A 72089-nucleotide genomic window follows, 5' to 3' on the forward strand; every position below is an offset into this window, starting at 1 on the left:
CTTTGGACCAACCATCACTTGGCCATGCATTCTATCCAACTATAGACCAAAATTAGAAGCATGTACCATCGCATAAGCATTTCGAACTGCCAAGTCTTCCAACAACTTTTGCATCCGAAATTCAAAGCAAGAGGCAATCCCATTTCTTGTGCATGGGTCTTGCTATCTTTCCAAAAGATGAGCTGTTGTACCAAGGCCTCCTAATAGGCAACACAATTCTTTCTCTTATGTTGCAAACTATCACACACATACATCTTTTTCCTGGCTTAAGAGTTGCTGCCCGTCCCCTTTCCTCTTGTCCTTTTTCATCCAATTTTGCAACCTTCAATTGAAGATCCCACATGTCGTTGACCAATTCATCTAAGACATCTTTTCTAACAGAGAGAACAATAGCAGGTACAACCATAGGGTTAGCCACACAAGTAGGTGGCTTACTCGATACATCAATTGTCTTGCCCGTAACAGTGGGTAAGCTAGAGACATGCAATCTTTATCTTCTTCTATGCTTCTTTACAAGTGCGCTAATAGCTTCCTTGACATGTCTCCACTTTGTTTTCAGACCTATCTCTATAGTTTGATCCTCAAGTAAATCATCAAGCTTCTCTTTAAGCTCAAGATCAACTGCCTGTAGAAACAATTCAATTTTCTAACTTGTAAAAGCTTGTTGTTCTGCAAGATCCAACTGCTCAAATCTACTTTCAAATTCTCTTAACAATTCTGTAGCCATAAGACCCTCATTGGGCTGTAAAACCCACTCCTGAAAAGTCTTATACATAATCAAACTAATATCTTCAATGTAAAATTCTTCCTTGAGTGTCTTCTTGAAAGCTACCCAGTCAGCTTCCTGCAAGTATAATTCAGCAATCCGTGCTTTCAGTTCATGTACAGTAACACGTACAAAATATCGGCTTCATGCGCGTTGAGCCACTCCAAAGAATTCCATCTTTTGAGCATAGGTATGTGCATATGTAGATACATTCCTGCCATTGAATGACTTCACCTCATGCTCAACTACTTGCAAACCATTAATCACAACACTTTCTATTTGAGAAGAAGCTTACATCACATGTTGTTGTTTTTGTACCTGCATAAGCATATTCATATTTTTCACCAACTATTGCAAAATATCACTGGAGATTGTGTTCAAAGGTTTTCCCATCTTGTCTTTCCTTCTTCTAACAACCTTTCATGTCGAGTTCACCAATGTCGGAGGGGTTTTTGTTGAAAGGTTGAATCCACTGAGGATGAGAGGTAGAAGAAAATAGATATAGGAGATGGAAGAGAAGATAAAGAATACACAAGTGGTAAATACGACAAACACAAAGCACAATGAATTGAATCAATATGTATTGAATGAACTTGAAATCCTTTGTCTGGCACTACTCAAAAGCAAATATCCAGGCATTAGATCTCCTAGAGCTTCCTCATAGAACAAAACGTGGACAAGAAAATAATAGCTCCTTCTATGCTACTCGGAACCCAAATCTGATGGCTCCATTGGCTTTGAAAGGGGAGTAAAACCTCTAGACACCTGCCTGATCACGGATCTCCCAGATCACTCCTTCTTCCTCTTCTAGTTCCAAACTACAGTTTTCAGCCTATCAACAACGATCGCGATGCATGCAATTTCACCAATCTGTCTTTTTTTGTAAAAAATATCATAACTGGCTAAAAAAGAAACTTGCTTTTTGCATGCTATCCTAATCCAAAAGCTTTTCTATTTTTTTCGATTTTTTTACAATAAAAAACATCAAAAATAGGCTAAATTGCCCAAAAATCTAGTATTTTTGGATAATCCATGCCACTTACACTAGCACTAATGGCTCAAATCACATTGACTCTCTTGATTAATAAGAAAATCGGATGATGATGCATTCCATGCTTTTTCACACCGTATATGCATAGTGGTACGACACCGGGGGTATGATGACAGGAGGCATATTCCATGGTGGATTCCGTGAGGTTTTTATTGCACAGTGGATTCCATGAGTTTTTGCGGTGGATTTCATAAAACTATATTTATTTGCCAGGGATCGTACAGAAGGTGGATTCCTTGTGCGAGAAGTTGACAAAGATGCCTATCCTTTTCGAGCGTCGGATTACTTTAATGTGCACGTGGGTGATTCCACATCGGGTGATTCTACAAAATACGTATTTAAATTAATGAACGTTAATGAGTTTAGAGTGCACTCATATTAAATTAAAGTTAGGACAAAGTTCCAACCTATTTATTTATATTGTAGCTGAAGAATTCTAGGTATTCACTTTTGTCATTTTAATTTTATTATTTTCTAACAATGATGAATGCTTGATATGTAGAGCAGGCAGCGGTGGTGTTGGGAAGCATCATGCGATGACATGTATTTAGATTACCTAGAAGAAATTATCATTCTTTATGGGCGTGCACCTTATCATTAAAGGCATGGCGCTAATATTTATTTAGGCATGCTTATTTATTGGAGCATTGTCAAGCATTTTTTTTGAAACTAAAAACCCCTAGTCAAAATTGTAGTTAGGTTTGATTTTTGCTAGCTTAGTTGTTTGCGTGACAGTTTGTTTTGTTATTTCGTAGTTGGATTTAGTGTGTTTGTCTAGCTTAGGATTTGCTTTTATCATTTTGTTTGATTTGTTGAGTGTGAAACTTGATAGCCTTGGTCGAGCTTGGTATCTTTTGGACATGTTGAAGTAGGAGTTTGTCAATAGCTACTGAATATTGTGGAACAATGTATGTTTTCTTATTGAGACTCTTGCACATCACAAGGATAATGGGTTCACGAGCACTTCACGTTGCACTTGTTGATGCACTGCACTCGGGGGTCGTCTTCTATTCTTATCAAATACTTCCATGCCATGGGTTGGGATTAAGCACTTTTTGCACTATCATTGAGCATTAGCATGGCATAAGGTCCACTGCAACCATATGCAATAAGTTTTAGATGCACGTGCACATGAGAGAGCGCATGTCATTGAGCAAGCACATTTCTTGCACACACCATTTGGGATGTTCATCACAAAGTTAGGAACCTCTGGTTGAGAGTGTAAGGGGTTGGGAGAGTTCGAGGGTCGTAAAGGACGCCATCAATTGTGAGAAGGGTTATTCATATTTGGTCAACATTTTGAGGACCATCATTTTCTAGAGTGATTGTGAGATTATGGATGGGTGGACCGCAGTATATTATATCTTTTTGAAGAGAGTTGAGAGGTAAGGATAAGGAATTTTAAATTAACAAGGAATTCTGTTTGCATCTTGCATGACGCATGATCACATCTAGATAGGCTAGGCACAATTCTTCAATGCATACATTATTTTGTGTGTAGCATGGATTGATTGATCGCATATCATGGATCCGACATTGCATAATTTTTCGAATCATGTTTTGATTGGGCACGAAGTTCTATTTTAAAGAGAATATTTAGTTGCTAGGGCACATTGCATGAAAAACCATGTACATATGGGAAAAAAAGCCAAACTTTGAAGAATCAAGAGAGAAGTCAACATAAGCTTGAACCTCTGATCTAAGAGAGAATTTTACATTCAAGCAAGAGATGGTTAATAAGAACCATGTCAAAATATGGGACAAGTTGTAGGTTATCGGCCCTCTTTTGGTATTTGTCCAAATCTGAAGATGCAGAATATGAACGGAAACAGCCGGCAGCTAGGATCTCACAATCCTTTTGCAGGATTTGGATTTGGAAGCAAAAATAGTCTCATCTCTGATTTTTTATTAGGATTCTTTTGACGATCCATTCTTTACCGGGCCTTTTGGGAATTTTTTTCCAGACAGACAGTTTCTGATCTGTATGAGAATTTTGGCATTGATGGAAAACTTGTGGTAAACTATGCTTTCAACATGGCATGGGGTTGAGAGAGTAAGTAAACAGTCGGACATTATAAGAGCAATGAAGCTGTGGAAGCTGCAAAGGTAGTTGAGGCTCCTGTTGCAATTGTAACAGGTGCTTCCGGAGGTGCAGGCTGCAAGTTTCTTATCAATTATGCGCGGTCATCAAAAGAGCCTGAGGATGTCGCTAGTCGAATTGAAGAGATGGGTGGCTCAGCCCTCATTTGTGGTGGAGATGTTTCAAAGGAGGAGGATGTTGATGCCATCATGAAAGTTGCAGTTGAGAAATGGGGCACTATTGATGTTCTGGCAGCTGCAAAGATAATGATGAAGATGGCAGAGCTTTAGAACGCTTCCGTTCTCGCTGCCTGTCAGCTTGGCGGATGGGAAAGCACTAGAAGAGGGGAACAAAGAAGCTGCATCGAAACGCCATTACCTTCTTCATCAAGCATCGACAAAGTTCTGTAGAAGATGGTGGCAAGCTAAAGAGAGAGAAGCAACCAGAGTTTCAATGGCTAACAAAAGAAATGGCATCAACGAACATGAAACAACGGAGAGAGAACACTGTTGTGACTGAGAAGAAACAAAAATGAAAGTGAAGACGACGAACTGAGGAGCTCTGCGACATCAAAGGACAGTTACGAGAGGAAGACTATATCAAATCTTCGGCGGATGATGCTGTGAATAGGGTGACGAAGGGAGAGAAGATGTAGATAATGAAGATGAAGCGGAGACAAAGGAAGCAGAAGACCAGAGCTCTGATCATCGAAGATGGTAGAAGACAGGAAGAAGGGATCGAGAGGCTGTAGCGAATAAAGAAGACGACCCTGATTCTTTCCGTGTTCTGTAGTTCCCACCAAACACAAAGCCATGGACATGACGAGGAGGAGAATCTGACAACGAAGAACGTAGTAGAGGAGAAGGATGGTGGCGCCGAAAGTCGACGATGAAGCTATTGTAGTATGAAGGAAGATGAAGCAAAGGGTAGCAACAACGATGACAAAGCCAAAGGCGACGACTAAGACGAATGTGTTGAAGGGGCCATCTTGTAGTCAAAGAGGCCACTACAACGATGAAGTACAAGCTACAACGATAAAGGAGCTCTGTAGAAGATGACGGCAAGTCGAAGGGGAGCAGGAACGATAGCTGAAGACGAATGCAGGGAAGCGACAACACACGCAGAAGGTGAAGAAGATGAGGAGGCGACTGCACAGAGGACGTCAGTGCTAAAGATGAAGAGAAGTAAGACGAGTTCAAACAGAGGACTACGAAGAAGTCTGACAGCTGAGGATGATTGATGAAAGCTACGAGGAGGATGACAACTATCAAAAGGTGAGACGATGAAGAAGAAGCAGCAGACAAAGATCGAGGACGCTTCTGTAATGGATGCCTCATGCTCGACTTCCTAAGGGAGGCCCTCGGTCTGCCCCTCGTGCCCCGCACCTTGCCAAAGCACATCACAAGCATCAGTTCGTGTTCGATGACGATCTCTGATATGATGAAGACGATGAAGCCACATGAGGAAGAAGATCTCACGGCATGAGTCGACGCATTCGAAGATGGAGGACTATGCAAAAGACAAGAAGGCCGTGTAACAGAGAAGGAACGGAACAGCGAGACCGAGACAACATCAGAGATGAAGACGAAGGGGAAGAGGACAAAGCTTTGCAAAGGACGAGGCAGGGTAGCTGCGTTTACGAAACGCAGAGCAGCAATGAATGTTAAAGGTTTAAAAGCTTATAGAAAGCTTAAACGATGAGAAAGCTTAAGGCATGGAAAGCTCAAAGCTTTTTGAAAAGCAAAAGCATATTCAACGTAAGTGAGGATGTGAAAAACTATAAAAGGAGAGGAGAGTAGAGAGTTAGGGAGCCTTTCCTTTAGAATCTTATTGTCATCTTGTGAGAGATGTGAGAGGAGGGTCGCATGTGAGAGGATTCTCTTGGACATGCTATTTTCGAAGTCGAAGAAGTTAGACCTTGTGGTGTCAAGCATCGGCTCAAGGCTGTTAAGGTATGAGAATATAGTTCACTTGGTTTGTTGTCGAAATTTTGATACTTTCATTGTGAGTTATCTTGTTTCGTGTGTGGTTCGTGGTGTATTGTCGAATATTTGAATTTTTGAGTTGTGTTGTGCATCTGACAAAGTCAATTACCCAACTGGCACTTCTTAACATTTCGTTATTGGATTGTGAGTGAGGTTTGTTCTCGATCACCGCTCACGTAACAACGCTTGACAAATATTTATTATTTTGCATGCGCATAGATGCTCGATTTAAATATTTCATTATTGGACATTGTATTTGGGTGGCACAGCGCAACTTTTTGGACGCCCAACCACTTTATTCTTTATTTGGGCAAAAACAAACACAAAAGCCAAAGCATGCTAATTGTAAATTGGGCTATTTTTGAGCTTAGAGATTAATAAATTTATAAATACATGCCTTCTGGAGTGCTCACACAAGGCATGGAGGGAGATTATACCTAATTTGTCTTTTTGTCTTATGTGCAAAACCTTCTTCTTACTTTATGAGTTTATGTAGAGTTCTTTCTTCTTGAGGACCTTCCGATGCTCACTACGCGCGTATCTAGCATCCGATTTGTGCACCACATAGGTTAGTCACAACTAGGATCAAGATTTGGCTCACTATTCATTGTGGTCATCATAAGGCTAGATTGACTTTACAAAAGATCCCACCCCTTCCATCTGTACTCTAACTGGTGGTAGCAAAGACTATTAATATTGTTGAAGACCTTGATGATGATGATGATGAGGCTACCTTTTGGCAATAAATTCCAATCTAGAGCCCTTTTGCTTATTGGATGTTCTTCAAATAAGTTAGTAGTACCTTTATCCGGCATCCTAACTACTGGACAACATGGAGAAGCTCTTGAAGGATGTAGAGCCCATTTTAGAATTGGAATGTTTGGAGTCTAAAGTGGATGGGTTGAAAGTAGTTGCACTAGTTGGATCTAATGTGGAGAAAGTTCTAAGGTAGGAAAGGGAGTTCAAAGCACAAATACAAAGGCTAAATAAAGTCATTGAGGATGAATTGTCTACATTGTATCTTGGTCTAGATAAGACCAAACCAATGAAGATTAGTTCCAATCTTAACCTTGAGTTTTGGGAGTAGTTCTTTACGCTCCTACAAGAATTTAAAGATGTGTTTGCCTAGGATATGAAGGGTTTGGATCTTCATTTCTATTAGCATTGGATTCACGTCAAGTCAATTGTGGTCCTAGTGTGAATGAATGATACAAAATGAATCCACATATGGAAAAATTAATCAAAAAATAGCTTGATCATCTACTTTGAGTGGGATTTATCACTCCAATTGATAGAACAAAATGGATTTCTCTAATTGTAATTGGGCCTATTTGATAGATTTTATAAGGGTCTTCTTGGATGATTTTAGTGTGTTTGTCATAGTCTTGCTCCATCTCATCATCTTTGGCTATGTCTACAGCACTATGGAGAGGTTAATCTTAACTTGAATCCCATGAAAAGTGTGTTTGTAGTCAAAGGAGGGATGTTGTTGGGTCACGTCGTTATGGAATCACTATGGACCCCCAAAAGGTGGTCGTAGTCATTTAGGTAGAAATCTCAACATCTCCATCTGATATTCTTCAATTCCTTCATCAAATCTAGTGGCATAGCCAACATTTGTGACTATTGGCACATGTTGCTATTCCACTTAAAAAAATGACCCATGTTACCAAAAGGGGATTTAAATGGGATGAGATTGCAAATCTGGCATTTCAACACCTTAGATTGATTTTATCTAAAGCTCCAACCCTTATCTCTCCAAATTGGACCAAACCATTTCATATGTTCATAAAAGCCTTGGATTGTGCCATCAACAGTGTGCTCGTGTAGGAGAATGAAAAAGGCTAGTTTTTCCATATCTATTATGCTAGATGGTGCCTTTCTAGAGTGGAAAAGAATTATTTTGTTAGGAAATGGGAATGTCTTGGGATGATCTACTCTTTGTGAAGAAATTTTGGCTTGCACTTGATTCTTATAATCATTAACCCATATTGAGAGCGTAAGAAGTCCCCTATTGTAGGACAGTACGTCCATTCTCTGTGGGGTCAGATCTTGTAAGGATTGAATTATCGCTTGGAACAAACATTAAAAGAGTGGACTATGTCTCACATGTGTTGTATGTTGGAACGACACATCTTGGGCCCAATCCTCAGGATGTAGGAGAGCTGCAGTGGAGCCACAGCAATAAGCTTTTGGGTGGTGGGTGGTGGGTGGGGGGGGATACTCCCTATGTATGTGATATGAGATGCTAAACACCGTTATGTTTGGGAACTCCAATTGCTTAGAGTTGGAAAAGGCGATATGTTGGACTACACTTTAAAAATAGTATCTACAAACGCATTCTTTATTTGAATTAGTTCATAGTATCTATACACTCTTGGCCACGAGGCTGTGCAGTTGTTTAGGTGAGCTTAGGAGGACCGAATAGAGCCTTAGATCTAGTGTAAGGCCCATTTTTAGTCTCAACAGATGTTTTTGGAGTGCTTCAATTGTCTATGCTAGAGTAGACCACTTTAAAGTTTGAAAAGTGTAATTTTAACCCAAAATTGGGTTGAGAAGACAAAAAAACCTTAAGAATGATTGTAAAAAGTATTTGCATGATGAATCTCTCTCAAATTACAATGAAGAGCTCTATGAAGCATATGATTCTGACTATGCACCTTCAAACACTAATTCTGAATGGTTTGATAATGAAGTTCTATATGGACCCAAGATGCTATAGACTATGATTCATCATTCTCAGATGAATTGTTAAAAGATTCATACATCTCTAGTAAAGCTGCATACTCCTATCTTGATAATCCCAATAACTATGATTCAAATGATATTAGTTTCTTAGTACTCCAATTCTCGTTGTGGCTCTAAGTATAAAATAGATTTATCAAAACATGAAGCTTCTAAGAATAAATATATAAAATCCCTCTCAACTAATTCCTTGCATTCAACTTTCTTAGCTAATCAATGGAATCTCTAGTAGAGGCTATTCCATGCATAGATGCGCTTATAGTTCTGATCCTATTCATGTTGAGCCTTATATTATATTGTGTTTTTCAGACACATGACAAGTTCTTATATGCACCAAGAGAATAGGCATGTTGTAGTTCTTCTTTTGTAATCGTTTTTTATTTACAGTAACATCCATAATTTGGTTGTAGACCATGTGAGCAATATCTTTATGTGCATATGCAACTATGATGAAGATATAAAAAATATCTCTCTCATAAGAATAATAAATGCTCATTATTTCTCAGGTTTTAGCAAGAAAGAGAAAGAGAAATATTTTCCAAAAATAATTTCTTCTAAATCAACATCTCTTTGTTTCCATGAAATAAAAAAGAAGAAGTTTTCTCCTTAGAGTCAAACTTGTTGTCAACTAATCTTTCATGGATATTCCAAGGGTGTGTCAATGAATATGAATGTTGAGAGAGGGAGACATAGACACAAACAAACTTATCTTTTCTTTGGATATTTCAATGTGTACCACTTATTCATTTTAGATTGGTATATAGGATAATGTCCCATAAAGGGATATTCAAACCCAGTGTGGATGTGGGCATGGTGGTACTTTAGTCCCAACAACCTCCCACCTTGAGTTAATGTGCCTAAAGGTAGTGAAAGAATCAGCTAAGTCTAAGTATAAACAAAGCTGAAAACCTATACCTATCCAGCTCCCATCATCTTGGTGGCAACAAGAAAACTGCTCTACTACCTGAAGACCCTTCGTGACTAGGTCTATAGGGTTATCATCTGTATATACCTTGACCAGCCCAATGCCCTTATTGTCAAGTACCTCTCTGAACAAATGATAATTCACATGTATGTGTTTTGTCTTTGCATGAAAGACAAGATTCTGTGCTGACATGATAGCACTCTGACTATCACAATGGAGAACATGTACCTCTATAGTAATGCCAAGCTCTCCCACCACACATGAGCACTACAAAGCCTCCTTGAATGCCTCAGTGTGGCAATCACATACTTTGCCTCTGTGTAGGAGACAATACAACACAGCTATGTAGCCTAGATATCCATGAGATTGCTCCTCCTATGAAAGTGAATACATACCCTGAAGTAGAATTCTTGCAACTTGAACGATCAACATAGTCTGCATCCGTAAAGCCAACCAAAGATGCCATCTTCTTCCCAAAGTAAATGCAAAAATCCCTAGTGCCTTGAAGTATCTCATGGTACCCTTCACTGCTTCCCAATGCTTTTTGTTAGGGTGTGTTATGTACCTACTAACCACTCCCACATCAAATGCAATGTCAAGACATATAGTGACCATAGCATACATCAAGTTATCAACAACTGAAGTAGACAAAATCTCGGCCATTTCAGCCTTATCATCATCGTATGCAGGGTTGTCCCCTCTACACTGAGTTTCACATATGGAGGCAATGGAACACCAATTGCTTTCCCTCCCTCCATATTGAAACACTACAAAATCTTGGATATATACTCCTACTGATTGGTGCTCATTCGGTTAGCTTGAAACAATAAGCGATCAGTGGATCTTTGCGTTAGAGCTTGAGCTCGCCACTATAGTGTTTAAATATTTTATCATTAGAAACCAGTTAGGTGAAGTGCAAAAACAACCTTTCAATGATTTTCCAAATAATCATACGTGTGGCATTGTGATAGAGACTAGCACCAAATTTCTTTGTGCTACTAGTCTCCTGAACTCAAATGATAGTACATCCTATATGTCATGTATAGATAAATAAATTATAATTTGTATCATTTTCAGCAACTAACCACTTTCACCAACCCTCTTCCCTCCCTACCGTTTAGGTTTTGCATTTGTTGGATAGGTGTAGGGTCCATTTGTATGTAATTTTCCATGTAAAAATCGATAAAAACATACTCTAACATAGAAAAAAGGCTTGACCAAGGCTTGATCCTCATGCCCCAACCTTGTTATACGTTCACACACTTAAAATGTACTTTTTTCTAAATTTTTAAGCACAAAAACTAATTTTTTTCTTATTTTTTCTATTTTTATCCATTTATTTGTTCATAAAATGTGATAATTCAGAATTATGAATTCTTATTGATCAAGGACACTTAGCATCATTTTTATATCAATTTCTATCCCATGTGCCCCCAAAACACTCAACAAAAACCCCAAATTCCATTATTTTTATAAAAACCGCGACCTGCAAGTTTTTCGTGTTTTGCAGAAAATTATTATATCATTGTATTTTCTAGTTTTCTTTCATAGTTTAGAGAGAATGCAACATAGGAAATAAAAAACAAACAAAATCAAGCACTTTCTTCAATCATTTTCCATAAAACAAATGAATTGCTCACTTACACATAGAAACCCGCGGGTTTGAGGCTCATATGTCAGTGGTCAGGAGGCTGCTGATGCACTCTCTTGGCCTGATCTACGATCTCTACCTCTCCAGCATCATCATTTGCTCCGGGTTCTTCATCATACCCCTCCCTCTTCTCTCTTGAACTTATGCATGAGAACAACAGCAAAAAGGAGAGAGAAGAGAGGAGAGAGAAATACTAAAAAATCAAATTTCTCATTCCTTCATGAAATTTGGCAAGCTTACAGTTACCTTCTTCCTCTCTCTGCGTGGATCAATAATCTCTCTCCCCCCCTAGAAGAGCCTGAATTGAAGAGGCACCGATCATATTTGGAGAGGGCACAAAAAAATTTGTGCCCCCCCTGTCTCATCAAATTTTTTAGTTTTTAGCCCTCTTTTAATAAGCCTAAGGTTAAATCATTAAAATTATCGGTTCACGTCTTTTGTGTTTACACTTTCTGACAAGTGGATATTTTGATTTTGAGGGGTCAAACGGACTCAAATTCGAGATCCGTCTAGACAAGTGGCTTCGTGGCATCGAAATCCATCATCTTGGCCTCCATCACACACTTTCTAGCTCCGAAATCCAATAGTTTCTTTATAATGCCAAACCTTGCGGGGATTAAATGGGGGGACAAATGACCTCTGATCGACGAATTGAGACTTGCATTAGATTTCTGATGTCTAAATGCATTTAGGAAAACTCTAGCTTGGCCATCTGCACCATTTGATTTTTCATGAAAATTAGGTCTTTGGCACTTCTCGACCACTTTCTTCTCTAAAAACGGCCTCAAATGCTTCAAGCACAGCTCAAAATTGGCTCATAAATCTAGCTCCCATCTATGATTAGTGCTACTCACAATGGCATTTTCAGCCAATATATCACTCTTTTCATCCTTAGTCACCCCATTTTTAGCTTTAGCTTGCTTATGATAGTAATGGAATCATAAAAAATTCCCCAATGAATGCCTTATGAATCCGTTCCCTTATCAACATGCATTAATGCTTGACTAGGCTCTCCCACAAAGTGTCATTTTCTTTTGATGATGTCAATTATCTCATAATGAAATTCTTGCTTAGCAATGCTAAGTACCTTGCTAAGCATAAACTCAACCTTGCTACCAAGGATACACTCCTCAAGTAACTTTTTAATGTCTGTAGTAGTCTCAATTCCCAAGTTGCTTTCCCTTCTTCTTTCCATCTAGCTTTTTATCCTACACTGTATCTTCCATTATGTGTTTAGGAATGGCTTTTTCAGCAGTCTTTTGCTACTCCATTTTACTCTGTGTCATATGCTTTGAAGTATTTGCAACCTCTTCATCTCTTCTGCATTGTTCATCTACGATAGCATACATATTTTGTATGTTTTTCAAATATGCATAGGTTGTAAATGAATCCACTAGAGCATCCCATCTTGTCTTCAAATATGCATAGGTTGTAAATGAATCCACTAGAGCATCCCATTTTGTCATACTCTATATATTCTGACAAGCACATTACAATTCATGCTTAGCTATCTTTCCCTTCTCTACACAATCCAAAGCATGAGACCAAACTTCGGATTTCATGGTAGCCTTGCATGTACCAATAGAACCAAGTGATTCTTCAATCTCCAACCCATATATAACAGCCTCTATGGCTACAAATGCATTTTTTGCTACCAATTCCTCAAGCAGCTTGTGCATACTCTCTTTACCAAAATTTGGTTCAAGAGGCAACCCTGTCTCTCTTGTAAGAAAAATTATCATCTTTCCAAAAGAGAAAAATGTTGGCCTTTTTGCATCATGATAATCCACACAATCACGCTTTTCATCCCAAAGACAGTTACACTATATACACTTGCATTTCATCCTTCTCTATCAGGCCTTTGGGCTATTGCATGTCCCCTTTCCAAGTCCACTTTTTCATCCAATCTCATAACCTTCAGACTAATATCACACAATCCCTTCACTAACTCATCTAATATATCCTCTTTTATAGATGGACTAGTAGGCATAACTAGCGATCAACCATAGAAATAGTTGGCTTTGCTGCAATTTTTGGTACTTTCACAAAGATAGTAACATAGTCCCTAAACCTAACCACAATTTCATTATTTCCCTCTTTACAATCATATTTACTACTTCTGTTACATGTACCCAATCAGTTTTCAACCCTACCTCTAATGTCCCATCTTCCAAAGTGTCAATCAATTTCTCCTACAATACTAGATTTGGAGCTTTCAAGAACAATTTAATTTTCTAACTATATAAAAACTATTGTTTATCAACATTCAATTGTGCATATCAACTTTTAAATTCGCGCAGCAAAGTTGTAGTAGCTTTAAGCCCTTTATTGGGCCTATCTATCCAATACATGAAAGTTTGGCGTGTTACCAACCCAATGTCTTCAAGGAAAAACTTGTCTCTAAGAGCTTCCTTAAAGACATTCTAATCTCGATCCTTTCTATACAAATTTACAAGTCACTCTTTTAGTTCCTGCATGGCAAGACGAGCAAAATACCAGCTCCATGTATACTAGGAAGCCCCATAAAAATCCTTTTTTAATTCATACACCCATACATAAGCCGATACATCCTATCCATTAAATTGATTCATCTCTTATTCTAATGCCTACAAAGCATTGGAACAAGAGATTGATCCATTAAATTGATTCATCCCTTGTTCCAATGCCTACAAAGCATTCACAATTGTAGCCTCAACCTTCTTAGAATCGTGCCTTCTATTGTTGCTACTACGACTACTATTGTTGTTGATACTATTTTGTTATGTTTGATACAACAAAGTCAAACATTGAGTCATTTGTTGCAATACATCACCCACACCCTATCCTAAAATTTGTGAAGAATCATCCATCTTGATGCTACTTCTGCCTATCTTCATATAGGGGTTACCAATTATGTAAAAGCATGTAAATAGAAGGTCTACCACAAGGGTACGAGACAAAGAGGTTTAGAGAGAGTGAGATAGGGAACATGAAGAAAGAATGAGTATTAAGTGTTTAGATGAAGTGAAAGACAATGATAGAGATGCAATCCAATGATTCAATTCCATATATGGTCTAGTAGTACATCTTAATACAACCATATAAAATGTCCACATCCTATGTATGCAAACACACTTGGGACAATTTTCCAACACACAATTTGAGACTATAGCTTAGATTCCTCTGACATGCATCGAGATCTTTGTTGTACATAGTACAAAATCAAAGGCATACACCTCATAAATCCATACATACATCCAAATCTCTGTAGTAGATGATGCATATTAATGCTAGGAAGTGATACCTTATGGGGCTTCAAAAACCACTTTAGCCCTATATGATAGTTTTGTTACAATAATAATAAAACACTCCTTTATTCCCATAAATCCACTCTAAATTTAAATTTTGATTATACTTGAACCTTCTCTAGTGTTAAAGTATCTCATTCCATGAATAGATGCATTCTAAACTCTTTTTGAAGCTCATGAACTTCATGGACAACATGCCACCTTGTTTTGCCATGTTTTGGATAGCAAGAATACTTCAAAGATCACTTCTAAAACCTACCTTCAAGTCCTTTTTTCATAAGCTTTGATGGCTTCTCCTTCTACCTTGTCTTGAGAGTTTCTTGTTGAGCTGTCCCATGAGCAATGTACAAGGCATTTACTTATTCTTAGCACTTTTGGACCTAACCATTTACAACTTTTGCCAAGTATATGGTCACCGACTTAACAAGTACAACATATGTAAACTTCATCTTACACTTAGCAAGTCTTTGATGTATCCCAAACTATCACTCATACTCGCATATAGTCTTTAAGACATAATCAACTTTCATTTTCCTTCCCAAAACACTAGTCATGACACATAGATAAAATCATAGTATTTCTATATAATCTGTAAGTTTTACTGAATGGGCAAAATTGGCCCTAAGGATGATTAGTAAGGACTAATACAAGTGTTCCTATGTTGCAGGTGTTAGCAAAGTAACATGGTTGCCATCCCCTTCACCATATCAAACCAAATACTAAATACTTGAAAATTGTTGCACGGGTGATATGCTTTGTAAACTTAACCACCATTACATTCTACCACATAAGGTTTACTAAGGTGTCCACCACGCAATCCTGAGGATGGAGTATAAGCCTAGAGGATAAGGAGTTTGTGTTGTCTAGTACAACAAGAACAAGAAAGAATCAGTTGAGAACTTATCATAAAGAAGAGAGAAAGAGTAGGAAACCAAGTTTTAGTAGTGCCATTGTAGGGGAGAGATTCAATGGACTAAGCATTAGATAGAGCTGATAGGTCCTTTGAATATTGGTTGGGTATAGCATATCTACAGCAAGATTTGAGAGGTTTAGAGTTGTAGGTTGCACATTAAACAACATGATTAGCAATTCATGTGTGCATGCACATGGTGCGCGCGCACACACACACAAACATAAACACATGTGAATGTGCTCATAGTAGATTTTATCAAAATAAATAATAGGATTTCTTACATCTTTCTATAGGACTACTAACGTGTATCTTTGAATATAATGATCTCTTTGACAATGGAGTGCTACTGGAGGTGTATACTAATCTCTTTACATCTTTGTCTCCCTTAAATACCCAAATTAGAGATATGTATACAAATTGTATACAAATAAACCTTTGTTGAAAGAACTATAGCTACAATATGAAAACTTTGGCAATGTTATTATGAGAACTAAGAATTTTTATATATTAGCACATATGAAGTACATGCATGTGGAAATATGAAGTACATATGAGCATGTGATTGGAAAAAACTAGTAGTATATGACAAAGTACATGTTCCCTCTACTGCTTTTGGAGAGTTCATTTGGCTCTTTGATATTTACTTGCTGCCATGCAATCCTACTTGTACTTCTTCAATTGGATAATATACATGCCTTAATCCTACTTGTACTTCTTCAATTGGGTGAGATAGATGGCTCAATCTATGATTTGGAAATCTCTTGATCATGTTATTTTTGGTGATCCATTGATGGACTCTTACAACTTATTTGAAATTTCCCTTCAACAGTCTTTTTTTATCATCTCTCTTCATGAGATTGAATGCCATAAATATTTTCTCAATACTTTGGATGTGTGTTGTGTCCAATCAAAGATGTAGGTTGATCTAACACATTGAACATACTTCACTAGAAAAAGTGATGTATACATGCAAGTTGAAACCTTTTGAGAGCAACATTCTGGAGTGAAGGCATACCCCAAAACACAATATTAGTGAGTTTGGGAATCTCCCAGTTCCCATTTTTTGAATACTGAAAAGGTGGCACATGGATAACATGCCCATAAGTTTCTCAAAACCATATGATCTGACCTATCATTGAAAAGTGCTTGAAAAATAGAATCTATTGAGCTATAGACCGCTCAATTTGGAGTTATAGTGTTCAAGTTATGACAAATCCAAAGATTTGGCCACGTATTCCAAACTTATGGGTAATTCCCATATTCCCCAATATAGTGTTCCAGGGAAGTCACACATGGGTTTAACATAAGGGATTTTTAAAATACCATTTTTACACACAGAAGGGTCCCATATAAATGGATTACTTACAGATTTAATAAAAAATGGTTATGTTTTATTAAGAAAAAAATTCATAGATAAGGATATTTATAAGTAGGCCTTGAATGCATATGATATAGATGGTATACATATAGTGAACTACCCGAGAGGCATACATATAATCTAGTGCAAATGATCAAGCATAGCTTACTTCAATAAGACATGTTTGATTTTATAAATTTGTAGAACCTAACTAAGAATGTATATAATGCAAGTGCTTTGGCCTAGCTTGCTTCAATTAGACATGCTCAATTTTGTACATATGTTGAATCTAACCAAGAATAAATCTTTATTTGATAGATGTTGAGATATTTGCAATCACACCGAGCTCTGTCTCTTTGTATGGAGCAGTATGGGCTCAAGATGTGAAATCCCATATGCACAGTGATGGAAAATGCAACCTAGTCTATCCCGATAAAGCATTGTACTTGCTCTCTTTTTTAATGATATATCATGATGCTTTCCTCTTTCAGTTAGTGTCATTGTCAGTCCATTACACAAGGTTGTGTTTATGAGTCCAAGCTTCCATCTTGGAACCTAATTCACTTGTGTTACAACAGTTGTCTACTCATTGTCTATGTCAACATGAATCTAACCTTCACCTTCTATCCACCATAACTTTTGCCATGCTCTAGATCTGTCATTTCAACATGGTATCACTGGGGTATGGCCTATCTCATCTCACTTTTCTCTCAGCTCCTCTTCACTTCTAGTTAGCTCACGACTTCACTTCCAGATCCATTTTCACTTATATCTTCAATCAAGCTTGTGGTAGCCATAGGCAAAACAACACCTACTTGACTTTGAGCTTTGGGATCTCTCAAACCAGAGCATAACTCAACATGCTTCCTTCTGGAGAAACATTCCCTGACTCTGGACGCTTCTCTGTATCACAAAAGAGTAGGACATTATCCATTCTCTGGTGCAACATTACATTTTTCCCTATTCACTGTCAGAAATGCACCTTTTGGGGTTGTACAACAAATACAGTGTGAACAGGTTGTGATGTTGACCACAACCATAGGGCAATGAAATCCCATCACCTAAGGCACCCCAACTCAAAACTTTTCCAAAATAGTCCACCATATGAGCTACACAGAGAAAAAAACTAGGCCTCTATCCTGCAAACCCTAATCTACCATAGTCATTTCACCTTCAAGCTTCTCTTTTACTTCATTTTCTCTCTCCTGCCACTCAAATCAATCTTCTACCACTCTGATCTAACTAAGAATTGAAGTTTTTAGCAAGCGTTTCCCATCAAATCAGTAAATAGGGGAGAAATTCAAGCATCAAACTCAACATCAAGTGCTTCAAAGCATAATATCTATTGATACTTATCAAGTGTTATTTATCACTACATTCCTTGTGTCTCTTGGTGCGCAGATCGGATGCTGTATGCTTGCGTAGTGAATGCCAGAAGGTCCCTAAGAACAATGAAGTCTACTTTTTGCACAAATTACAAGGTAAAAAGCATGAACGACAAAAGCAAGAGACCAATTGGGTGCAATCTCCCCCCATGCCTTGTGTGAGCACTCCACAAAGCATGTATTTTATGTATTATTCATCTTCATGCTCAAATAATAGACCAAATTACAAAATAGCAAGCTTTTAGCTTTTGAGTTTACTTTAACACAAAAATAGGAATAAAGCTATTGGACGGTGCCCAAAGAATCTGGCACGCCCAATACAATGTCCAAATAGAAATAACATAACCGTGCGCCGATGCGCATACAAAATAATAATAAATAATCGATGCCTCAATAAATAGGCATGACAAAATATAAGTGTGGCGCCTATCAAAATATAATCCATAAATCGAATACTCGCTATCCTCTAATGCTTTCCTCCGCCACTGCTGATATCTCTACACATCAACTGAAGCATTCACAATCGTTAGTAAAATAATACAATTAAACCGACAAAAGTGAATACCTAGAAGTCTTCAGCTACATAAATAAATCAACTGGTTAGAAATAAATCCTAACCTTAATTTATTACGAGTGCGCACTCTAAACTCATAAACGTTTATTAATTTAATATGCATTTTGCGGAATCACCCGCTATGGAATCACCCATGTACACACTAAATTAATGAAACGCCCGAAAAAGACAGGCGTCCCCATCAACTTCTCACACAAAGAATCCACTTTGTGTATGAGCCCCGGTCATCAAAGTTTACGGAATCCACCGTAAAACCTCATGGAATCCATCGTGAAATATACCTTCTGGCATCATACCCCCGGGGTGGGATAGCAATTGACCTCAATTGCTATTAGCTCAATGTGGAGCTAACAGAGTGGGGAAAGCATTTAAGTCTCTAGCGTGCATCCATTGTGCTTCCTCTATAGGATGGTTCTTAAATTTAACTAGATATCTAGAATATATTCGGCTAGTTCTAGTGGTCATAAAGTCAGTGTCTATGATAGCTTTTGGTTCAAGTATTTCAGTCTCTTCCTCTAATAAAGGTGGGCTTTCATAAACAGGGTGTACATGTAATTGGCCTCTAAAAGGTCTCAATAAACTAATGTGAAATGTATTGTGAATTTTCCAATGAGGTGGTAATTCTAACTTGAATGCATTGTCATTAATTTTATGAATGATCCTAAATGGTCCATAGAATCTAGGGGCTAATTTGACAATTGGGTGTCTATCTACACTTTGTAGTCTACGTTTTTCTATTCTCAACCAAACATAGTCATCAACTTTGAAATTCATTGCTTGTCTTTTCTTATTGGCTTGTTTGGTATATGATTGCTGGGCTTTGGCAATCATATCTTTAACCTCATCAAAAATAGTATTATGCATACTAGCAATATCATCAGCACTTTGAATTCTATTTGACAAAGATGCAACAGATGTAGATAATCTATATCCATAAATCACTTCAAACAGTGCTTTCTTTGTAGATGTGTGTGGTGTATTGTTATATGCAAACTGTAATAAATACAAATGTGTGTCCCATGTCTGTGGTTTAGAGATAGTATATGCACGTAAAAGATCTAGAATTGTGTTGTTAGTGGCCTCTGTTTGTCCATTAGTTTCAGGATGAAATGCAAATGAGAAATCAATCTTGGTGCCTAGGTTAGCAAACAGAGTAATCCAAAAGTTGTTACAAAATCTAGAATCACGATCTGAAATAATAACTTTTGGCAATCCATGGTTAGTGAAAACAGTTTTAAAAAACAATTGCGCTGCTTGTGATGCTGTTAAAGTTTTCTTACATAGAATGAAATATGCTTGTTTACTAAATCTATCTACTACTGTCCAAATCATATCATGGTTAGATTTAGTATTAGGTAAACTAGTAATGAAATCCATAGAAATTTTTTCCCAAGGTTTAGATGGAATAGACAAAGGCATAAGTAATACATGCTGTTTACCATGATGTCTCTTAACTCTTTGACAAATTAAACATTCAGAAACAAAGTTAGATACATCAGTATCCATATGCGGCCAATAAAAATCTTCAATTAATGTACATAAGGTAGATATGATACCTATGACCTTGATATGGGGGACAATGAATTTCATTCAAAACAAAAGATCAGAATGGAATTGTAACACACAATCTCTTTTCATAAAACATAAATCCATCATTATATGACAATGAATCAATAGGAATCAAATTATTTTGAACTAATTTATTCCAATCAGCATGAAAAGTAATATCCTGATGATAAGTATATTTCATAGCAATCAAAGAATCAAAAGATATAACAGAAATGTTATGAATAGCAGGTCTTCTACTTAATGCATCAGCCACTACATTTTCTTTTCCAGGTTGGTATTGAATGATAGGATGAAAACTTTGAATAAAGGATGCCCATTTGATATGTTGGTCTCAGAGATTTGGGGTTGGCTAAGTAAATGTCTAATACTTTGCTGATCGGTCTTAATCATAAATTCTGAACCCATTAAGTAGTGTTTCCACTGTCTTAATGCTTGTACAACTACTAATAGTTCTTTGTCATATGTGGAATATTTCAGTTCAGAGGGTTTCAGCTTACAACTAGAATAGGCTATAGGATGATTGTCTTGCATAAGTACAGCTCCTATTCTTGATCCATTAGCATCGGTCACTACTAGAAAGAATGGTCTATTACAATCAGGCAACTGTAGGACAGGGGCGTGGGTTAATGCATGTTTCAATAAGTCAAAGGATTTCTGTTGATTTTCGGACCATTGATAGACAATACCTTTCTTCAGAAGTTTGGTCAGTGGTAAAGCAAGTAATGAAAAATTACGTACAAACTTCCTATAGAAACTAGCAAGACCAAGGAATGAGCGTAACTCATGCACGTTTTTAGGTACATGCCAATTCAATATTGCATCGATTTTCTTAGGATCAACTTTAATTCCATCAAATGATACAATATGACTTAAATACTTAATTTCTGTTTTAAAGAATTCACTCTTTTCAAGATTTGCATACAGTTGATTTTCTTTTAATAACTGGAAAACCAATGACAAATGCTCATAATGTTCTTTCTCATTTTGACTAAACACCAAAATATCATCAAAGAAGACAATTACACAATACTGATATTTCAAAAATATACGGTTCATCATTCTACTAAACGTAGCAGGTGCATTAGTCAATCCAAATGGCATTACTAAAAATTCGTAATGATCAAACTGTGTCCTAAATGCAGTCTTGAATATGTCTAACGTATCTAGTCTCACCTGATGATAACCAAACTTAAGGTCTATTTTACTAAATATAGCAGATCCTTGTAGTTTATCCATAAGGTCATCAACTCTAGGAATGGGATACCTATTCTTTACAGTGATCTTATTTAAAGCTCGATAGTCAATGCACATACGATAGGCATTATTCTTTTTCTTGACTAATAGAACAGGTGCACCGAATGGAGAACTACTAGGTCTAATCAATCCTCTATTTAGTAATTCCTCAACTTGACTTTGAATTTCTTTTTGCTCTATCTGGTTATGCCTATATGATGCTTTGCAAGGTGGTTGTGTGCCGGGGATCAAATCTATCTTATGGTCTTCTGGACGTGAAGGAGGTAAACCAGGTGGTAGGTCTTCTGCAAAACAGTCCTTAAAATGTGCAAGAAATTCTTGATGCCTAGGGCGTATATGACTTTCTTTTACTTGCAATTCATTCATCCAAATGAGATAGGATTTACTACTCTTGCGTAATGCACGTTTAGCTTGAGTATGCGAAAGCAGTGGAAAAACATTAGATGCATGCATACCATATAATGTAATAGATTTTCCTTGAAAATTAATATTCATTGAGTGTGTGGAATAGTCTATATGTGGGTTATGCTGATGATGGCAAGGCATACCTAAAATAATATCACTCGACTGTAATGGAACAACTAGGAAATTTCTTCTTTCAGTGTATTGACCAATTTGAATCTCTAAGTCATGCACTTTCTATGTACCATTATACCTAGTGCTACCATCATTATGCAAAATAATCTTTTCCTTTCCATGCACCAAACATTTTATAGTCAATAAAGAATGTGGAGTAGGCATACCTGGTAAAGTATCCGAAGTAGTAGTAGTGTCGTCCTCATCTTCTCTGAAATCAGGTATATCTTCATGTTCGTCTTCATCCATTGTTCCAAGGTAGTCGATATGGGCAGGTGGCTTCTTCGAATGACAATTTGTTGCTAGATGTTCAGGCTGGTGACATTTATAGCATACTATTGGCTTGGCTTTGGTTACATTGTTTGCAATGGCGGAAAGTCTAGGAACATTAGGATTTGGCTGTGGAATAGGCTTAGGGTTTTGATTGACATTGGATGGTAATGCAGGTGGTTTTGCCTAATTTTTACAAAAAGATGATGAAGAGAAAAGACCTGGATTAAATCTTCTAAAATTGGAATTGAATTTCTTAGATCCGTAATTACCATTGGCTTGGAATTGCTGTGGACGTCTGTCTCTATCTCGTAGCTTATCTTCAGTGTCGTGAGTTAGTGAAATGGCGTCTTCAAGAGTAGCAGGCTTGAACATGTTAACTTCAGCGTAGTAATGCCCAAGGAGTCCAAACATATACTTGCGCTTGTGTGTCACTTCAGGTATGTCTTCAAGCATGCGTAGCTGGAGTAGTGCATTCCAAAAACGCTCTGTATACTGAGGAATAGGCTCACGATCCTGTTGCTGAAGAAGATCCCATTGCTTAATAGCTTTCTCATGAAATTGTGGAGGAAGGAAATTCTCCATAAACTTCTTTTTGAAATTCTCCCAAGTATCAGGAAAATCTATACTCTTGCGTACTACAGTCCACCAAAGAGATGCTCTGTCTACTAAATGATTAGTGACACACTTGATTTTATCTTTTTCTACATAGGTTTCCTCATGGAAATAGTCGTCAAACTGACTAATGAATGCTAGAACTGTTTTTCCTTCTCGTATGCCATTGAAAGTACGGAATTGGAAACTTCTTTTACTTATCTTTGATTCCTTGCGGATGGTTTGAGCTTCAAGAGTTGCATCGATGGTACGTCGAATAAGATCTTCAGCTTGAGGTTCTTCTTTGTCGGTAGACGCTCTTTGTAAATTTGCCAGTTGAAATTGCAATGCTTGCCTAGCCCTTCGTTCTTCTTCCAATTGCATCATGATTAAGTCCAGCTTTTGCTCCATCGTAGGCTCAGGTAAGTCGCCTTCAACCCCATAAGATCATCCATATGTAGTTCCGTCATCCTGCAAAACTCAAAAGACCTTTCTCACTCAAAATCAAGTTAGCGGGATGAGCGTAGCTCAAGTTCGGGAATACAAGGCTTATGTGTTTTTGGGTATAGCTTCCACAATCTTCGAAAAATATGCATTTTATCCTTCTTCGTATGCTGAAAATGCTTCAGCAAACCTACGTATGGGTAGAGTACCTTCCAATGAACAACTTTGTAGTTCGGAGTTTCTGCGCAGGAACAGTCCTTCTATGAGTTTTGAGCACAAGTCAGTTCTGACTCCAGTTGACTAGTCTGACTTGTAGAGTTGCAGACTTGCAGAACTTAGTCGATTTATTTGACTTGCAGAATTTAGACTTGAGAGACTTGTTGAATCTGAACTTTGCAGACTTGCAGTACTTGCTAGATCTAAGAGGCTTATATGACTTGTAACTTAGGTAACTAAGCTTTTAAGCTTAGCTTTAAAAAATCGTGAAATCGTGGGGGAAGGGGGGGGTCATTTTCTGACGACGCCGAAAAATCCGCGACATCCTCTGATACCTCGCGGGATGATTTTGAAGCTTTTAAGCTTCTTTAAAGCTTATAAGCTTTAATATTAAGCTTATTAAAAGGAAAAGCTTTTAAGCTTATTAGCTATGGAGATTTTCTCACTGGTTTTTTACGACTTGTATATGAGGATGTAGGAGTGGTCCTCCGCCTCTGTAGCCCGGTCCTTCACGATCCAATGATGGAAACAGGAGTTCTTGATCGCCAGAAGTCTGCCTGTATCGGCGGTTCACGACGAGATTGATCGTAGAACCCGATCGTTCCAGGAGCTCTGCCTTCACACGAGATGGGTAGCGATTGGAAGCTCTTGATCTCAGCTTCGCTCTGATACCACTGGTGCGCAGATCAGATGCTGTATGCTTGCGTAGTGAATGTCGAAAGGTCCCCAAGAACAATGAACTCTACTTTTTGCACAAATTACAAGGTAAAAAGCATGAACGACAAGAGCAAGAAACCAATTGGGTGCAATCTTCCCCCATGCCTTGTGTGAGCGCTCCACAAAGCATGTATTTTATGTATTATTCATCTTCATGCTCAAATAATAGCCCGATTTACAAAATAGCAAGCTTTTAGCTTTTGAGTTTGCTTTAACACAAAAATAGGAATAAAGCTAATGGACGGTGCCCAAAGAATCTGGCACGCCCAATACAATGTCCAAATAGAAATAACATAACCCTGCGCCCATGCGCATACAAAATAATAATAAATAATCGATGCCTCAATAAATAGGCATGACAAAATATAGGCGTGGTGCCTATCAAAATATAATCCATAAATCGAATACTCGCTATCCTCCAATGCTTTCCTCCTCCACTGCTGCTATCTCTACACATCAACTGAAGCATTCACAATCGTTAGTAAAATAATACAATTAAACCGACAAAAGTGAATACCTAGTAGTCTTCAGCTACATAAATAAATCAACGGGTTAGAAATAAATCCTAACCTTAATTTATTATGAGTGCACACTCTAAACTCATAAACGTTTATTAATTTAATATGTATTTTGCGGAATCACCCGCTATGGAATCACCCATGTACACACTAAATTAATGAAACGCCCGAAAAGGACAGGCGTCCCCATCAACTTCTCGCACAAAGAATCCACTTTGTGTATAAGCCCCGGTCATCAAAGTTTACAGAATCCACTGTAAAACCTCACGGAATCCACCGTGAAATATGCCTCCTGGCATCATCTCTTGACACAATTAAATCTTATGCTTCTCAAATGTGAGAGTGTTGGTGATGATTTGCTACTCCAGCATGGGCAACGGCTCTCCAACTATTCAATTCAAAGGGGTCAAGTTTCAGACTTAGCAAACCCACATCAAGCTCATCCTAATGAAGAAGGGTCTTTGGCCCATTACCAATGGACAAGAAAAGAAGTCCCAGGATGCAACTCTTGCAGCTACTTGGCAGAAGAATTATAACAAAGCACAAGCCATCATCAAATTGGAGTTGGATGACAACTACGTCCATCATGTGGATGCTTGTGACACGTCCCATGACACTTGGGATGGATTAGATACATTGTAGTCCAAGTCCTTAAAGTATGGTTTACTGCTTGAATTCTTTCGACTTGATATGAAACCTTATACATCCCCAGCATCTCATATGAACTACATGAAAGGTCTCCTAACCCAGCTTATAGGAATAAAACTCAAGATGGATGAAGATGTTTGTATTGGTGTGTTGTTAAAAAGTCTACCTCCTTACTATAATAATGTGTCAACTACATTAATCAACATGTCTAGTCCTAAATTGGTTGACATTTGTCAAGATTGTGGGAGAGAAGGAAGGAGTCTCGCTTGAAGCTTTCTTGCTTGCACAATGGGGGAAGACACACAAGGGTGGAGGCTGAAAACAGTTTTCCTCTTCTTAGTTGTGTAAGCCAAAAGAACTCAAGTACAAAGAAATAGAAGAACCCTATATATGGGTCTCAAACCAAACTCAACTAACTAAGGTGGCATACTAACTGAGCCACGAACTAGAGTAGATAAGGATAGCTATTCATGGGCGGTGTACCAACCGCGTCTGCAACTGACAAGTCGGTGACATAAATACACAACGGTCACCCTGGCGTATCACGAGTGGAGCTCGATATCTCAACACTCCCCCTCGAGCTCAATCCCAATTCCTGCACAGCAAGCAGGTCTCTGAACTTGCGCAGCTTCTCTGCGCCCAATGCCTTCGTGAATATGTCAGCTACCTGATCCTTTGTGCTGACATAAACTAGATCAATAAGACCTAGTAAAACCCTCTCGCGCACATAGTGATAATGCACCTCAATGTGCTTTATTCTAGCATGATAGACTGGGTTATTTGCCAAGTGTATACTACTCATGTTGTCACAATAAATGACAACTGGTCCATCTGTAGACTGATGCATATCATAAAGTAGCTTATGCAACCAAGCTACCTCACATGCAGCCATTGCTACACCCCTGTACTCAGCCTCTGTGCTCGACAAGGCAACTGTAGGCTGTTTCTTGCTGCTCCAAGTGACTGCAGCACTCCCAAAAGAGAACACATATCCACTGGTAGATCGTCTATCAGAAATACTACCAGCCCAATCAGCATCAGTGTATCCATGCAACTGTATCTGAACCCTAGTCTCATAAAATAGTCCATACTGCAATGTGGACTTCACATACCTGAGTATGCGTCTAGCCGCATCCAAATGTGGTTTCCTTGGAGCCTGCATAAACTGACTTACCAATCCAACAACATAGCTCAAATTTGGCCTGGTAATAGTCATATAAATCAAACTTCCTACTATACGTCTGTACATAGTAGGGTCTTTTAGAAGCTCACCTGCATCTGTGCTCAGCTTCACATTGTGCTCAAAAGGAACTGAAATAGGCTTACAGCCTGTCATCCCATATTTGGACAGCATGTCCAATCCATACTGCCTCTACAAGAGCTGTATCCCACTTGGTGATCTAATCACCTCAATGCCCAAGAAATAACGTAGCTCTCCCAAATCCTTCATCTCAAACTTCTACTTCAATAGCATTTTCACATGAAGGATATCTTCATCACTGTCACCTGTCATAATCAAATCATCAACATAAATGACAAGTAGCATAATACCTTTCTCTGTTTTCTCACATAAAGTGAGAAATCTGCCTTGGAAATCTGAAAGCCAATAGTGACAAGATACTGTCCTATCTTGTCATACCATGCTCTAGGTGCTTGCTTCAAGCCATACAAGGCTTTCTTCAACCTGCAAACAAACTCAGGATGAACAGCATGCACATAACCTGGTGGCTGTTCCATATAGACCTCTTCTTGCAAATCACCATGCAAGAAGGCATTCTTTACATCCATCTGATGTAAAGACCATCCCTTTGATGCAGCCATAGCAATAACTACTCTTACGGTTGCCATCCTTGCAACCGGACTGAATGTTTCTTCATAGTCAATGCCATATGTTTGTGCATACCCTTTGACTACTAATCTTGCCTTGTATCTGTTCACAGAACCATCTGCATTGTGCTTCACCTTATAAACCCACTTACAGCCAATTGCATTTTTACCTTTAGGCAAAGGTACCAATTCCCATGTAGCATTTGCTTCCAAGGCATCCATTTCTTCATCCATGGCTTTCTCCCATTTTTCTTTTCCCATGGCTTCCTCAAAAGAAGTGGGTTCTGGTTCCTGTATCACTTTAACCATATATGCATAGTGAATGGCTGTAAATCCATCATATTTCAGCCTATCCACAGGATACCTAGCTCTCGTAGACCTGCGCAAAGTAGGTTCACTCCCAGGTGCTCTCAAAACATCTCTGGTCTTCCTTACTCCAGGTGCAACAATAGAAGGAATGCCCAACTCATCATCAATGCTCTGTTCTGAGCCACTGGATTCACCATCCACATAAGAGTGACCTGCATTCACATCAAACATGGGCTGATCAACCTTCTCTTTTCCTTTTCGTGATACTTGCATACCACTATCTACATTGCTTTGAGAAGATTCTCCTGATCTCAATCTGCCTGTCCATGGCGAAGAATGTGAACCACTGCTAGAGGATGCTCCAGGTCCACTAATATTTTGTGACTGCTGCTGTGAATTTTGTGCAGCATTACCATTTTGTGCATCTACATCATCAATCACATTTACTGGTTTATACCAGCTACTCATCTCATCAAAAACAACATCTCTGCTCACTGTAAACTTATGAGTAGAAGGGTTATAGCATCTATACCCTTTTTGCTGTAGAGAGTAACCAATAAAGATGCACTTCTCAGCTTTTGGATCCAACTTGGATCTCAGCTCATCTGGCACATGTACATAGGCAATGCAACAAAAAATTTTCAAATGAGAAATATCTGGTTTCCTATCAGTATACCTCTCCTCTGGAGTCATTCCATGTATTGCTGCAGTGGGAGTCCTGTTCATTATGTAGACTGCTATAGCAACTGCTTCAGCCCAATAAAAATCTGGCAAGTCTTTTTCATTGAGCATGGCACGAGATACCTCTCCAATATGCCTGTTTTTCCTTTCTGCAATTCCATTTTGTTGTGGGGTATAACTGTATGAATATTGCTGCTTTATGCCATGCTCCTGCAAGAACTTTGCAAACTCATTTGAGAGGTACTCTCCCCCTCCATCTGACCTTAGGCATTTTATTTGCAGGCATGTTTCTTTTTCAACCATAGCTTTAAGGGTTTTGAAATGCCCAAAAACTTCACTTTTCTTTTTCATAAAATACACCCAAACTTTTCTGCTATAGTCATCAATAAAAGTGACAAAATAATGACAGCCTCCAAGAGATGCAGCTTAAGTAGTCCACACATCAGAGTGGATTAATTCCAATGGCTTCTCACTCTCTTGAACATGTCTAGGAAATGGTTTCCTTGCCTGTTTTCCAAACTGACAGGCTTCACATACCTTATGCATTTCTGCAACCTTGAATTTCGGCAATCCTGCAACAATATTTTGGGCCTGCATTGATTTAAGTCGTTGTACATTAACATGACCAATGCGTTTATGCCAGATATCAATATCTGCAACTACACCGGTCCCATGTGCAAACATTGCTGCACTCAATTCAGACATGTCTGCATCCAATGTAAACATTCTGCCCTTCTACTTTCCTTTTGCTATCAAGCGACCTTTATTTTTCATATCCTCAACAAAGCATCCATGAGGATTAAATCTGACCTGCAAGCCCTGTTCAACCATTTGACCAACAGAAACCAGATTCTTGGTGATATTCGGGACATGAAATACATCGGACAGGTATTTCTTTTTCCCATCCTGCATAGACAAGGGAAATTTTCCAATCTGCACAATAGGATGTGCAGTATCATCACCAGTCTCCACAAATCCTGGTTTTTCCATTTTCCTTGCATCCTCCATCCATTCTGCATGACCTGTCATGTGGTTTGATGCACCTGAGTCAACATACCATACATCATTTCTTTCTTCTACACTTGTCACAGAATTGTTCATGTGCTGCACCATGAACAAATGCTCATTTCTGTCATCACCCTGTCTGCTAGAAGATGCATAATTCCCTTGTTGCAGTTTTCCATTCATGATGTCATTCTGCTTTTTATAGCAGTCTTTAGCCATATGACCCATTTTACCACAGTAGTAGCATTCAATATTACTGTTTGCATTTTGACCTCTTTGCCATCCACCACGACCTCTTTGGCTCCCCCTGCCTCTAGAGTTACCACGTCCTCCTCCATAGGACTGGTTTTCTTGAGTTTGCTGCATATTCTGATTTCTGCCACGGCCTCCAAATCGGCCTCCTCTACCTCTGCCTCTACCTCTTCTAGCATTTGAGTAGAAGACAGCTTCTTTTGAAGTTCCTCCTGAAGAAGATGCACCACCATTTCTCTGCTCCTCAGAAATTAGAAGAGCAATCAACTCCTCAAAATCAGGAAATCTTTCACGGACGGAAATGGATGTTCGGAACTGTGCATAATTCTTTCCTAGACCATTCAAGGTCACGGAAACTAAATCATCATCTTCCACTGGCGACCCAATGGAAGCAAGTGCATCTGCAATCTTCTTCACCTTCATGTGGTAGTCGTTGATGCTCATACTTTCTCTTTGCACATTATGCAACTCTTGCTTAAGCTGCATTTTCCTGGCTTGCGTATTTGTGCTATACATTTTTGACAAAGTATCCCATGCCTCCTTTGGCGTACTTGCATCCTGAATATGCACAATCATAGAGTCTGAAATACTGATAGACAGCCAATACATAACTTTCCTGGCTCTCTCATGCCATGTTTTGAATGCCTGCATTTGCTGTTGATTGGGAACATCAGGAAGAACTGGTTCTTCATTTCCTGCAACAAATTCCCAATATCCTTTTCCCATAAGGAAATTTGTCATTCTAAACTTCCATGCTTGGAAGTTGTTCTTGTCAAGCTTTTCAGTGACAATCTGTGAAAGAGAATCAGATGCCATTACAGAAGACTGGAAAAAATTCTGTCACTGCAAAAACCACAGCTTCACCGTCACACGGGAAAATCTGCAAAACTGGCGAAAGTGGTATTTGACCACACAGTCACTTCCTAGTGACGATTTTGCATCAACAGGCAACAGGGATGATTCTGTAACTCCCAATGTCTCTGCGCACAAGCATACAATGCAATTTTTACAGTAATTTTTCATCGACCTGTAGAACAGTGGCTGCCCTACATAAAACTGGGCCTTTTCCTGTGTGCGTGCAGAAAACTTCCGCTTCCAAAACAGGCCTCGAAATGGCCTCAAATCAAAAAAACAATGCTTCACCGCGAAGGGCGTCTCAACCTGAGACAATGCACTCCTGCAATTTCCGGCTGTGCTACGTGCAGAGATCTGCTCCCAAAATAGAAAATGAAAGCAACACTGCTCCTCTTACCAGACCACCGCGAGCTTGGCTTGCTTTCTTGAGCTCCTTACCACGAACAAGGCTCTAATACCATGTCAAGATTGTGGGAGAGAAGGAAGGAGTCTCGCTTGAAGCTTTCTTGCTTGCACAATGGGGGAAGACACACAAGGGTGGAGGCTGAAACAGTTTTCCTCTTCTTAGTTGTGTAAGCCAAAAGAACTCAAGTACAAAGAAATAGAAGAACCCTATATATGGGTCTCAAACCAAACTCAACTAACTAAGGTGGCATACTAACTGAGCCACGAACTAGAGTAGATAAGGATAGCTATTCATGGGCGGTGTACCAACAGCGTCTGCAACTGACAAGTTGGTGACATAAATACACAACGGTCACCCTGGCGTATCATGAGTGGAGCTCGATATCTCAACAACATTAAGGCCTCCGTGCTAGAAGAAGAAAAGAAGATAAAATCCAAAGAAAAACTAGGCACCTCTAAAGATGAAAAAATGTTATATGTCGGTAACAGGTACAAGGGCAAGAAAGATCAGCTAGTATGTGACTTCTACAAAAAGATCGGGCACACGACGAAATTATGTCATGCCAAGAAGAGGTCTCAAAAGGCCTATCTAGCTGTTGTTAAAGAAGAAGAAGACCATGGAGCAAAGGAAGAAAAAGAAGACCACCAGGAGAAGGACAAGCCTTATCAGTCTGTCTACTCCTATTCTGATAGACTTTTTTAGCCTTGTATTGCCTAGCCCTAATGCTTCTGATATAAGCTTGTAAATTCCTCATGTAACCTTGTGCTATAGCCTCTATACACTTTGTGAGGCCCGTCTTACAACCTCTGGATGTCCACCATGTCTTTGGTATCTACACTTAGCCTTTTCTACAATAGCCTTTGGTATTTACCATGTTTGTGGTGTGCCCACACTTTACAAGTGGTTACTCACTAAAGACTCTACACACTTTGTTGTGATTGAGGAGGGGTGTTGAGATATTTGCAATCACACCCAGCTCAGTCTCTTTGTATGAAGTAGTGTGGGCTCAGGATGTAGAATCCCATATGCACAGTGGTGGAAAGTACAACCTAGTCTATTCCTATAAAGCATTGTACTTGCTTTATTTTTTAATGATATATCATAATGCTTTCCTATTTCAATTAGTGTCATTGTCAGTCCATTACACAAGATTGTGTTTATAAGCCCAAGCTTCCATCCTGGAACCTAATTCACTTATGTAATAATTGTCTACTCGTTGTCTATGTCAACATGAATCTAACCTTCATCTTCTATCCACCATAGCTTATGCCATGCTCTAAATCCATCATTTCAACAATAGATATTAGCTGGTTATCACCCTACTTACTAGTGGTCTAACTTTGGGTGATGATGATTGGAAATTTGCATTAGATTGAGTGTAATAGTGTGGTAGTTATGTGGGCAAGTCAACTTTCACATGTCCTTGGATTGGTAAACTTAGTTTAACAAAGCTATGTACTAGTTAAGTATTCATTGACTAGATGTAACCTTTCGTACTTGGTCTTTTGTGCAACTATGATGATAGACTACATGTTGGTTTGATTATTAATTATTTGAATATATATTATTATTTACACATATGTGGATGTGGCATGACTACAACAACTGCATGCCAATGGGAGGCATGTGGGGTTCATTTGGTGTAGTGTCTTGCCTTCCTCCAAAGTTGACAAGAGGATCTGCAATAGCATGTCCACACAACTTAGAGATGGTTGAGTTGAACATCCAAGAGGAGCTCATAGGACTCACAACATGCACTCCGGATCTTCATCATACATGTAATATAAAGCCATTCTTAAAATCCATGGTAAGTATTGTAGCCGATGCATAGGAAGATACTCTGATTTTACACAATCGATCAATTAGCACTACCTTGGCAAGGATATGGAGTAGAGCCATGGATGTTGAGAGAAAATTTAGATCAGAATAGGACAAAAGGAAATAATTTTCACAATTCAAGTGGATCTCCCTTAGGTTTTACTATCGAATAGAAAGTGGACTACCTTTAGGTTTTACTATCAAAAGCCTTCTATATTATCTCTTTTCTAGACAAATCTTGAGGTTGTGATCACATGGCTATTCCAACAATGTGATCACATGGCTACTTATGCAAATAATATAGAAGCCACACCTCAAATACCTTGGTTTCCATTATTATTTCTATTCTAGCCAAACTAAGATGTGAATGTACAATCCAACAATGTGATCATATGGCTACTTATGCAAACAAAACAAAAACCACACATTTAATACCTTGTTTTAAAGCAAGATGGATTGTGGATTGAGGCTTGCATTCATGCAAGTAGTTCATGGCCATGTCACCATAGTCAAATATAGATTTAGTGCTGCATTCCAATGAGAACACAAGAATGTAGCCATGTCTTACTACCTAGTGTTCAATAACTCAAGGCAATGCTCATTTGCCTTTGTAAATTAGAATCTTACCGTGCTATATCAATAGCACATCTTACACTTTACTAAGTCCCTTCTTTTTCCAGTAATATTGCAAGCCCACTATGAAATCCAAGGTATAACAAAAGTGGTCATACATCATAAGAGTTCTTGAAATTAGCAGATGAATCAATAATACAATCAACATTCACTTTGATGGTGTGAGGCATCAAAAGCTAATGAAGTATGAATTTTTAATGTAAGAAAATCTACACACTTGTTACTACCACAAGGTCGTGTTACTATTCAATGTAGATAATCTTATTTTTGTGACTTCAAACTTGGCTCCTTCTTCCTTGCATCCATGTTGATTGATGTAGTGTGTATGCATGTTGATTTATTAATCATGTGTGATCAATGATTGGCCATGGTGATGCAGATGTGTTGCCTACATCTTAGCTGGTAGAGCTAGATATGATAAAGCCATAATCATGAGGTGCTTATAGTATGGAGTCTACCACAATGAAACCCCTATATGAGGTACTTATACTAACAAACCGAGATCATAGGCAAGTAACAAACCCAGATCAAAGGCATCACTTATCATAACAAACCCAGATTAGAGACGTTACTTGTGCTGGGCCTTATATCTACAACTCGCCTCAACATGATGAGCATTTGCTGTCATTGATCATGCTGCTAAGAGACAAAGATCAATGGTGCTAGGAGGAACGACACTCTGATAACACAATATGGCATCCATGTTGTGGTTGTTGCGTTGATGGTGCCTCCAACAAGAATTGGTAACCATTTTAACAAAATTAGAATGCAATGCATCATACTCTTTCCTTTTGGAAAGTAGATGGCGATGGAGTCGCTTCATGTGCGCCAAACTTGAAATTAGTGCACCCTATTTTCACTCATTGTTAAACTACCTTAAGCTTGCCCGATGTCCCATGTGCGTGCGATGCTCCTCCAAAAGGCAAGAAAGTAAGCATTGTAACTGTGGTGGTGAAAGTGCGACTTTGACGGACAACATCTACTGCACTGCACTGTGAAAGGGCGTGCGCATTGTGCAGTTTGGTCATCTGTGCGACCTATAAACGAAACTGGTAAGTGGTGAATCCAGTGCGCGAGTTCTTTCTTTATACGACATAATAGGTAAAGAAAGGCATTAAGAAACAAGACAACCTTAGAAATACAACCAGGGAAATCCGAATCCAACGGAAAAACAGAAGCCAAATCAACAAACGTCATCACGAGGTATGGTGGACGTGGGGTAGACCATAGACGGGGGTAGGGAATCGGGATGCCTTCGGAGCGGGCCTTGATCTGCAGGGCGAGGAAGAGGGAGTAGTGACGGCACTGTTGGACGTTGCCGCCCTGGAACCAGAGGCTAGGCTGCTGGGTGGGCTTCCACATGTTGCGCAGCTCCCGCTCCCAGGGGCCCGGGTCCTTGGCGGTGGCCGAACCCAGCCCCCAGCACTTCCCCACCTTGTCCGCCACCTCCGGCGATATCAGCTGCGCGGCCCAGGCGTTCATGGAGCCGTAGCCCGTGGCGAACACCACAAGGTCGGCCAGCAGCTGGCTATCGTCGCTGAGGACGACGGCATCTTCCGTCATCTCCCGGACGCCGACGCCGCTCCGGAGCTCCACGTCTCCTCTCCTTATCAGCTCCGACGCGCCGACGTCGATGTAGTAGCCCGAGCCGCGCCGGAGGTACTTCATGAAGAGGCCGGAGCCGTCCTCGCCGAAGTCAAGCAGGAAGCCGGCGTCCGTGAGGCGGCGGTAGAAGTCGGCATCCAGCTGGCGGACCCGGTCGTACAAGGGGATCTGGAGCGGTGGAAGATCTTGTAGGGCGCAGCGGCGAACAGGAGGTCGGCCTCGGCGGTCGACAAGGGCGAGCCCTCGCTGTAGAGGTTGGAAAAGGAGAGCAGCGTTTCGGAGCGGATCACGTGCGAGGAGCTGCGCTGCACCATGGTCACCCGGGCTGCCCCCTGCTCCCACAGGTCCGCGCAGATGTCATGCGCCGACGTGTTGGACCCCACCACCACGCAGCGCTTACCCGCCCACCCCTCCGCCCCCTTGTACTAGCTCGAGTGGCACTGCGCCCCGCGGAACGCATCAGCGCCGGCCACGGTCGGCACGTGCGGGAAGCCGGACATCCCCGTTGCCAGCACCAGCTCCTTAGGACGAAGCTTTATCACCTCCTCTGATCCGATACCTCTCTTTACCACCACCACCTCCCAGCTTCCTTTCTCCTCGTCGTAGCTCGCAGACCTGCACTCGCACCACGACCAGTACGCCAGCTCCATCACCTCGCTGTACGCCTCCAGCCAATCCCCGATCTTGTCCTTCGGAGAGAAGACCGGCCAATGGTCCGGGAACGGCAGATATGGCAGGTGGTCGTACCACACCGGATCGTGCAGGCACAGCGACTTGTACCGATTCCGCCATGAGTCGCCCGGCCGCGCGTTCTTCTCCACGATGATGGTCGGGACCCCTAGCCTCCGAAGCCTGGCCCCCAGTATAATCCCCGCCTGCCCCCCGCCCACGATCACACAGTAAGGCTGCTTGCTCCTCCCCAGCTCCTCCGTCTCTTCCTTCCTCTCGTCCAGCCATGTCTTCCTCCCTCTCACCGCACCGTGCCGCACACTGTTCTCTCTCCTCTGGCCCGCCATCTCCTCGTGCCCCTTCAGTTCTTCCATGGTGGTGATCAGCAGCGTCCAGCACTTGCCCCCCTTGATCAGCCTCACGTGCCCCTTACACCTGCCCGTGCGAGTTTCGAACTTAATGAAGGCCTCGTCGATGCCCTCCGTCCTGTTTTCTGGGGGCAATTCCTTGTCCACGCTCCATTCCCAGGGCTTGGCCTGGTCCAGGGTAGCCTCCAACATGGCTTTGATCTCACCTCTGGACTCTGCAGTGTACAGATTCCAGGTGAACGCGAGCAAGTCTCTCCAGAAACATTCGCTCTCTTCGAAGAGGTCCAAAGCGGCATCGATATCGCCGCTTTGCAGTGCAGAATCCAAGCCCTCCAGGCTCCAGCCAGACCTTCACCTCCTCCATTGATGCAATATTTCTGCTTTCAGGCCATCATTTTATCGGCCCTGCTCGAGTCATTCACTTTCTATTCTCTCCTGAGTCCTGTCTTTTTGCGCTGCGCTAGGCTACAGAATCTATGAGTGAACCTTGCGCGCCGTCAATCACTTTTGATATCTTTTTTAAATCTCCACGGACCACTTCTCCCCGTCGCAGCCCGCAAACGGCAAAGCACGACTTGGGTGAAGGTATATTCGAAGTGACACGAGGAAAAGTTTAGCATGCAAGACTTTGTATAGGGTAAAGGAGCCAATAGAGGGTCATCTAACCAAGACTTTGTATGGGGTAAGGGGGACAATAGAGGGTCATCTAACAAAGTAACAATCCTTCATTATAATTTGTTTTTTCTAGTGAGTTTAGTAAGCACTAGCTGATCTGGCCAGCCCACTAACCCACTTTGTGTAGTTGGGCAGCATTGTGAAGCTCGGGAGGCTACACTAAGCTCGTGAGCTTACATTTCACTCACTTTGCATTTGATTGTAACGCATTTTTATGAACAAAGAGATTCTCTTTCCTCACAAAAAATAGAGCAAAAAACATGCATATGACACACACGACACACAATAGTGTATTCTTTTTTAGCTACTTGAATGTATAATTTAAATTCTTAGATGTTGAATGCAGATTTATGCAAGTAAAGCAATTCATAACTTCTATATTCTGGTTTTCCTAAAACCTTCAAAGAATGCATTGTGCCTCATTGCCAATTAGGCTTTGTGAAAAATGCATCATTACAATGTTGGCGATAGCTTAGTAGCTTCACATTTTCTTAGGTCAACTCTCCATTGGTGTAGCCAAATGTTTGTACCACATATGCTTTATATTAGTTAAGCAATTAAGCCGTATGATTTTTAAATATGAAACATTCAAACAATGCATCCTTTAATATCACTTGATTCGCCTCTCACTATCAATTAATATTTATATGTGGTAATGCATTATTGTGAGGTCCATGAGTTCATAAACTCCACCCTAGCCTGTCGCTATTATGATGTATCATTAATGAAACTTTATGTGAATAAACATTTATATGTGCAAAACTCCATTAAGTATAGTCATTAATGGGTCCAAAATTACAATAGAAGTAAGTGTTCTTCTATACCTTTAAGTACTATACAAACTACGACCTTGCAATTCAAGAACTTTGTATACTCCATGTTATAGTCCTTAAAACTATAGGATGGAGATTGCATAGAAAAAATTATTTGTCACATTTCATATCGCATTGTTCAAACAAATATATCTCCCAATGTGAAGGAAACAAAGACATCTAAAATACTATCCTAATGCCACTTGATGTTGCCCTCTCTCTCTCTCTCTCTCTCTCTCTCTCTCTCTACAATTAAAGAATCAACCCACAAAGAGAAGAGAAGAATAGTAAAATAATCCTCTTCTCTCTCCACTTTTGCAATTTCATTTTGCCTCTTTTATATTATCTACAAAGATATACTTAGATTAATTCTCTCTTCTAATTCAAGAAGTCTTTTTCAACCAAATTTTATATTAAAAAGGGAGTTAGTTACAGGAGTGTGGTGCTTTGTTTTCAATGCAAAATGATTAGTAGAAACAAGGTAATTGATTTTTTAATCGAGAATAAAGAAAATAAAATTTCAAAAGTTCCTTTTAAGATATTTTGGGGATTTTTTATATTCTAGCTTTTGGTTAAAAAACAAACCAACTAGTAAAATAGAAATGTTCTAAAATACGAAAAGTCTTGGATATCCCTACGCTCTGAGCTATTTTCCTCCATATCTATACTCTCTCATAGCTCTATTGTGACCTCTTCTCTATGTTTATGCAACCTTCATTAACAGAGTGAATTGCTTACACCCTCCTTTCCCTTGGCACCTTTGTGTGCATCTCCACTCTAGCTCCTGTGACAACCAAGTAGGCTCCCCATTTCTATTAATAGTAAATGAATACATGAAAGAATGAGCTACACATTGAGGTAGAGATTGAATACGCCCCATTATTCAAAAGAACCTAGCATACTAGTGTCAACCCTCAGGTTTTGTAGAGTTATAGGCAAGAATTACAAACAAATGGGATTGAAACATGTGGATTTGTGGGTTGATGGGGGAATCTATCCAATTAACTCCTTAAATAATAGACCTCCAACTTTCTCAAGGATCACAAATTTTCTAAAGAATGTGTGCGAGGGTGAAAATTGATTGCTCGGTTACACTAGGCGGCTTAGTGATCAAGCGTTCAAAGTATTTACAACTAGCCAAGCAACCATAAAAAATTGCCATGATGTGATCGTTGCATATCAACTTCATATACAATAGCTCATAGGACAAGTGGTATATAGCTAAATGACATTATAATTCAACAAAACAATCAAATTATTTCAATGTAGGACACTATCAATGACATTAGTATCTCATATGAGGAGACAAAGGCACAATTGGATGACTTGAGAAAGATCAACAGCAAGCTAACACATGAGTGCAAATGAAAGAAGAAGCCAATGATCAATGAGTTAATTGTGAATAGTGGTCAGTGGAAGCGACGTATCAAAGCATGTAAGGTAGCTCAGAAAGAGAACCTAGTTGAGGGTGAGGTTGGATCATGTATTAGTATATTGATGAAGCTAAGTACTTTGGAAAATGCTTTGAGCGATCCTAAGTTTAAGGTTGTGAAGGAAAAGGTGATTGAGTGCACATTAAAAGATGTGTCAAATGAGTTCTCAACTGTGGATGCACAATCCATTTGTGGCAGGGCTGGTATTAGCATAATGACTTACTCAAAGATATTCAAAGGTGTGAAGACTGGGTTTGGTCGTTTGCTTAAGAGAAATAGAATCGTGCCTCTTACTCAACCTTCAAAGCTAATAAAGGGCCGATAACAACTTAATACAAAGTTTTTGGAGTTGATAGAAGATCCCATGCATGTTCAATGCGTGGAAACATTAAAGATTGGGACAAAAAATGCATGAGGTGAAGTTCACTAAACTCAATAATTACTATTTAGATTTGTACAAGGTGTAGTCAGCAATGGTAATATTGTACTACAATATATCTCTTGAGGAATGTAATGATAAATTGTATTTTTTTATAAAATTAGATGAAAATGAGATCGTCAAAGGAGTAAAGCTTGAAAGAGTTAGTGTAACTCTGATGAATAGAGTTTTACAATTCGACAAGAACAACCTAGGGAACTTTAGTGCTCAATCCGAGTGCCATGTGTGGTGGCTCACTGCATTTGAAGTTCCTAAGGAAACATTTGAGGTATTGCAGCTGTGCTTTATGCACACAAGCATTCCAAGCATCATTGATCCTCAGAAACATGGTGAGATGACCTCGGTTGAAGGGTATGGTCAATACTTGGTTGAATGGCATCTTGCATGAGCTTAAAAATTTTAAAATGCATATGTGAAATCTCCAATGGTGCAAATACAAAGAATCATGCCTATATTGCTTGGCAAAGAGGGTGGGAGGAAAGGACGAAAATTAGAACCAGCAAAGGGTGATAAGTGTTGCACCGATGCACAATAGAGAAGATCCCACTTGGAAGCCCATCTTCAGCATTCCATTGGATCGTATTCACATTTTTTCATTGCATGCTTTTGTCAGAATCATGGAGAAACCCGTATATGAATGCATTTGCTTTGCTTATAGGATGCAACTAGAAAAAGAAGCCATTGCAACATGTAGGAATGTGGAGCGAGTGCTATCAGAAATTGGGCTACACAAGCATCAAGTGATGATTGATAAAGATGAGAAGAGATCAGAAAAATCTGGTAACTTGCCAAAAAAGCTTTGCTTTGGAGGAGCAAAGGCTAGGAAGTTTCTCTCAATGCCCATCAATGAGGAATGGGATGTCATGGTTCGTAGGCCGTAGTACTACAATGGGTGAAAAAAGTTACATTTTGCAATGGAGGAAAAACAAGCTTGGCCAACGCTAAGGTTTGGATAAGTCTTAACAAATTGGCTCTCTTACTTCGTAAGATGGTGTTTAACAATGAAGATAAGCAAGAATTTATCAATGCTATGCATAGCTTCTACGAAAACATGGTGGAAGCGTAGGGCAAAAGCTCTATCACACATTACATGGTACATACTAAGTTAATATTTTAAAATGTATGAATTGTATAAACTTTTTAGTATAGTTTTACTCATGTGTGATATGTGTCTCTATAGCATATCCTTGAGGCACATGGGCCATACTTTGCAGAAAAGGGAAGCATCAAAATTTGGTCCACATAAGGGATGGAAAATTCACATTGGATAGCACATGGTGCATACTAAAGAAAAGCTGATCATGGTGGAGGGGTGAATGATAGCAATCCAATGATCCAATTGATATCTTGGTGGTATAGGATTATAGTAGCGGATGAAGCTAAACTCTCGCAAAAGAGAGCAAATGAATGTGTTGATGAATCAGCTACATACATGATGGAATCACTTCATGTCACTAAAAGAGTGCATTATGAAGCCTCAAGTGCCAAAGAAAACCATGCCAAGTGGCTAGAAACAAGGCTTCAACAAGGTAGCAAATGGGTTTAAAGAGAGCTAAGACAATAAGATGAACAATGTGTTTAGTGTGAATGCAATTCACAGTTTAAGAGAGAAAGAGAGTGTGTGCATCTATGTGAATGAGTCTAATAGTTTAGGGTTATATAAAAGAGAGTTTCACTTTCTATCTTATTCATTGAGTTGTCACATCTCTTGTGCAGGAAAGATAGCTAGATCTAAGGTAGTTGCAAATAAGCTTCTGCTCAGAGCCCCATATCGTGCTCAGCCCCTTGGAGCATCTACTAGCTCAGATGCATCCCCTTCTCAGCCTAACCCAACTTCCTCAAGCCGCCTTCACAAGGGTCCTCCTCAGCATCCCCACAAGAAATGCAAGTGGAAGTTAGGTACAATGGCCTTGAGAGAAATTAGGAGGTATCAACGCTCTTTTGATCTCAACATTCCGAAGGCGAGCTTCTCAAGACTTGTTCGCGAGATTGTGCAAGACCTCTACTGCACAAAAAGCTTGAGGTGGTTTTTGGCACAAGGTCAGGATAGACCTGATCGCTTCACAAAAGAATGTCTTCATGCTTTACATTGTGTTGCAGAGGCCTTTTTAGTTGACTTGATGACTGATGCTTAGCATTGTGCAATACATGCGAAACGCATCACTGTAACTCCCAAGGACTTCCAATTTGAAAGAAATCTTCAAGCAGTGAAGGATGCATTCGTTCCAATGGAATGTACATAGTTTGTAATGTTATCTTTTTTGGCATAGTGTTATCCTCATACATTGGACATATGATTATGTCCTAGTGTAAAAATATTGTATGCACCCTTAAAATATGAATTAAATTTTTACTCTTGTCCTTCGCTCTCAACTTTGACTATGCATCTTCGCTGTATTTTCAATTATTACTTACATTTTTTGTTAGCAGTGTCAATTTCAATAGGAAAAACATAAAAAACTTTGTCATTTCTTGTTGCAGACTTTACTTATGATGCCTCTGTATAGTCTATGTGGTGCGAAGTTTCTAAGGGCCAGTAGTTATGATGTTGAATTCTCAATTATCAATGCATCCATAATTTCGACGTAGGATAGTTTTAAAATACTAAACTATATCGGAATGCGACGAAACTTCACATGCACACTCGTTAGGTAGCCAAGAGCCCAAATTATTATTATTTTTTAAAATACTTGTAAATCCCTGGTCTGAAGTCTGGTATCTGGAGCCACTTCAGACCAGGGATTTGTAGGCATTTAAGGACCAAGGATTTATAGGCATTAAAAGAAAATTTTGGGCTCTTGGCCACCTAACGAGTACACATGTAAAGCTTCATTGTATTCCGATAAAAGGTTATGGATTTATGTTCACACGATGGATATTGCATATGAAGCTGCATTAACTTGATATTGGGATTTAAATGGGTTAAAAGTTCATTCTTCTTCTCATTTTTAAAACTTGCTTTCTTTTCTTTCTCCATTCTTACACCCCCAACCTCTGTCTCTTCTCCATCTTGCCCTCCTCGAGCTTGCATGGCACACACCAAGCAAGCATGTCACTATTTTATTCTGAGAACAAAGTGTGTAAACTGAAGAAGGCATTGTATGGGCTGAAACAAGCCCCCAGAGCATGGTACTAGCGGATAGATAGGTTCTTTTTAAACCTACACTTCAAAAGATGTGCCTCAGATGCTAACTTGTATGTTTACAGGGATGGTAAAAAGTCTGTAGTGATTGTCCTATATGTGGACGACCTTCTTATTACAGGTGACTATGAAGATATGATCAACCAAACTCGAAAGGCTTTGAGTTCTGAGTTTGAAATGACAGACTTGGGCTTGTTGCACTATTGTTTGGGGATTGAAGTCTGGCAAGAGTCAGGAAAGATCTTCATCTCTCAGAAGAAGTATGCATGGGAGATCTTGAAGGCATTTGGCATGACCGAGTGCAAGGAGATAGCTACACCTATGGAGGTGAATGCAAAGTTATCAGTCGAGGATACATCAGCACTAGCAGACATTGGGAGGTATAGGAGGTTGGTCGGCAGTCTGATCTACTTGTGTAACACCAGACCAAATATCAGTTTTGCTGTTGGTGTTTTGAGCAGGTTCTCAAACAAACCTCATGAGAGTCATTGGAAGGCTGGGATGCGGGTGCTCAGATACTTGAAGAAAACTCTTGACTATGGTATCACATACAGTTTCAGAACTTCTCTTGTGGGGAACTGTGACTCAGATTGGGCAGGAGACATTGATTCCAGGAAGTCAGTTTCTAGTTATTGTTTCTCTTTGGATTCAGGAATTTTCTCTTGGATTAGTAAGAAGCAACCAACAGTGGCATTGTCTTCTACTGAAGCAGAGTACAAGGTAGCTTGTTTTGCTGCATGTGAGGCCATATGGTTGAGAAGGATTCTATGGCATATGGGAGTGTAGGATGAAGAACCAACTGTGCTGAGATGTGACAATCAGAGTTGCATCGCCATTGCCAAAAATTCAGTGTTTCATGCACGCACCAAACATATAGAGATCCAATATCACTATGTGCGTGATTTGATGGAGGATGGGATAGTGGAATTGGTCTACTGTCCAACAGAGGAGAATGGAGCAGATATCTTCACCAAAGCACTTACGAAGGATCTGCTTCAAGTTCATCTTCAGAGACTCGGCATTGGGCCAAGGAGATAGTTCACCTATGGGTGGACATTGAGGGGGGGTGTTAGATATGATCAATGCCCCACCCTCATTAGGTGCTACCAATGATCCATGGTGCTCAAAGTTGTAAGGCCCCCATTATGAAGAGAAGCCAAATGTGATCCCGGACATTGGTTGAGTCCCGACTTGTATATCAGATGAGGTCTATGTGACCGGATGGCAAAAAGGTGACTGTTGTGGGTCTAATCTTTGGGTTAGACGGAGTGGTTAAGCTGGTAGCAACTCGAGGCACATTGCATTGAGTCGCGTGGTAAGGGAGTTAAAAGGGCCCCTATTGTGGGGTCTGGGGACCGCGGAAGCGGCCCCTGGCTGGGGGGTCCCAGGGGGGCCAGCAGCCCCCCTGGCGGGGGTCCGGGGGCAGCGCCCCCGGCCCGATGGTAAAGGGAATATTCCCTGGCCGACTAGTGGAGGCTCATATGGTAGGTCGGCGGTCAGCAGGCCGACCTAACGACCTTCGCGGGCTATAAAAGCTAAACCCCTTCGCAGCCATCATAGACTCATCTTTCACCCAGTCAGAGTTGTTATTCCAGCTAGCCTTAAGCTCTTCACCTATCTTCTGTCTAGATCTCCATCTAAGCTTCACACAGTGGAAGCGCACGGGTGGACAGAGCCATCTTTGTATCAGTTGTTTGGAGTTAAAGAATTTACTGATTCTCCTCTTATCTGTTGTGTACTCTCTATCTCTTTCTCAGATTCTGTTGGCTGCGCCGTGTAATATTTTACAGGGGAGGCACGGGGGGGGGGGGGGGGGAGGGGGGAGCACGAGAATATTACACACTTGAAGTACACTTAAGAAAAAGTGAAAGCCTGATTGAATACAAGTGCACCAGAAAGAACACACGCACTGAGTGGAGATAACTTGGGGATTGTATTTAATAAGTCAAGGGACTCACTCAGATAAGCCACTCAAAGAACCCACGAATAGGAGAGAACACACAGACAGAGATAAACCATCAACACGCCAAGGAGGACAAAGAAAGCAGAGCAAGCGAAGGGGATTTGACAAACCCACTCAACCTGATCGATAGCTTGGCAAAGCACGAGAACTCGACTATGGCAGAGGAAAGCCTAGACCGTAGGTCTAACGAGGAACTTAACTTAGGCGTCTTCCTAGAGGCCATTCAACAACTAGTCAGCAGCTATGATACGCACGCCCAGTATGAGCACCGCGGTGGACAACGGATGCTATCATCGCAGACTTAGAAGAAGAGAGGAAGCTAGCCCACAAGGCGTTGCAAAGCATAGACGCATACAATAGACACCAGTAGGCCAGGAGTCAAAGGAAAAGCACGGAGTTGCATGAGGTACAGCGAGTGCTGAACTTAACCGACAAAAACTGAACGGATCATGAGAGAGCCCTAGAAGGAGACTTAACGCTGAGGGAACTTCTTATGAAGCGATTGTTAGACAACACTACAATAGAGCAAAGTGCTACAGCATTGGCGACCTCACTGCTGGCAGGGTTAGGAGCAACCCAAGGCTCTAAGAGCTAGTCTAAAATCCCAATAGTCGCAAAGCAGCTCGACAAGTACCAACCCCATGATGACCCATCCAGCTTTGTAGAGTAGTTCAAGCAAGTCTGCAAAGCCAATGGCCTCAGGGACCTGACTCAATGTTCTCAAGTGTTGCTTAGGTGATAAGGGCAAGACTTGGTATACAATCTTAGACACCGTAGAGTGGGCATACTTCAATAACCTTAATAATCACTTCATTAAGAGATTTTCCGAGCCTGGATACTCCGACAATCTGCTAGTACGACTGATGAATGTCAAGTAGAAAGAGAAGGAGGACATTCGCGATTACGTAACCCACATAAGGAGCCTCTTTAAGAGAATCCCTACAGGTGAACGATTGACTGAAAGAGTAGTTTCAACTGTGTTCATTAGTGGAATTCAAAATGAGGAACTGTATAACGCTTTGACAGTCAACTCGAGCTTGCAGTGAGACACACTAGGTAGGGTTTTTGAGAAAGCCATCGGAGTTGATGATCAACTGAAAGAGAGGAGCTCCAGGAGCTCCAACTCAGAAGAAGTCATCTTGCGAAGTTTAGAAAGAATAGCAGCCTCTGGAGCGACCAACCCCATCATCCCAAGATAAGGGGAAAGCCACCGAGACGTGGTTGATGTCAAGATGGAGATGGTCAAGCTGCAAGACCTGTGGAGATGACCGATGCAGCCACACATCCAATGTGTGTATTGTGGCGGAAACCATTTGCCAACCGAGTGTTAAGAATGTCGGTCGAGACCTTGCCCTAACTGCGGTAGGTTCGGTCACGACATTATGCATTGCAAATTGCCTAGGAGACTTTTGTACTCCCAATCATACAGTCATCCTTACCTAGCGAACAGATCGCAGTCCCCTTTCGGAAGGGGAGGCCGATTGGCCCATCCTGTGCCTAACGACATTAAGCTAGCTGTCCCCAGGATGGACATAAACCCTACAGGTATACCTAGGATGTCTGGTCCCTATGTGACCCATCCACCGAGTGACGCTCCAATCCACTATGTGGAAGAGCCAAATGGGAAGAGACTTACTTATACCCTTATGTCTCTCACGACGATGAGGGCAATGTAGTCCTTATGGACTATCGACCAGTACCAGTGATGGCATTAGGGAGAGGACAAGGTAGAGGCCTAGGAGGGCAGACGTAGGATCCAATCATCTGTTGGACTTGTGGTCACGCAGGTCATGTCTCATCATGTTGCCTCGAGAAGGAGTAGTAGAACAAAGATAAAGGTGACCTAAGGTGTGTTGAGTGCAGAATCACCCATCTCTTCGTCGACTGCCCAACGCGGAAACCTTCTGCAAGTTCGGCCAACGTACCATGTATTCCATTGGGACTGTTTGGTGTCGAGAACCTTGATGGGGAGGCCACACCCATCCCATTGCAAGTCATGACCCATGCCCAGATAAAGCAGGCCGACATATCACTACTGGGACCTAGCAACCTCGATGCAACCTTGATAGGGAAGAAGAGCTGCAGGTAAAGGAAGAGGAGGCTGGAGGCTAAGATCGCACTAAAAGTTGAGAGTGCTACAACTCTACCTGTTGGAAAGAAAGTCACAGATGCAGAGGTAGAGACTTCAGTCCCCAAGATGGGTGAAAAGGGAAGTGCCAAGGTAGGGAGTACCCACATCCGGAGCGCCAACTTGAGGCCATAGAGAAAGTGAAGGACAAGGTCAAAGAGGCCCAAGAGAACTTAAGGGACGCTGAGCCCATCCTAGAGGACGAGATCGAGGATCTCACTAGCATGAATATGGCAGTCTCACCCCACGACCAAAGTCAGGAGATGCAACCACACCACAGATCCTAAACCCTAAACCCTAAACCCTAAACCACGACCAAACCCCTTAGGCCAAACCTTAATGCTACAGACCCACAAATCAGTCACGGACGTTGGCCCCATGACAATCTGGTGTAGGAGAGGGACGAGCAGCCGACAGCCTCCTTACCACGCTAGTGACCACCCTAGTGACGTTAAGCCTAGGAGACCTGCTTAAGTAGCATCCCACCCTATGGCAAGACCTAAAGCATAGTGGGTCGAGCAGTCACGAGAACAAGTTGCAGATCTACATGATTAGGATGTAGAAACACAAATACCGACAAGTCTAATGCTACACTCTGTGCCAAAATCCTTGCACGTTAATGCTTTCTGGGAAGGCACGGAGATGTATGCAATGTTACTAGTCCTAGCCTTAGGGGACACAACGAGAAAGGGGATTGTAGACATGGGAGCCGGGGTTAGTGTGCTAAGCCACGCAGTACTACAGACATGGGAAAACCCACCTGTTGAGACCGCTCCGTTTAATGTCACATTAGCAAATGACATGAGGGTGAAGCCATTCGGGGTACTTAAAAAATGGCCAGTGAAAATCGCAGGTGTCCAGTTCTCTATCGACTTTATAGTCATGAAGGGGGTGGACTACGATGTCCTCTTAGGCCGGCCCTGGATGCGCAATGCCAGAGTTATCGAAGATTGGGGTAACGGCTTGATATTCTTAGGCAAGAGGATGGAAGCTGTGAGGGTAGAGATGGTGGACACTTGGAGAACCTCACCAGTTAACTTGGATACCATCTCCGCGATGCTCAAGGGTAACGGTCAAGTCAAGAAGTCTTATGGGTCCTTGACCAAGTATATCCCATGCCGAGAGGATGAGCGGGATTGGATGCATGTCCTTACTACAGTTGACCTTCTGTTCTCAGATCAAGAGGCGTATGAGCAAGCCATCAGGATGATGGGCATGACCGACGGCACGCCCTCTATACGAGTTTGCATTATGGAAGGAACCCTTCTTGGGAGACCTAAGCCCGTCACCTTCCAAGTGCTAGGCAACAAGAGAGAACTCCAGGAGGCTCTAGAATACTTAACAGACAAGTTGGCTGACAATTCAGCAGCAAACTTCAAACCAATCCAGGACCTCTTAGACGAGTCCAAGTGGCAATGGACCAGGGTGCATGACTTCAACCTGATGTACAACTGGGCCTTAGTCCCGGATCAACAACAAGAGATATACCAAGCCCTATGAGATGATGAGCAGTCTGATGTAGAGGACTTTGACGAGGAGTATGAAGACTGCCAATCCTTCAGTGATGGAAGTGAGGGTGAGATGGACTCCGTAGAATATGACACTAAGGGACATGAAATAGAACAAATACGGGCAGACTCCAAGCCGCAAAAGAGAAGTTCCTAGAGGACAGAGCGAGGACTCATGCACATAAATTGTGATCCCGCCTGGTTAGAACACGTAGGAGCCCTAGACCTTGAGCAAGCGGGCCTAGCTCAACCAGGAGCAACACCAGTGCTTAGGGCAGAATCACCATCTGAACTGTGACCGCCAAGGGAGACCCCCTCTTCTAGCGAAGACAGTGAGTTCAACTCTGAGTTGTGGTAGACGCACAACCAGGGATCTACATGTCCACTTGAGGCGCAAATGATTGAAGCAGGGAAGGGCGAACCAACCCAGAGACACATGAATAGAGAAACAACGAAAACCACAAGACCTCCCTAAATGATTTACAAAATTCAAGAAATGAGATAGGGTAGTGATCTTGTTGGGTGCCAAATGGCAAGGGAAAACCAGTGAACCAATCGAGGGACCAGCCAGGGTCAAAGAGGTGAACTTAGCCCGGGAAGGGGAGACACGCCGACCAGTCTTCATTGCCAATGACTTGACTGAGGAAGAAGAAGCGAGTCTTGTTGCTCTCTTGCGAGAGTATGTAGACGTATTCGCATGGTCCTTGGAAGAGCTTAAAGGGGTAGACTCAAGTGTAGTGACTCATAACATACCCATGACACCAGACGCAACGCTAGTGAAGCAACGACCGTACCCAATGAGTCTGAACCACGCTCATGCTATCAAGGAAGAGATTGATAAGCTGATGAGAGCAGGATTCATTCACGAAATTGAGCACACGGACTAGGTATCACCCATAGTCATCGTGATGAAGAAAAACGGAAAAATTAGAGTGTGTGTCAATTACAAGAAGGTGAACGCTGCTACTAAAAGGGATAATTATCCATTTCCATACACTGGGCACATGCTTGAAAGAGTGGCAGGCAAGGAGGCCTACAGTTTTTTGGATGGCTTCTTAGGATATAATCAGGTGTAAGTGCATCCTGCTGACAGGCATAAGATTGCCTTCTCCATTGAGTGGGGCGTCTTTGCTTACATAGTCATGCCTTTCGGGTTGACTAATGCCCCTGCCACCTTCCAACATCTCATGTGCACCATATTTAAAGACATGCTTTGCAAGGAGTTGGAAGTCTTTGTTGATGACCTCTACATTCACTCGACCTAGATGGAACACTTGAACAAACTCCAAACAATCTTTGACCATGTGTCACCTATATCGTCTCTCCTTAAACCCCTTAAAATGCCAGTTTTGGGTAAAGCATGGATGCATCCTCGGCCACGTGGTGTCGAAGAACAACATTGCCACTGACTTCTCAAAAGTTAGGGTTATTGTCGACCTTCCACCCCCAACCAACTACAAGGGAGTTCAACGATTCTTAGGCTATATGGGATACTATCAACGGTTTGTATCGAATTACACATTGATAGCTAAACCTTTATACAAGTTGCTGATTGTCTTTGAATGGACTGAAGCATGCCAACAAGGATATGAAGAGTTGAAGAAGGCTCTAACCACATCACCAATTCTATGAGGCCCAGATTGGACCATAACCTTCCACATGCATATCGATGCTTCTAAATTTGCTGTGGGGGTAGTGTTGTGCCAACCTGGCAAGCAGAACCTAGATTATCTAGTGAGATTTGCTAGCAGACAACTCACGGAGACAGAAATGAATTACTCGACAATGGAAAGAGAGGGCTTAGCCATGAACCTAGATTATCTAGTGAGATTTGCTAGCAGACAACTCACGGAGACAGAAATGAATTACTCGACAATGGAAAGAGAGGGCTTAGCCATGGTGTTTGCTGTAAAGAAGTTCCGGCACTATCTATTGGCTACACCCTTTATCTTCTTTGTAGACCATTAAGCCTTGCTATACCTAGTGAACAAACCTTGCGCTACAGGATGCATAGCTTGGTAGCTCCTTCTACTTTTGGAGTTTGACTTCTCCGTGGTTATACGGAAGGGAAAACAACACTACATGGCGGCTGATCATATGTCACGCATCCCCATAGGAGAATCTGCCAGAGAAGGCATTACCGATGAATTGCCAGATGCCCACCTCTTTAACCTTTCCAGCGGGAGGGATTTATTCAAGGCCGATCTAACGCCATATTGGGCAGATGACATAGTCCAAGTGCTTGAGCATGGACTGCCTAAATGACCAATAGAGAAGGCAAGAATGAGGTGACTTATTCTCAAAATCCAGCCCTACCAGTAGCTATATCGCTTAGGGCAAGATGGATTGCTGCATAGATACGTGTGCGAATATGAGATGCACGATGTGCTCTCGGAGACACACAATGGGATTGTTGGTGGACACTTTAGTAGAGACACAATGGCCCGCAAGGTGTTGCAGTCTCAACTATGGTGGCCAACGCTGTTTCGTGATGCCGTACGATTTGTTAAGCATTATGACAAATGTTAGGGAACGAAGGTCTCGATTCACAAGGATCAAATGCAGTTGACCCGAATCATTACACAACAACCCTTCAAAAAAGGGAAAATCGACTTCATAGGACCCATTAGCCCTGCTACACAGTATTCTCAGGCCAAATACATCATTGTGGCCACAGACTACCCAATGAAGTGGGTAGAGGCGAGAGCAACCAAAAAGAACGATGCTTGAATGGCTGCCAAGTTCTTGTGGGAGTAGGTGATCTCACGATTCGGATGCCCCATCGAACTAGTCAGTGACCAGGGGACACACTTCATCAATGAAGTGATAGCTCATCTCCTATCCACCTTCCTATTTATCCATCAGAAATCCTCTCCATACTACCCTCAAGTAAATGGCTAGGCAGAATCCACAAATAAGATTCTTGTCAATGTCCTAACCAAGGTAGTCTCGACCTCAGCAGCGACTGGGATAACAAGCTGATGGCAACCTTGTGGGCTTACCGCATAGCTTACAAAATGGCCGTCGGACAAACCCCCTTTAGGTTGACCTATGGAATCGAAAAAATTCTTCCCGTAAATTTCTTCGTGCCTAGCCTACGAATTGCACTTTAGGAGCGATGGGAAGGAAAGGAGGCATGGACACAATGCCTAGTAGAGCTCGAACTCCTCTCGAAGACTCGCCTTCTAGCCATTCATGCACTCATATGTAAGAAGGCATGACGCAAGAGCTGGTTTGATTTTGAACAAGGCGACCTAGTGCTCCTATACTCAGTTAAGGGGCACAAGCAAAAAATGAAGTTTCGGGGTCTTGGACCTTTTAGAGTCCGTGCAATCAGCCGAATGGGCAACGTCGAGCTCGAGACTCTAGCCAGTGAGTGAATAGGCTTCTTCAATGGCAACTATGTCAAGAAATACTATCCCCCCACACATCCTTTACATGAACCACCGATGTTGGAACCACCTATCAAGGTCTGAGTAGCCATCATCACCAAAATTGATGACAAGGATGAGAAAGTCATGGAGCTTGCATACCTGCACATCACAGTCATTGCCAAGCGAACATACGTCTTCAATGCCTTAATTGATGAGAGAGCGGACTTCAATGTCTTGACTTACGATCATTGGACCCAACTTGGTCAACCACCATTACAATCCACTAATGCCAAATTAAACCCATATGGGGGCCGCTCTTATGCACTTCTCGGCAAGTGCAGGACCGCCGTTTCTATCGAGTCTGAAACTGTACCAATGACCTTCTACGTGCTAGCAAACACCAAGGATGTAGGCATGGAGACGTTGCTAGATCGAACCTTCAAGAAGCAAAATCATTGCAACGTTGATTATGAGTTGTAGCACATTCACCTCGCCATAGGCAACATCCACATCGATACACCTTTCACCAAGGGTTGGGCGATGGAACAGTCTGCACGGCCACTGATAGAATGATTAGCAGCCAAATCTAAGGAGAAGGGTAGTGCTCGGCCACCACCCACCACCTCTCAAAAACCGCTACTCATGGTAGAAAAAGCTAAGGCTCAACAGCCTTGTTTCCAATGGAGGCCTAAACAGCCTAGCTGCCACCTAGGAGTCGTTGCACACAACCGCATAAGACCCAAAGCTCTAAACCTAGGACACCAGGGCACAGCTACAAAAATCGGCACGTGATCGGGCAAAGGTGGGTCCCTACAGCCTTCCTGCTGCATGCGCAAGGCTACTATGAGGGGAATGCCTGGTTATGGATCCATAAAGCCCACACGGCCAAGAACCCCACTCGTACGCTACCCCCAAGCCTAATCACCCCTAGTCCCATAAAACCTCAAAACCATAAACTGCAATGCTCCCTAGGCCCACATCCATCAAGCTCATCCACACATATGCTCAAGAAAGTCGAACAAGCCTACCGGCCCAAATGATAGACATCATCACATGACCCATCACCCACTAGAGCCCATCCGACTACAATGATCCACTCTAAAGGTAGTAGTCCATCAGCAGTAGCTGCTGCTTCCCCAACTCTAAGCTAGGAAGCCCAACCACAACCTAAGGCACACCCGCAACCACAACTATCCACTGTCAAAGGCTCTAGTGCTATCAAACCTGAACCACCAGCACCTCTTAAACCCTCCTATGAGTGGAAATCATTTTTGACATTGGCCTCAGATCTAGCCGAAGATATAGGGGATGACGTGATTGATTGCATTAGGTGGCTCGATGCCACCTTCAGAGAGCTAGTTCTAAGTTATGATCGCTTGGACTTAGGCTTGTTGGCCGAGCCTTTTGCAAACGAAGTTCGTACAATGCCTTGTTCTTGGGAGACGTTTGAACTTGCCTTCACAAAGGCAGTAAACTCCGCTGATGTACTGCTCAATAGTGAGGTCTTTTAAGGGCAAGCCCTCAAACAATGCCTCATCACATCATACAATCAGCGAACCACTTCTGCCATCACTGACCAAGAAATTGCAGAATTATCCAAACTTGCTCATACTGAATCCCCATTCTTGCGGCATTGGTACACTCTCAGGTTGCAATGGGAAGTAGAGGGATGCCAAGTTATGACCAACACTAAGCAGCACCGCGTAAACAAAACAGTGTAGTACGACCTCACTTATATCGCACCAACCTCGTATAGAGTGTTAACCACTCTTTGCAACTGCCCCCTGGAAGAGTACATCAAGGGACACCCTTACCTCGATCGCCTAGTGACTGAGGAGGAGCTACATATTGCTAGCTGTGGTGCCTCTAGTGACTTCCTAAGATGTTCTCACTTACATTACACACGTTGGCACTTGCCCTTTTGATCTCGATCACGTAGCTTAGTTAGAGTACAATCTCGATTTCTACACTTGGTTCCTACATCGGTAACTCCTAAAACCCATTGTAGAATGTCCTCAACCTCCAAAACCTTCAATCCTAGGAATGATTCTTCTCAAGCTGGGAAGGGAAGGGGAGAGTGAGGTCAATCAATTAAAACCAATGAAAATTAAGCAAAAGGCATAAGTATGCAAACAACGAGTGAGGTAGGAAAATGTCAAGAGAACTTTGAAATAAAGGGCAAAAAGTTAAGCTGAAAGAGAAGACTCAACATTGGATAGGATTTTAATGCTTTCATTCAATAAATTGTTAATGTGAAAGCACTAATGAAAACTTGGGATTATGACAAGAACAAAAGATGTTGCAGCAGGACCGTGCCCACCGACTTTCATTCATGGAAGAGGAAAGAGCGTAGTACAACATCACTCTTGAGAGCCGCGCCTACAACTAGCTAAAGTTCCAAACTATTCACAATGTAGAGGGTTTGGTGGCCAAGGAGGAAGCGACCAGGAGAGTCATTGAAAAATGCAACTTCACCAAGTACCTTGAAAATTTTACATAAGAACTTGACCACAAAAAGTGTGTGGAGTTTCTCAAGTCTTAGGACCCCGACAATGAGTGCGGCACCATCACGATAGGAAGGGGACAAAACACCAAATAGGTGCAGGTTCGCTTAACCCTGCCTTCGTGGAGAAGGCGTTGGGACTGGAGCCAAAAATAGAGAAGAAGCAGAAGAGGGATTGTACACCATGCTGAAAATGAGAAAGGAGGACGTGTTAACAAAAAACGGCATCAGCATCCAAGACATTCTTGATGCAAAAACTAGATTGCAAGTAAAACTAGTACACGCACTCTTCTCCAGCTACTAGCGCTACAATGCCTTAATGCACCGAATCAGTGTGCTTGTGCTGGAGAACATAGCGGCTCACACCTTGCATGAAGTCAACTAGAACGGTTATGTGCGCAAAACTATCGATCAGTCAGCTAAAGCACTAGGAAGCACACCCGCAGGAGGAGAGTCCCCAGCTTCCAAGGCCATGGAAAGAAAGAAGGCCTCATTCATTGCCTATGGAAGCATTTTTACTACGCTCATCTAGGAGGCAGTGAAAGAGACGCAAGTTGCAGAAGAAGGGGAAGGAGAAATGCCTGACAGGTCACCCCCCACCAAGACCAAGAGAGGTCTAGTGATAGGACCGAGACTGATAATAAGGAAGGGCAGGGGCAAGAAGAACAATCAAGCAGAGAGCAGACCAAGGAATCCAAGAAGAAGACAACGCGAAAGAAAAAGAAGCTGGATGAAGGCCGCAGGAAGGAGAAAGAGGATTTGGAAAAGGCAAAAAGACAATCCCTCAAGGAGGCTGAGGAGAGGGAGAAGAAGAAGAAACGGGAATAAGAAAAAACAAAAGAAGAAGTCAAGAGGGCTAAAAAGGTGTCAAAACAGGAGGCTAAGAAGAGAAAAAGAGAAGAGCAGGAAGAAAAGAAGAAACTGGAGGAAGAGTACACGAAAGCTGAAAAAGAAAGGCAAATAAGAGATGTGGAGGAAGAACAAAAACTAAGAAGGAAGGAGGAGGAGGCCTTGGCCAAAGCCACATGACGTTCCATTGAGCAGCAGTGCAAGGCTGATGACTTGGGAGCCTGGAGCTCTCTAAGGGAAGAAGGGCCTAGGTCTACCACACAGGTACCAGAAGTCATGCCGCCCACTTTCCTTGAAGGCAAAGACAAGGCCCTCCTCCATCCTATCCCCACCCTCGTGGTACCCTCCACCAAACCAACCCCCCTCACCCCTAGCATCCCCACCAGCATGGAAGTTTCCAATTTCATGGCCTGGATGCAATATTTTATCAATAAAGAAATGGCCCAGGGAAAGAGCACAGAAACCACGGCCATGGGGCAAAAGAGACCAGCCGCCGTAGATGTTGAGTCGAGACGGGACCAAAAGCGTCCAAGAGTGGAAGCCTCACCCACCCCAACCCACATAACAATTATGCCAGCAACCAGTTACAACGAGTACGTAGTCAAGTTGCTCTCCCAATTGAAGAAGACGAAGGAGGAAAAGAGAATGGCTGTGTTCGCTGAGTTGGTGGCGAAAAAGGAGTCTGCGGGCTGCCTTCCAGCTTGAGAAAACCTGCACAATAGCCATGCAACAATGACAGATCTTTGACCTCAAGCAGGAATTAAAGGCCAAGGAAGACATGGAAGAAAGCTACAAACAGCGGCTCGAGGATGAGAATCAAGAACTGGTGCAGATGCAGCGGGAATACAAGCTCCTCCTGATGCAACATGGGAAATTGGAGGCGAAAACCGCCAACATCAAGCAATTGATGGAGGAATTAAATGCCAAAGAGGAGGAGAGAAAGAAAGAGAGGGAGCAACAGCAAAAGGAGATTGAGTCTATGATCGATCAACTACACTTGGGAAGGAAAGAGCATGAGAATATGAGCAGAGAACTCAAAGCCCAGGAGCACAAGCTCGTAACCCTGGCACCACAGAAGCAGGGAGAGAGCATGGAAGGAATGAACAAAAGAGCAGAGGAATGGGCCATGCAGAACGAGAAATGGGTGAAGACACTGGCACGACACCTCGGTTTGGTGGAGAAAGAAAAAATCCTTGCAGAAAGTAAAGCAGACGCCGCCCAGACAGACTTCAGTGCCCAGCAAACAGGCCTTCCTCAACACATTACTAGACATGACCCGACCACAGGGAAAGGAGTCGTTGGAGGTGGTGTAGAAAAAACTGAGCATTGCACACAGAGCCCTGCATGCGGAGCTACAAATGCCACCCCAACCTGCAGAGGTTAGGCTGAGCTTAGAAGAGCAACGGAAGTACCTACTACTTGCCGGCCTAACCCCCCAAGAATTGGATGCACTAGGCTTTGAGGAAGGAGCGCAACTAGACGACCGATAGGGGAAGGAGGCTAACCTTGAATTTGTTATGGGGAGAATCGGAGAAGAGATAATCCCACAATCCCCCTCGCCACATGTTCAAGAACAACAACAGATTGATCCACCCACAGAAAGACAAGCCACGCTGAGGGAGAGACGAAGAAAATTAGTTGAAGAAACAAGGAAGCAGTTAAGAGCCAAACCGGTCGTGCAGCAATCCGCACCCCTCCGACCATGCCCCGATGACCTCCCTGTTGGATTCCACGTGGAACTGGTGATTTGGGAACGGCAAGAAAAAGAAAAAGACTAGCTTCCTCATGCCTAATAACCTGCGAAGGGTCCTACAGATCAAGGTGATGGAGAAGGTGATCATGACTAGCGACCAACTGGGACAAAAATAGCTAGAAGAAAGAGAAAGGACCTCCACTTTGTGGGGAAGGGAAGAAGCAGAGTTTCGGCAAGACAAGGTGTTCGAAATACCACATATTGTACAAGGCTACAACTGCCAACCCCTATGGAGGAGGCGAGTATTCGATATTAGCATGCTCGCTTGGATGGCTTTTTGTAAACCCTACCTTATGAGAGGAACAACCCCACATTCATGGCGTATCCTCGTAGGGTAGGTGTGGATTTTGTTACCACCCTCCATGGGCGTCATGATTTTCCCATCATTTATAACTCCAATGGCACCTCCTTTGAGCATGCCCTCCTTTTTTACTTACGAAGCCTAAATGATTCCATGACGCATTTTCTCGTAGACTTCTCTTCATGCCTCGATCCAGCCTTTATAACTACTTGTAATTATCTTAGGCTACTTAAGCTACTACTCAAGCAGGACCCGACCCCATAAGAGTGTGGCTTGCCTTCCCCTCTTTTTTGACCCTAATGCCATTGACAGCTGTGCCATGGCACGTTTAATGATGAGAGCTAACCTTCTCCCCTCCTTTTGCCTAGCTCTCCTAGAGGATATGAAGGACAACCAGTTCACTAGGTGCAACCATCCCTTCCTCTCTACCATGTCCCTCCACGTCTGCATGAACCTCAAAAGGTACATGCAAAGCCATCAATTTTTGAGCAAATCCATCTGACCCCCTTCTCCGCCTAAATCAGACAAGGAAGATTAGGTACAGAATGTAATTCTTCTAGTGTAATACTACTCAAAAAAAAGAAGCATCCAAGGAAGAGCAAGTGGAACATTACACATGGAATAACCAAAACAACTCACTTACAGAAGCACTTAGCACCACATAAAGCACGATCACTACACCTAGGGGTCCTCAAGTTAGGCGTGCCTGGTGGCTTCAGTTGGCCGGCTCCGCCCCTAACCCCCTAGCCCCTTTTGCTTCCCCACTTCACGCTTAGGGCCCATCAAGGGCAGGACATACCTAGGGATGTCCACTCGTCTATGGTTAGACCTGTCACCCTAAGCTACTCGCACTGCACCTCTTGCACGAATGGGGCCCCCAAGCATGGGATATCACCCAGACTACCTTGTGGTTAGACCCAACTCCCCATTCCTCTAGCACGGGCACAATGCACTACACAATAAGATAGCCACACCCCCTTAGATAGCACACCGCACCCTTTCCTTTCAAGCATCACAAAGGTGACCAACCACTAACTTCAGAGGCCCCCATCAACCACTTTCTATTCATTTGACTTCTCCAACAAACCTTATTACCACGCTTCCATGAGCACCTGAGTTTACACGTCACCCTACCCTTACACGATTGCTTCGCCAACTAACTCTTAAACACCAACAATTGACAAGAGTGCCATGAGACTAGCACCTGTCTCGGAGGGGGGTAATGTGGCTTGCCTTCCCCTCTTTTATGACCCTAATGCCATTGACAGCTGTGCCATGGCACGTTTAATGATGAGAGCTAACCTTCTCCCCTCCTTTTGCCTAGCTCTCCTAGAGGATATGAAGGACAACCTATTCACTAGGTGCAACCATCCCTTCCTCTCTACCATGTCCCTCCACGTCTGCATGAACCTCAAAAGGTACATGCAAAGCCATCAATTTTTGAGCAAATCCATCTGACCCCCTTCTCCGCCTAAATCAGACAAGGAAGATTAGGTACAGGATGTCGTTCTTCTAGTGTAATACTACTCAAAAAAAAGAAGCATCCAAGGAAGAGCAAGTGGAACATTACACATGGAATAACCAAAACAACTCACTTACAGAAGCACTTAGCACCACATAAAGCACGATCACTACACCTAGGGGTCCTCAAGTTAGGCGTGCCCGGTGGCTTCAGTTGGCCGGCTCCGCCCCTAACCCCCTAGCCCCTTTTGCTCCTCCACTTCACGCTTAGGGCCCATCAAGGGCAGGACATACCTAGGGATGTCCACTCGTCTATGGTTAGACCTGTCACCCTAAGCTACTCGCACTGCACCTCTTGCACGAATGGGGCCCCCAAGCATGGGATATCACCCAGACTACCTTGTGGTTAGACCCAACTCCCCATTCCTCTAGCACGAGCACAATGCACTACACAATAAGATAGCCACACCCCCTTAGATAGCACATCGCACCCTTTCCTTTCAAGCATCACAAAGGTGACCAACCACTAACTTCAGAGGCCCCCATCAACCACTTTCTATTCATTTGACTTCTCCAACAAACCTTATTACCACGCTTCCATGAGCACCTGAGTTTACACGTCACCCTACCCTTACACGATTGCTTCGCCAACTAACTCTTAAACACCAACAATCGACAAGAGTGCCATGAGACTAGCACCTGTCTCGGAGGGGGGTAATGTTAACCCTAAGTCGAGAGGGCGGAAGAATGAATGAAAAAGCGAAAAGAAGATGAAAAAGGAGCAAAGACACGCAGGTGGCCTCTAGATCTAACCTAGGGCCAAAAGCGTAGTTTTAAATAAAAGGCGCCTAAAAAACTCCAAAAACTCTTGTAAAAGAGTGCCAAGCTCCCTCCTCTGCCACTTGTAAAAGAATAGTTGGGTATAGGCTTAAGGCATGAAGCAAAAAGAGGGAATTAGAAAAAGGGACCTTGCCACAATGGCCGGTCATGTAAAAAGGGATGGGCGCCCATGGGGTTTTAGGGTTTGTATATATAAAGTTCAAAAAGTGAATGGAAGCTCATTCCTTGGTGTGTGGCTAACAAGAGGTCTTCTCTTGTTCTCCTCTTCTTTCTTGTGTGTGCTCTTGAGAGAGGGAGCGTGAGAGTGTGAGGGAGTGAGGGATCAAGAGGGTGAAGCTCTTCACCATCTCCTCTTCTCTTCTTCTCTTCTATTCTCTTCTCTTCTCTTGTGTGCACGGCTATGGTGGATGGAGCTTGGAGATGGAGGAGGCTTGAGGATGCTTGAGCTAGCATCTAGGATCGTGGAGCTACTGGTGTGTGCGAGAGAGAAGGCAACTCATATCGGCATCAAGGTAAGCTCACTACACTCGTAGAATTGATGGCACATCGGCCATGTGAGAGGTAGCCATTAGAGCTTGCTTGAAACACTTGAAACAATAAGCGGTCCGTGGATCTTGGCGATTGAGCAAAAGCTCCCACATCTCTCTTGGGGATACTTCATGGAAAATCCATCGTGGTTGCTTGGTATTGGCCAGAGGTTCTAGATATGGTAGTGATTATGTAGTGCATGTCTCTCATGTGGGAGATTCTATGGTTGCAGTTACACAGATACCACATGCATTGTTATGGCATTGTTGCCTAGGCCATGTGAGATGGATGCTTTAAATGATATGGGCTTATTGCCTACTCTTCCCCATGCTACTTGCCCTCATTATTCTCATGGTCCGTGCAGAGTCTCTTTGGCTTATGGCGATCATGTGAGGCCTGCTCCTCTAGATCTAGTCCATGTTACAGTATATGGACCGCTGCCTTCCCAATCACTTGGTGGAGCATCGTATTTTGTGACCTTCATGGATCATACTACCCATCGTGTTTGGGCTTACCCTTTGGTACGGATTGAGGAAGATGTTACTATGCTTAACAGGTTTATGGATTCTGTTGGTAGCAAGCCTAGAGGCTACAGATGGATTATGAGAGTCATGTTATCTCTCCCAGCTTACGGATCTCTTGTCAGAAATATGACATTGATTTCTTATGCCCATGGTATTATGGGATTGCTTATGGCATGTGCCTGACTTTACAAGCAAAGGTTGCTTCTATGCTTACCACAGCTAGGTTGTCTTATGGCTTTTGGACTGAGGCCCTTATGAAGGCAGTCTACTTGGTTAATCACACATCGTGTTTCTCTTTGGATGTTATTAATCGCATGAGGTATGGAGTGGCATGAGACCCTCCTATGATGACTTGAGGATGTTTGGCTGTCAGGCATCTGTCAGTATGCCACACGAGCCTATGTCACACAAATGCATACTCCATGGTTATGGAGATGGTGACTTTATGGCTTATAGGTTTTGGGATTTAGATGCCCAATAGGTTCTACACAGCTGTCATGCTGTCTTTTATGAGACGTAGACACCTCTCAGGTCTCTTGATGTGCATATTAGGAAAAAAATGAACTCACAAATGAGCCTTTTAGTCCCCTCTCTCTCCTCCTTAAAACTAGGAAAAGAGGAGAGAAGAATAGTAAAATAATCCTCCTCTCTCTCCACTTTTGCAATCTCATTTTGCTTTTTTTATATTATCTACAAAGATATAATCAGATTACTTCTCTCTCCTCATTGAAAAAGTCTTTCTCAACCAAATTTTATATTAATAAAGGAGTTAGTTACAAGAGTGTGATGCTTCGTTTTCAATGCAAAATGGTTAGTAGATACAAGGTAATTGATTTTTTAATCAAGAACAACGAAAATGAAATTTCGAAAGTTCCTTTTAAGATATTTTGGGGATTTTTTATATCCTAGCTTTTAGTCAAAAAACAAACCAACTAGTCAAATTTCGTGTTTTTTGGAGATGTTTTTGGAGGCAAAATAGAAATATCTAAAATACGAAAAGTCTTGGACATTCCTACCCTCTAAGCTATTTCTCCCTATATCTATACTCTCTCATGGCTCTGTTGTGACCTCTTCTCTATGTTTATGCAACCTTCATTAATAGTGTGAATTTCTTACACCCTCCTTTCCCTTGGTACCTTTGTGTGCCTCTCTGTGCATCTCCACTTTACCTCTTGTGACAACCAAGTAGGCTCCCCATTTCTATTAATAGTAAAATGAATACGGAAAGAAAGAGCTGCATATTGAGGTAGAGATTGAATATGCCCCATTTTTCAAAAGAACCCAGCGTACCAGTGTCAACCCTCAAGTTTTGCAGAGTTAGAGGCAAATGGGATTGAAACATGTGGATTTGTGGGTTGATGGGGGAATCTACCCAATTGACCCCTTAAACAATAGACCTCCAACTTTCTCAGGAATCACAAATTTGCTGAAGTATGTGTGTGAGGGTGAAAATGGGTTACTTGGTTATACTAGGTGGCTCAATGATCACGCGTTCAAAGTATTTATAACTTGCTAGGCAACCATAAAAAATTGCCATGATATGATCGTTGCACATCAACTTCATATACAACAGCTCATAGGACAAGTGGTACAAATGAATGGCACTGTAATTCAACAAAATAATCAAATTATTTCAATGCAGGACACTATCCATGACATTGGTATCGCATATGAGGAGGCAAAGGCACAATTGGAAAACTTGAGAAAGATCAACAGCAAGCTAACACAGGAGCGCAAACGAAAGAAGAAGCCAATCAATGAGTTAATTGTGAATAGTGGCCACGGGAAGCGATGTATCAAAGCATGTAAGGTAGCTCAAAAAGAGAACCTAGGTGAGGGTGAGGTTGGATCATGTATTAGTAGATTACTAAAGGCAAGTACACTAGAAAACACATTGAGCAATCATAAGTTTAAGGCTGTGAAGGAAAAGGTGATTGAGTGCACATTAAAAGATGTGTCAAATGAGTTCTCAGTTGTGGATGCACAATCTATTTGTGATAGGGCTAGCATTAGCACAATGACTTACTCAAAGATATTCAAAGGTGTGAAGGCTGGGTTTGGTCATGCATTGAAGAGAAATAGAATCGTGCCTCTTCCTCAACCTTCAAAGTTAATAGAGGCCCGACGACAACTTAATACAAAGTTTTTGGAGTTGATAGGAAATCCCATGCATGTTCAATGTGTGGAAACACTAATGGTTGGGACCAAAAATGCATATGAGATGAAGTTCACTGAACTCAATATTTACTATTTAGATTTGAACAAGCTGCAGTCGGCAATGGTAATGTACTACAATATGTATGTTGAGGAATGTAATGGTAAATTGCAATTTGTTATAAAATTAGATAAAAGTGAGGTCATCAAAGGAGTAAAGCTTGAAAGACTTAGTACAACTCTGATGAATAGAGCTTTACAATTCGATAAGAACCCCTAGGGAACTTTAGTGTTCAATTTGAGCACCATGTGTGGTGTCTCACTGCATTTGAAGTTCCTAAGGAAACATTTGAGGTGTTGCAGCTCTTCTTTATGCACACAAGCATTCCAAGCATCATCAATAATCAGGAACATGGTGAGATGCTCTCGATTGAAGGGTATGGTCAATACTTAGTTGAATGGCATCTTGCAGTACACTTGAAAACTTTAAAATGCATGTGTGGAATCTCCAATGGTGCAAATACAAAGAATCCATGCCTATATTTCTTGACAGAGAGGGTGGAAGGAAAGGATGGAAAGAAGAACTGGCAAAAGGTGACAAGTGCTGCACCAACAAACAATAGAGAAGATCCCACTTGAAAGCCCATCTTCAACATTCCCTTGTATCATATTCACATTTGTTCATTGCATGCTTTTTTCAGAATCATGGAGAAACTTGTATATGAATACATTTGCTTTGCTTATAGGATGCAACCAGAAAAAGAAGCCATTGCAACGTGCAGGAATGTGGAGCGAGTGCTATCAAAAATTGGGCTACACAAGCATCAAGTGATGATTGAAAAAGATGATAAGAGATTAGGAAAATCTGGTAACTTGCCAAAAAAGCCTTGCTTTGGAGGAGCAAAGGCTAGGAAGTTTCTCTCAGTACCCATCATTGAGGAAGGGAATGTCATGGTTTGTAGGCCACAAGACTACGATGGGTGGAAAAAGTTACATTTTGTAGTTCCTAATCGAAGTAATGGAGGAAAAACAAGATTGGCCAAAGCTAAGGTTTGGATAAGTCTTAAAAAATTGGCTCCCTTACTTCGCAAGATAGTGTTTAACAATGAAGATAAGTAAGAATTTATCAATGTTATGCATAGCTTCTACGAAAACATGGTAGAAGCATGGGGCAAAAGCTCTATCACACATTACATGGTGCATACTAAGTTAATATTTTAAAATTGTATGAATTGTATAAACTATTGAGCATAGTTTTACTCATGTGTGATATGTGTCTTTGTAGCATATCCTTGAGGCACATGGGCCATACTTTGCAGAAAAGGGAAGCATTGGAATTTGGTCCACACAAGGGATGGAAAATTCACATTGGATAGCGCGTGGTGCATACCAAAGAAAAACTGATCATGGTGGAGGGGTGAATGGTAGCAATCCAATGATCCAATTGCTATCTTGGTGGTATAGGATTATATTAGTGAATGAAACTAAACTCTCGCAAAAGAGACCAAATGAAAGTGCTGGTGAATCGGCTGCAAACATGATGGAATCACGTCGTGTCACTAAAAGAGTGTGTTATGAAGACTCAAGTACCAAAGAAAACTATGCCAAAAGAGCTAAGATAGTAAGATGAACAATGTGAGTCAGTGTGAATGCAATTCATAGTTTAAGAGAGAAAGAGAGAGTGTGCATCTATGTGAATGAGTCTCACGGTTTAGGGTTATATAAAATAGGGTTTCACTTTCTATCTTATTCATTGAGTTCTCACATATCTTGTGTAGGAAAGATGGCTAGGTCTAAGGTAGTTGCAAATAAGCTTCCACTCAGAGCCCCATATCGTGTTCAGCCCCTTGGAGCATCTACTAGTTCAGATGCACCCCCTTCTCAACCTAATCCACCTTTCTCAAGTCACCCTCATAAGGGTCCTCCTCAGCATCCCCAAAAGAAGCGCAAGTGGAAGCTAGGTACAGTGGCCTTGAGAGAAATTAGAAGGTATCAACACACTTTTGATCTCATCATTCTAAAGGAGAGCTTCTCGAGACTTGTTCGCGAGATTATGCAAGACCTCTATCGCACAGAAAGCAGGAGGTGGCTTTTGGTACAAGGTCAGGATAGACCTGATCGCTTCACAAAAGAATGTCTTTATGCTCTACATGCGAAGTGCATCACTGTAACTCCCAAGGACTTCCAACTTGTAGGAAATATTCAAGCAGTGAAGGATGCATTCGTTCCAATGGAATGAACACAGTTTGCAATGTTATCTTTTCTGGCATAGTATTATCCTCGTACATTGGACATATGACTATGTTCGAGTGCCAAACTATTATATGCACCCTTAAAATATGAATTAAAATTTTACACTTGTCCTTCGCTCTCAACTTTGACTGTGCATCTTTGCTGTATTTTCAATTCTTACTTACAGTTTTTGTTAGCACTGTCAATTTTAATAGGAATAACATGCAAACATTTGCCATTTCTTGTTGTAGACTTTACTCCTAATGCCTCTGTATAGTTTCTGTGGTGCGAAGTTTCTAAGGGCCAATAGTCGCGATGTTGATTTCTCAATTATCAAACCATCTGTAATTTTGGTGTGGGATAATTTTTAAAATACTAAACTGTATCGGAATGCAACAAAACTTCACATGCGCACTCGTTGGGTGGCCAAGAGCCCTTTTTTTTTTTGGAAAAAAAAGTGCATGCGTCTAGACCCTGGTCCGAAGTCTGGCGTCTGGAGCCACTTTCCTGGCCAACAAGTGTGCGTGAAAAGTTTTGTTGCATTCCAATACAAGGTTATGGATTTATGATCACACGATGGACAGTGCATATGCATTAGGGAGTTTTGAGGTCTCGAAAATGCCTTTTAGGATGTGGAGAGAGAGTGCTCTAGACTAATAGGAGCAAAGCCTCTGTAATGGAAATTCTATTTAAAAAATTTAAAAAAACATTTTACAAAAACATAAATATAATAATATTACGAATTTGTATTTTTATTATCTATTTTTAGTCTCTTATATTCGTGATTATGACATCTTTTGCATTAATGGCATACAGTCTCGGCTATTTTTATTTAATGATATATCTAGATTAATGATAATGACTGATGTAATCTAAATTCAAATTAGTGAAAAGCATGGCACTCAGTTTTTTCCCTCCTTTCTTTTATTCCTCTATTATTTTTCCCTCTGTTGTGGTAGCCTAGTCCTCGCTCTCTCTCTCTCTCTCTCTCTCTCTCTCTCTCTCTCTCTCTCTCTCTCTCTCTCTCTGTGTGTGTCTCTGTGTCTCTCTCTCTTCTACCATAGTAGAAATTCAACCTTCAACAAGGTGTCCAAGCTCCCAAATCACATCCATATCAGTGTTTAACTCATTCCAAACTGATAGAAGATGGATTCCTACTATCATTAGCAAAGGTAATTGGATCACCATGCAAGAAGCAAAACATGAAAAAAGGCAAAGACATGAGAGCTTGTTTATCTCTGCTTGGAAGGGCAGAATCTGAGATTTTAAGCTTGGAGCAAATAAGAATAGCATCAAAGAGGTACTAGTGCAACATGTGTTCATGCATAGAGAGCTGTGTTTGGAACCTGGATCTTCAAAGCTTCCAATGCATAAACCAACTTGTAAGAATTTGATTCTTAAATTTTTTCCTTTCTTAAACATGGTTTAGTCTTTTCCATTATAATATTTGTTTGTCTTGTAGATGTCTATCCCTCTAATCTTGAGGAATGGCAACCAGTGGAGTCTATTGTTGTAACGTATCCACCTGTTATCCTCATGACACGTCTTAGCAGTCCATCGGAAAGGATGTCTAGAAAGCTTCGCCCGACACTCCCATGGAATGTTACAGGGTTTGCGATCTAGGACTCTCCGCGTCTGCCACGTAGCGGAAATATTCCGGCCGTTCCCACTTAGGACCGACCTGAATTAGGGTTTTCCCTACTGGTCATTTCCTAATGGCAACTAGTGTCGAACCCAAGTGAACTACTTTACGCAGAAACGCCATGTCCGAAGCGGATTTATGCTACACTTGGTTCAAGGAGAATGGGAAACGAGAGGGATGCGAAGCTCAACCTCTCTGCCATAAGGCATAGTCCCATTCCGTTCCCCTAAAACAGCATAAATTGGGATCATTTATAACCTAGACTCTAGGTCAACGCTCTTGCTGTTCGAATCCATTGAATGATCTTCCTGCTGTCTATCTTGATTGAGAAAAGTTCCCGGCCAACCGGGACCACCCATTCGTAGGACGGACCTATGGCCACATCCACCGCACTTTCCTCAGGTTGTAATACCTAATATATTTAGTTGGACATGTATCAATCAGCTTCCTTAATTATCCCATTAGGCACTGGTTCCTTTACGTAATCATATCACTTGACATAGAAAAGAAATGTCAAACAAGTTCCTTTTTAATAGGTTATCATATTTATCTTTGAAATACATAAAGTCCAGCCCATAGGCTTATCCACAATCCGTCGCCTAAAGGCTATCCAGCAATCCACAGGGATTACTAATCCAAGATTCTGCCCGTAGACTAGTATGCGGGCCTCGAGATCCAATCCCGAGTCACATTAGCCTCTTGTGCAGGGCCCGGAAAGCGAGGGATTTACGGCCAGAGTCCCCTTGGCACCTAAGCGTCCTCCTGCTCCAAGTAGCGCTTAACGGATAGACCTCTCGCGACGGGTTCGGTCCACCTTCCCGCCGTGGTTAACAACCCCCTTGGTTAGGGTCAGGTAGGCAGTCGGGGGTAACTAAAGCTGCCTCTCCCTTCAGGCCTTCAACCTGAAGCATTTAGATATCCTTTAATTCTTTGAGCAAACAAAGCAAAACAATGCTCTTAAAGTTATTACAAGCCCAAACAATTCCATTGGTCGTTATTTTTGGCCAACTGCTAAGGAGCGAATCCTTCTTTCCGAATGTATCCAGCACTTGATCCGGGATCAATTGCGGTTTGGCAAGATCCCCTATATCCTGGGTTAGGGCGTACCATATTAACGTGACTTGATCAATACCTTAAGTTCATAAGTTGTTCCAATATATTGGTTGGTGCTTTGCTTCCAAGCAATTATCTTTACCCCAGGAAGATACTATATTAGGACGATTATTCATCCTCTTGCAAGATAACTTGTGTAAGAATCTGCCAATCTCATTCCGAGGAATAAGCTAATCCCTTGTAATCAAATCACAAGATCATGCGACTCTACCACTTGTTGCACAAGTGTCACATCAACTGTGGGGCTATTTACCCATCGAATGGAGTCACGAAATAGTCAATTCCTGATGGCATTAGGCCGACTTATCAGTCCTAGGGTTTCGAGTTTCATCTTTTTAGCGAGAGATTCTTAAGAAAACCCTAGATTACTTCTCACAAGTAGGCCCCACTGTCCCTACATTCCGTGAATGTGGGAAAGTATTTAGGGTTTAGGAGTTTCAGTTTTTGGCAATACATGTGACTAGGTAAATGTCTCCACCGGCCTAACCCTAGTCAGTTCCTTGGGATATGTCGCATTGAATTAACCCTTTTCTAAACGAGTACTCCCCAGATTTTAGGTGTTTAGGTTTATGCCAATTCAACCTGTTTATTCTTGAAGATAATTATGCAATAATTTCCATAACCACATGACTTATTATCTATGCGTAAGTTGATCTTCAGACCCTAACTTTTCGGTTTAAGATCAAGCATAGGTTAGGTTATAGCCTAATTCCAATTAATCATTCTATAACATGCGAACAAGATTCATGCTAAAACATGCAACCTTTTACTAATAATTATGCAGTTGAAAAATGATATTTATACCAATTGACTAGAGTTATGCAACTTAAGAATCATTTCATGCCTTGCAATTTCCTATGGATTATTAGCACTTTCCATAATGACTCATTGCAAAGAAGATATGTCCTAATAATGTGACATGCAATTTATACTCCCATGCCTAAACGTAGTGCACTATCTTAATTCTATTTTGTAAATATGGACATTAATCTAAGTTCAATTCAATGAAATGCACAAAAATTACTTGCTAGAAATGCATATCAATTTTCTGCTCAGTTTGTTTTAATGAAAATACTAATGACAGAACTTGTCCGTCGTAAGCTAATTCTTTTAAATTAACCAAAGTAGTTAATACCGAAAATGCATCCTATCTCCAAAAATCATCCACTCATGTAAAATTATAACAACATAAAATAAAAATTAGGAAGAAAAAACCTAGACTTGTGGTGAGATGTCCACGTGGATGCTAGGAGACGATCCTCTTGCGGTTGCACCTTGGGCTTTCTTAGGAGCCATTGCGAATGCGGCCTTTCCGTCTTGGATGCGGCTTTGCAAACTCCCTTTTGAAATTCCACCGTCCTTTATGAGTTTTCTTTTCCTTCCTTTCGTAGAAGCTCTTTGAAGGGATACTTCTACTCCTTACATAGCACGGACCAAACAAGCATTTTGCCATTTTGGCCCCGGGAGAAGACATCACGCCAAGACCCGCCACTTGGAGCACAAGGTGCAGCCTCCTCTAGTGCAGCAACAGGTGCTCCTCGTAGAGCACAAGGACCACCACAGAAGAAGAGGAGATGGAAACTGGGCACTGTCGCTCTTTGAGAGATAAGGAGAATCCAATGCGAATACAAGCTTCTCATCCCAAAAATTTCTTTTCATAAAGTTGTTCAAGAAGTCATGCAAGACTTGGAGCTGAAAGGGATGGAAGATTTTGGGCACGAGTGCGGGATGGCCCACCAGCAGGAACAGGAAGGTGGACTACTGCAGCCATGGAGGCCCTACAAACTGCTATAGAGGGGTATCTCATCGACTTGTTTGATGATACATAGCTTGCAGCCATCCATGCAAAGCGTGTTACAATCACAAACAAAGACATGAACTTTATCATTCGGCTTCGACATGGCAAGGGGACCCCACCATACTTTACTAGATTAATAATGCAAGGTTTGTAATGAGTGTTACAGTGCCATAACATCTTGGAAGCCCAAAAAATTTTGTACTCTGCCACATTGGAATATTTATTTATATATACATAATATTTGTGCGATGTGTACTGAATTCAAATAATTGAGTAAAATTATTTTGTTTTGTTTCTTGAAACGCATGACTCTTAATTTTTGTTTAATGTACGAGCGCATCAAAAGTAGTAATACATATGGATACAAGTTACGTTATTGCTTATGCACAATCGCAAGTACAGTACTACGCGTTGAATTATGTTAATATGTGCGGGTGAGTCAGTCACGTACCACACATTATCGTCACACTTACACAATTGCAAGTGCAATACTACGCGTTGAATTATTTTACATATGCGAATACGTCATTCACATATCACACATTATTGTCATACTTATACGAACCACACATTTATTTAATAAATATTTATTTGTAGGGACAAAGTAAAGTATCTTATATTCATCAAGAAAAATACATGTGATGGTTGTTAGTGATGGTAGATACAAAAAGCCGATAGCCAACAAGAACTCTCAATTGTTTCTTAGTTTTTTCTTCGGTGGAGAGGAGGGGCCAACTTTCGATGAAAATATAAGTTCCTTCCTTGCTTCAAAAATGATGGGCTCCCCCTTCAGCTCTTTCTCTAGGAGAAATGGATCCGACACTTTAGCGAGGTCGCCTAATGTCGCAAGCGCACGCATAGCTCCATCCCGCGTTTGATCAAACAAATAAAGAAGCTTTGACCGCTTGATTAGCACCACCTTCTCTAAGCTAGATGTCACATGTATCGCTCAAAAAGGTCCAAACTTAAATTTTCATAATTATTTCTTGCCCTATTGGTGAGCACTTCTTATGGAAGACCACCAAATCTGTAACAAGGTTACCAATATACTCCTTAAGAGCTAAATCCTTGCATCGGCCTGCATGTCGAGCTCTTCCTTGCCTTGATGCAAAGTCATCTATATACAATATGTCCTGAATGACAAAGTCAAATCAAACAATATATTTAGCAACTAACCTAGAGTTATCAAAAAGTGATGAAACTTGATGGTAGGGTGCGTTGGGTCCCCTGGTATCCACTGGTAAAATCTTGGCCAAAAATGATGCGTGCAGCTGCCCTGTCCAAAGTCTAGCGTCTGGGACCACTTTTTGGCTACAGTTGCCCTGTCCGAAGTCTAGCGTCTAGAAAGTGGCCCTAGATGCTAGACTTCGAAAAGGGCAGCTGTAGGCATCATTTTTTCCCAAGATTTCACCAGTGGACTCGTGGGGACCTGACGCATCATACCATCAAGTTTCATTGCATAAAAATATATGCTAGTTAGAAATATCATCTTCTCCAGATCATCTTGTATCTTCATTTTCTCATGTGTCACCTCTTTGGGTAGAGGGATCTACAAACTCCTTGGTAGAAAGCTGGGGCCTTGGTCTGAACAAATCATACTATAGTGCTTCAAATTTAGCATCAAGCACAAGGTAATCTTGTTCAATCGAGATTATATTCTCTTGTGCTGCTATGATTGCACTCATAGTATCTAAGCTTGTGCCATCATATCTTCCCATCTCTGCCATTGTTGGATGTGCATCCATGTAATCATAATCGATCATGTCTTCCATTGAATCCCTGACTAGGATAGAATACAACTCTTATTCCTTCATTTCCAAGTATTGTAGCACATCTAATAGAAGTAAATACTGTACACCATCTACTTCAATGGGTGTCAAGGAGACAAGGTTGGGTTTGTTGACTTGTGGCTATTCTGAAGAAGATGGCACCATAAGAGCCAACCCTTGCTCTTTCACCACTCGATGTTCCTCTTCAACATTTATGAGCTCTTCAATTGGTTCTTCTCCCGTGTATGTGATAGAAATAACCTGTGGAGTTGTATTTTCATTGCTCTCCTCCTCTAGGGGTGTATCCAGTGCAATGAGGTAAATTGCCAATGCGCAATCACACTCCACAAGATCCAAAGGTGATGTACCTGGTGCACTTTCCATGGGAATAGTGCATACTCTATGCGAAGGATCCACATGGGCCAGACACCTACTCACCACTTTTTGGTGATTCTTCCCTACCTGAAATACCATGAGTTATTCTAGAGGCACCCAAGTGATGTTGGATCCCTTGATGGAGTATGTGCATATAGCAATGGTGCTCAAAAAGCCTTCCAAAACCTGAAGGGGGGGACCCCTGGTTGGCAAGGTTGAAGTTCTTAGAGAAAACCTGGAATATCTCGTCACCCTGGTTGGCAAAGATAGTCTCGTGGATCCACTCATGAAAGTGTGCACGAGCATCCATCGTAGCAGGTAGGAGAGATGTGGTGGATATAAAGAGATGAAGAGAGAAAGTGTGAAATGAAACAATGAAATAAGAACTAAACTAGTTCTACCTTAAAAACCTTAAGTTTTAAACCATTAAGGGTTGTTCGCATACGATATTTAGTTATGGATTTACTTACATCTTTGTAAAGTTTACATGTATATGTAAATGTGTTGATGTGAAAAGTGTATAAAAATTGTATGATTTTGCATAAATACCATAATTTTTAAATATTGAAAGTTTGTAAGCGACAATATTCTATTGGCCAAAAAAATCCAAAAATTTACAAGTGTTTGATATTACAACTTGTGATGTTGGGATTTTTAGGGAGACTCTACAATTTCTAAAATATGTGGAGCCACACACTTTCTGCTGGTAACAGTATCCTCAGCTCGGCTTTGAATTTTCCTACCATCTAGTTTAAAATAGAAGCTAATAGGTGGATTCTGCATTAATATTGTAATTTCCTGGCGCATTATACTCAAGGGC

General features: G+C 41.5%; 1 pseudogene; it reads right to left on the reverse strand.

Moving 5' to 3' along the window:
- Positions 1-34393: 34393 nt before the first annotated feature.
- Positions 34394-36406, reverse strand: LOC148039250 (indole-3-pyruvate monooxygenase YUCCA1-like; annotated as a pseudogene).
- Between the last annotated feature and the right edge of the window lie 35683 nt (positions 36407-72089).

The sequence above is a fragment of the Lygodium microphyllum genome, chromosome 3, assembly GCF_053477565.2.
Source record: "Lygodium microphyllum isolate KBCC chromosome 3, Lygodium_microphyllum_v1.1.10, whole genome shotgun sequence".
NCBI lineage: Eukaryota > Viridiplantae > Streptophyta > Polypodiopsida > Schizaeales > Lygodiaceae > Lygodium > Lygodium microphyllum.